This window comes from Phoenix dactylifera, chromosome 6 (genome assembly GCF_051530095.1).
Source record: "Phoenix dactylifera cultivar Ajwa chromosome 6, Ajwa_hap1_PhDact_Kaust_v1.1, whole genome shotgun sequence".
Lineage (NCBI taxonomy): Eukaryota > Viridiplantae > Streptophyta > Magnoliopsida > Arecales > Arecaceae > Phoenix > Phoenix dactylifera.
This window is the reverse complement of record NC_143195.1, coordinates 4509300-4580704: the sequence shown is the minus strand read 5'-3', so window position 1 is coordinate 4580704 and position 71405 is coordinate 4509300. Positions and strand designations below refer to the sequence as shown.

The 71405-nt window shown below is 44.2% G+C and overlaps 3 protein-coding genes and 2 long non-coding RNA genes across 5 annotated transcripts in view; 1 reads left to right on the top strand and 4 right to left on the bottom strand.

Annotated features, from left to right (window-relative positions):
* The window catches only part of LOC149753254 (uncharacterized protein At4g02000-like), a 684-nt gene extending 360 nt beyond the window's left edge, over positions 1-324 (top strand). Inside the window, exon 1 of the mRNA XM_089923765.1 lies at positions 1-324. This exon is cut by the window's left edge and continues 360 nt beyond it. Within this exon, the coding sequence (XP_089779891.1) occupies positions 1-324 (324 nt within the window).
* Positions 325-21759: 21435 nt separating this feature from the next.
* On the bottom strand, positions 21760-29468 carry LOC103716587 (protein STRICTOSIDINE SYNTHASE-LIKE 5-like). The gene is made up of 4 exons (XM_039122034.3): positions 28990-29468; positions 24116-24423; positions 22196-22328; positions 21760-22097 (listed from the first exon to the last, which is right to left on the bottom strand). Exons 1-4 carry the CDS (start codon positions 29425-29427, stop codon positions 21822-21824), a joined length of 1155 nt encoding a protein of 384 aa, XP_038977962.3. The 5' UTR covers positions 29428-29468; the 3' UTR covers positions 21760-21821.
* A 2281-nt stretch (positions 29469-31749) lies between these two features.
* Positions 31750-33321, bottom strand: LOC120108055 (uncharacterized). The gene is made up of 3 exons (XR_016395691.1): positions 33276-33321; positions 32688-32742; positions 31750-31894 (listed from the first exon to the last, which is right to left on the bottom strand). It is a non-coding gene; the product is annotated as an uncharacterized LOC120108055 (long non-coding RNA).
* Positions 33322-41587: 8266 nt separating this feature from the next.
* LOC149753253 (uncharacterized) lies at positions 41588-43274 on the bottom strand. Its single transcript, XR_016395690.1, has 3 exons — positions 43229-43274; positions 42640-42694; positions 41588-41840 (listed from the first exon to the last, which is right to left on the bottom strand). It is a non-coding gene; the product is annotated as an uncharacterized LOC149753253 (long non-coding RNA).
* A 7067-nt stretch (positions 43275-50341) lies between these two features.
* LOC103695773 (chitin elicitor-binding protein-like) lies at positions 50342-52151 on the bottom strand. Its single transcript, XM_008777181.6, has 4 exons — positions 51411-52151; positions 51065-51185; positions 50712-50902; positions 50342-50582 (listed from the first exon to the last, which is right to left on the bottom strand). The coding sequence occupies exons 1-4, from the start codon at positions 52072-52074 to the stop codon at positions 50488-50490; spliced, it is 1071 nt and encodes a 356-aa protein (XP_008775403.3). The 5' UTR covers positions 52075-52151; the 3' UTR covers positions 50342-50487.
* Positions 52152-71405: the final 19254 nt, after the last annotated feature.

The window sequence follows — 71405 nt, the reverse complement described above, 5'->3', positions numbered from 1 at the left end:
GAGGATCACCGTCGCATGGGGTATGCGAGGATCAAGGTTGAGGTGGACGCCAGCTTACCTGTGCGGCTGGGGGTGTTCATCAGAGGGAAGGAAGGGAAGCTTTGGCAGAGCTTCATGTATGAGTATCTGCCGCCGGTCTACTACCAATGTGGTCGGCTCGGCCATGGAGGGAACGGGTGTCGATCTGCTACCCCGGAGTCGGCGATCGGGAATGGAGGGTCGGGGGCCACAGCGACCGAAGGGGTGAAGCCCGACCACGATCCCAGTGGTCAGTCTGGATCAGCAGGGGATGGGAAGGGCGGCCGTCGGGCCTTTGGCCCATAGCTAGCCACACACAGAGTGCCGGTGCCGACCAAACAGGGTGCTTCAGTCCGTTGTGTCCGGGCTGACCCCCCCCCCCATGCGGTGCCGATCTCCTCCGAGTCGCCCGTGGATACTGATGGATGGCAAAAGCCAACCAAGGTGGCCAGGCGGCGGTCGCCGGAGAAGGAAGTGGTGGGCAACTCGGTGGCGAAGGATACCGAGGCAACTTAGCTCCGTGCGGGGGCCGGGTCAAACTCGGAAACCGTCGAGTCCTTTGGCGAGCTGGGTCGGGCGGAGCCAGGGCGGGCCGTGTCGGTTGGGCCGGTACCGAGCCCGGTGGCCCAAGGCGGGCTGGGCCAGGCGGCCGTTGCAACTGGGCTGTCCTTGGGCTAGGGCCCAAGCCCGATGAAGCGGGCCAGGAGCCCGGCCAAGTCGAATCGTGGTGCGAGTGGGTCAGCTGAGAACCTCCCCAGATCGGCCTCTTCTTCTTCCTTCGACGACCTGACAACTCGCCGGAGGGGGGAAGCAAGGAGACACTTCCGGAGCGCCTCCCTGCCCTTGGTGAGAGCCTCCAATCGACCTCTGCCGGCGGGTGCTGCTACCGGTGGAGCTATGGCGGCCGCACCGACTGCGGGAGGTACCCCCATGTCGAGCGGGATGCGAGCGACGGAGAAGGTACCACTGCCGCGGACGGCAACGACCAGCGGTGGAGGGAGGGCTCCGACCGAGGGGCGGGGGCTGGATAGTGGTGCGACGGTGGAGAACATGGAGGAGGGTCCGGATCGGCGCTCTGTTGTGTCGTCGGCTGGGTGTTCTCAATACGGGATGGCATCTTCTTCCAAGCCAGTAGGGAAGGGAAGGCCTACTGAGGCGCCGAAATGCTCCATCCCAGGGACGATGCGGCTGCCATCGACATCAGGGGCAGTTTTGAGGAGAGGCATGGTTTGTGGTTCCGGTTAGGGATCATCTTCACCGATTTTGGAGCATGGGAAGGTTGTGGACCTGCTGAGGGCTGCGATCCAGGAAAATGATTTGGCATCAGGGGAGTCTCCTACACCGAGAGCGAGTAGCCCAGGGAGAGGGCCAAATTTCTTCTCTCAATTTTTGAATGAAGGTACTCGCTTGGAACTGTAGGGGGCGGCCAAGCCGTCATTCTTATCGTCATTCAAGAGATTAATTCAGCTTCATTGCCCGGATATTTGCTTTCTTTGTGAAATCCTGATGTCGGGAGATTGTTTGCATCGTGTGCAGCGGCGCTTAACAGGTGATTGGGAATCCTTTGCAGTTGAATCTCAGGGCTTGTCCGGGGGCATCCTAGTATTGTGAAGGCGGGGGATAGCTTTTGTAGATATTATCTGCAATTGTTCTCAGCAGGTTGTGATGGTAATTTCAGAACCTAACGACCCTCCATGGGTTCTGTGTAGGGTTTATGCCAGCACCGACTACCGGACTAGGAGAGTCCTTTGGGATGAACTGACGAGTCTGTTGATCCAGGAAGTGCCGACTATGGTGGTTGGTTTTAATTGCATTTTAAGCCCCAATGAGAAAAGAGGAGGTAGGGCCTACTCAGATTCAGTGGATAGAAGGAAGTTTTGGAAGGTTTTGGAGAGGAATGGATTGGTGGACCTCGGGTTCTCTGGACCTCGATTTACTTGGTGCAACAATCAGCTTGGGCAGGCTAGAGTATGGAAGCGGGTTGATACAACACTTGCATCTCCGGACTGGATTCAGCGCTTCCCATCCTATCAGGTTAGTCACCTAGCTCGGATTGCTTCTGATCATTGCCCTCTTTTGATCTTAACAGTGTCGGGGTCCACATATCATAGCCCTTTTCGGTTCGAGAAGCTATGGTTGTCATACCCAATCTTGGGATGTGGTCAGGGAGGCTTGGGCTATGCCAATGCAGAGGTGATGCTATGCAAAGGGTGTTGCGCAGGTTGGAGCTCACCAAGCTGCGCCTTCATCGATGGAACCGTGAGGTCGTCGGCAATGTTTTCCGAAGACTTGAGGAGGTGGAGGCTCAGATAGTAGATGTCCAGGGGCGGAAGGATCGGGGAGAGGAGCTTACGGAGGTGGATATGGTGGACTTACGGCGAGCTCTAGCTACCCATCATTCACTACTTTGCCAGCAGAAGATCTTCTGGGGACAGAAATCTAGAGTACAGTGGGTTAAGGATGGTGACCGGAATACCAGCTTCTTCCACCGATCGACAGTTATTAGGAGACAAAGGAACATGATTCGCTCCTTGAGGGTTGGGGCGGGCCAGCGGGTGGAGGAGGACACTGCAGTGAGACATGCTACAGGTCAGCTTCTCAGGCCAGCGATTAGAATTGAGGAGACAGAAAATATAGCTTTGATTCGGCCAGTGTCAGAGATGGAGGTGTAGGAGGCAGTATGGAGTCTTGTCGAGGATAAGGCTCCAGGACCGGACGAATTTCCACGCTTCTTCTTTCGGAGGTATTGGTGCATTATTCGGAGGGGAGTGGTGGAGGCAGTCCAGCTTTACTTTAGCCGGGCGATGATGGAAGATGATTGGAAGGCCACCTTTGTAACACTGATACCGAAGCGTCAGGATGCTTTGAGCCGAGTCACTATAGACCCATTAGTTTATGCACTACCATGTATAAGGTGGTGGCGAGGATCATGGTAGGAAGGATGAAAGATATGCTGCCGAGGGTCATCAGCCAGGAGCAGGGGGCTTTTGTGGGAGGGAGGAGTATTTCTGATAACATTTTGCTAGCGTAGGAGATGATGGAGGTTGCGCGCCTCGAGGAGGCGATGCTTGATGGCAGTCAAGCTGGATATGGAGCGTGCCTGTGACCATATACGGTGGGACTTTCTTCGTCGAGCGCTAGAGAGCTTCAGATTCCACCAGATTTGGATTGACTGGATATTGGGATGTGTGCAGAGGCCTAGCTTCTCCATTTTGATCAATGGCACGCCATCGCCATTCTTTCGAGCTATTATGGGCCTTCATACGGGGATGTCCTCTTTCCCCGTATCTATTTATCATTTGTTCTGATGAACTCTCTCATGCTTTGCATGTTGCTTGCGGGAACCAGGAGTTGGTAGCCTATAGTCCAGCCCCTGGTGCCCGCCCCATCTCTCACTTACTTTTTGCAGACGACTGCCTTTTGCTCTCCAGGGCGAGAGTGACTGATGCGAGAGCCCTTCAGGAGGTTTTGACAGAGTACTGTGAGATATCCGGGCAGAGGGTCAATCTCCAAAAATCAGCCATACATTTCAGTCCGAGCATGGAGCGGAGGGTGCGACGGGAGGTCAGGGTGATTCTGGGGATGCAGGAGGAGAAGGGGGCCCTAGTTTACCTAGGGGTCCCCTTTACAGGGAGGAGATTGCGGGTGGCAGAGTGCTCTGTCTTGTTGGAGAGGGTGCAGAGTAGACTAGAGGTTGGAGAGCATCATCACTCTCTATGATGGGCAGATTGATGCTGATCAGGTTAGTTTTATGTTCTATGCCCATTTATTTGATGGCACATACTGTTATGTCGAAGATGGTCCTGGAGGCGATTGAGAGGCTCATGAGGAGTTTCCTATGGGGTACTTGTGGGGGGAGTCATGGAGTACATCTAGTGTCCTAGGAGAGAGTATGTTTGCCTCAGAGTGAGGGTGGCTTAGGGGTGCAATCACTTCTGGCGCGACGCGAGGCTCTTCTGGCACGGCGGGCAGTGTAGGTTGTTTTGGAGCCGCATGGTTTTTGGAGTGAGATCATGATAGCTAGATATGGTCGAGCCGGATTTACTGCACAGGCGGTAGGCAGCCGGAGGTGTTCTTTCATGTGGCGGGAGATTGGAAGGTACTTGCCGATGACTTTGGCGTATTCCAAATGGTTGATCGGTGATGGACAAAGCATTGATGTGATAGAGGATCCGTAGGTAGATGCACTACCATTAAGATTATGGCCGACGATGTCTTGTTGTGAGGGGGCAGAGGGCTCCGAGTTTCTGACCTGCTTAGGCTAGGGATAGCGGAGTGGGATGGTGACAGACTAGACCAGTTGTTTGGAAAGCATTTGGCAGAGCGAGTTCGGGCGCTCCTCATTCTGAGATCTGCAGGTCCAGATGTCAGGGTTTGGAGCACTACTTACAGAGTGAGTGTCGGGGTTGGTGATGTTTCCCATGCTATTCAGCAGGCGTCAGTGCCGAGTTTAGACTGTGGCTGGGTGTGGACGTTTGGGCTACACCAGAGGGTCGCTCTCTTCCTCTGGAAGGTGGCCTGGGAGTGTCTGCCGACATGCTCAGTGTTGAGGAGATGAGGTGTGAGTCTCTCCCCCCTATGCCCGGATTGTGGGATGGACGAGTCGGTGGATCATGTGCTCTTCCAGTGTGATTGGGAACGGGGTGCTTGGAGTCTGACTAGGATTCTGGAGGATGCTTGGAGCCGGAGGGTTTGTTTTTTGGAGGTGGTTCGGCGATGGGCTGGTATCCCTCAGATGCGCAGCATAGTTATTCGGGCGTCTTGTACATTTTATCAGATATGGCTGACTAGAAATGTCCGAGTGTTTGGCGAGGGTAGCCCATCACCACGGTTCGTGATGGAGCGAGCTCGAGCTCATGCAGCAGAGAGCTTGCATGCAGACCTAGCGCATAGACCTTTGATAGCTCGGAACATCTGGGGCCCCCATACTGCTTTGGCAGCTCCTCATAGGGTATTTTTTACCTGGGAGCCCCCACCCCGGAGCTTCCTCAAGGTCAATTTTGATGTCTCACTTTTGGATGGAGGTAGGAGAGGAGAGGTTGGATTTGTCATCAGGGGGCCGAGTTTTGGTGTGGTGGCAGCGGGTGGCTAGCAGATTTTTGACACCTCGATTCCTGGGGCAGAGCTGCGGGCGGCCTGGATGGGTATGTGTTATGCACGGCGAGTGCTTCAGGCGACTTTAGTCCTACTGGAGGAAGATTCGGCTACGGTGATCAGCTGGGTCTGAAAGGGCTCGAGCAGTTATGGGGGCGTTCACCCCTTGCTCCGTGACATCTGGAAGATGGCGAGGGAGTGTGTTACTTTCCAGGCTATACATGTATATCGCGAGGCCAATGGGGCGGCCGACTGGGTGGCGGTATATGTTGCGAGCCACTCAGGAGGTACCCTATGGGCTGGAGAGAGATGCCTGGACCCCTTCAGGGCCTTTTGTTTTCCGATTCCATTGGGTGTATTCATACCCATGTTGTATGAATGCCCATTCTAGCAAAAAAAAAAAAAAAAGTTGGGGTGAGGCTCCACTTGCTTTATTGAGAGAATGAAGAAGATGCCATATAAGTTAAAATTATTTAATAATTATGAAACTAAACACATTGTTATTGTTGCTACTTTGTTGCACACATATTTCTACAATCTAAACACAATAACCTGTTATCCACATGTAGTTACAAGACCACCGAGCACACTTATTACAGCATTATTTTTTCTGCATATCTTGATAACATAATGGATTCCTAATAAAAATCTTGAACTCAATTTTTATTAAAGGGTTTAAATGCTTTGATTTTGATTTGAATTGCATATATGCTGTATCAACTTTGAACTATTTGTAGTTACTACATTATTGTTGTGCACATTTAATTGAGTGCTCTCTTGAAAATAAAAATTTATAAATATTTAAAAATTCACCCTTAATTCAGAATTTTCTTTTTGCTGCAGTCATCGAATACGAAATATTATAAAATCTGAAAGAGTGACTTAAAATATTATTGTGCATAAATCTAAAAGGGAGTAGATCAATGTGTGACTTATTACTCTTGTATTCTCTTACACAAACTTTAGTGAACTTTGGTGTAAAAATTTTAACATTTGATCCTTCCGTTGGCCAATTGGCAGCTCATGATGACGATAACTCCACCAAACCCGAGAAGTTCAATGGTTACTTGTCGAAAGGTGGCTACGCCAAATAAAACATTTCACTACTTTGGGACTATTCTCAGCCATTGAATTCTCTTCGAGTGATCAAACTAATCAAACATATCCTAATCCTACACCTCTTAGGACTTACTCTAGAAAGAACCCTAGTACACCCCCTTCTTTCATCGTATTTGAACATTCTACTAGATCTACACAAGACACAGATTTCCATTGTTTCCATAGAATTCTAAGCGCCACTTTTGATTCTTTCTATAATATTTATCAGTCTACTAAATCTGCTAAGGAGCTTTGGGATGCTATAAAATAGGAATATAGACTTCCGGATGCCATTCTCATTCAATTTGCTATTTCCAAACTCTATAGGCACTCTGCAGTGGACAATAAACTAGTTAGTGATCAAATTCACAAGTTCCAAAAATTTCTTTCTTAGAAAAAAAAATTTGGATCCCACTTCTCATAAGGCTTCAAGATCTCGACTTTATTGATTCTCTTCCACCCTCTTGGCACCATCAAACTACGTTAGAATTGTAGAATGCACTTCAAGTAAGATACTTAACCGAAGATGCAGAAAAATAGATCATATTTGATTAACAAGTATATTGAGTTTAACATGGTCAGTGAGAAGCCTATTATAGAGTAAGTTCAAGAAATGATTCGTATGGCACAAGACATCACTATAATTGAAGAATCAGTGACCGAGAATTTTCATGTGTCCACCATCATTGGCAAGTTACCTCTATCTGGGAAAGATTATCGAAAAATATTGAAACAGAAGTATCATCTTCAAACTTTGGAAGAATAATTCCAAAATATTCAAATAAAATAAGAGGCACATGTTCAAGATAAATTAGTGGAAACGAAGAATTAGGTCAGTTGTTTCAATTTTGGCACTAATAATGTGAACTTAGTAGATACATCTTATCTTAATGGTTCTCAATAACTTACAAGGGTAAGAAAAGGGCTCGATCGAAAAAGGATCATGTTTTCAAGAGAGAGAATAATCTCAAGAAAGAAAACAAAAGAAGAAGGGCCCTTGTTTTGTTTGTCGGAAGATTAGTCATTTGGCCAAAGAGCACCGGCATCACAAAATCCAATAAAATTCACATGAAGCCAATAATGTGGAAAAAGATCAACTTATAGCAATGATTTTAGAATCTTTTATGGTTAATGTAGATGATGGATGGTGGGTTGATTTTGGATCAACTTGTCATGGGACTCCTCATAGGAGTGTGTTCAAATCCTACAAAACCATTAAAGATGATAATAAGCTTTACACGGAAAATTCAACTACAAGTTCGATTGTTAGGTATAGAATAGTGGATCTCCAACTTTCATTAGAAAGGACTCTCACTCTAAAAAATGTTCATCATGTGCATAGAATTTGAAAGAGGCTTATTTCTGTATTCTTGTTAAGTCACCACGATTTTCATGCTATATTTGAATCCGATAGAATGATCATATCTAAAAATGGATAATTTATCGAAAAAAGATATCCCAATTATAAAACATATCTCTTATGTAATATCAATAATAATGATATCAGTTATTCTTATATGTGTTATTTGCATGATTTTTGACATTATAGATCAGGCCATGTTAATAAGACGACATTAAATAAAATGGCATCACTAGATTTAATACCCAAAACTAGTGCTATTGCTTCTCCTTTTAAACGTGAATATTATGTACGAGCCAAATCAACTAAAGTTATTTAAATCTATAACTAGATTTTTTGGTATTTTAGAGTTAGTACATACTGACATTTGTGATGACAAAAATATTAAAACTAGAGGAGGTGAAAGATATTTTATAACCTTTATTGATGATTACTCAAAATTCTCTTATATATATTTCATAAGAACTAAAGATGAATCTTTAGAAAAATTTAAAATTTATAAGGCTGAACTGGAAAATCAACTAGGAGCAATTATTAGAATACATAGAACTGATAGAGGAGCAGAATACTCACCTATTGAGTTTGTAAAATTTTGTGAAAAGAATGGAATAATACATCAAACTAGTGCTCTTTACACACCCCAGCAAAATGGTATAGCAAAACGAAAAAACAGAACACTACAAAAATGGTTAGTGCTATGTTAATTAACTCTAATTTACCACCTAATTTATGGAAGAAGCATTATTGACCACAAATCATATTTGTAATAAAATATTACATAAAGATTTTGATAAAACACCATATGAATTGTAGAAGAATAGAATACCCAATTTAAATTACTTTAGAGTAGGGGGGGTGTCTTGCATATGCTTTAGACCCTTTGCAAAGAGAAATAAAATTGGTTCTAAGAGTATAAAATTTGTATTCACTAGTTATGCTGAAAATTGTAAACCTTATAGATTTTTAAACCTTAAGATAAATATTGAAATTGAAGCTACTACTGCAGAATTTTTTGAACATTTAACAATTAAAGATGCTCGGTCATTTGATATTGAGAAGGAATTAAATAAGGATACACAAGAAGATATAGGTGTTATTTTTCCACAAGATAAAGTAAGAGATAAAAACTTGAGTGAATCTAGTGAACCCAGAATGGATAGTGAAACTTTAAAAGAATGAGAACTTAAAAGAAGTAAAAAAAATAATTGAAAAAGATTTAGGTCCTGACATGTTCACCTTTAATATAGACGATTCTAAAAATTATAAAGATGCTATGTCACTTCATAGTGCAAGCAAGTGAAAAAAGGTGATAAATGATAAGATTAAATCTATTAAAGATAAGAATACCTGGACTTTAGAAAACTTATCATCAAATACTAAAACTTTAGAAAATAAATGGATGTTGAAGAAAAAATTTAAAATATATGGAAGTGTAGATAAATATAAAGTAAGATTAGTAACTAAAGGTTTCAAATAAAAGTAGAGAGTCAATTATCTTGAAACTTTTTCCCCAGTTACTAAGTTGACATTTATAAGAATAACGTTAGCAATAGCTTGGGTATATAATTTAAAAATATATCAAATGGATATGAAAATAGCTTTTCTAAATAGAGATTTTAATATATATATATATATAAGATCAACCTAAAGGTTATGTTGAAAAAAAAAAGGTTATGTTGAAAAAGGATAAGAACAATTTGTATGCAAACTTAATAAATCTTTATATGTTCTTCAACAAGCTCTAAGATAATGGAATTGTTAGATGTATGCCCTAGAAGCCAATTTTGGCTGACACATTATTAATTCTAGGACATAATTTGTACTTGATTTTATTATTATTGAATAAATGAAAGGCATCTTTTTCATTCATATTATTATTGTGTCTATGAATCGTCCAAGGAATTAATAAGATGATGATGCATATTCTCAAGAGTTGAGAATTTGAGCCATGTATCATTAGTGATTAATTTCTAAACGCTCCTGATCGATGGATCATCACGAGGACGGTGATCGATCCGATGAGATCAGTGCACAGATTACTTTCCTTATGGATGGACGAGACTCGAGTCCACAGTGTAGCGACACTGAAGTAATAGTGCAGGTGCTTGTTAAGAACAAGGGTACTGAGCGTGACCAATACAAGAAGTCACTTGGATGTCTATCCACTCGTCAGTGACTTGCTTGATGTTGCAGTAGTGTGACTGGTCCTTTAACCTGCGGTGCTTCGGCTACTCACAGTGAGGTTATTGTAGTTTGACTGCACACATACATGGTCTTTAGCCATATGGGTCCATGCAGTGTAGATTGGCTGCAGTAAGTTCACTGTAGGAGTAGGGTATGCACCTATAAGGAATCTATCGACCTTGATAGATAAGGAGAGATCCTATGTGATTTATAAGACTGAGTTCGTAAGACTTCGGCCGGGGCAGTATGCACAGTGGAGAAAGAGTTTTCCACTCTCGAACTTAAGTCGAATAAATCTTCACATATGACAGACGATGGGGTTTGACGAGTTGTCCATGACCTCCGTCCTGTAGGGATCCACGATAGTAGGACTGTATCACATGATAACTAGGGGTGGCAAAATATGACCCGACCCGCCAACCCGACCCGCGTTTGACCCGCCATAAACAGGTTTGGGTTTGGCCTAAACGGGTTCGGGTCGTAAACAGGTTGACCCATTTAACCTGTTTATTAATTGGGTCGGATATGGGTTTTGGATATCTGACCTGTTTAACCGTTTAACCCGTTTATAATTTTAGATTTTTTTTTTCAATTTTGTTTGCTTGCTGGGAACTTGGCGAGGTGGGACGATTAGCCCGACCACAGTCCACAGAGTCACAGGCGGGGAGACGGAGACGAACTGGCGGCCCTTAGAAAAATCCTTTACCCAATCCCCTCACGGCTCACCCTCACTCCCACAACCCTGCTCCCCCTCCCTCCCTCCCTCCTTCCCGTTCTCAAAAATCCAAGAGCATCAAGGAAGAAGAGGTAAGAGTTCCTTTCCTTTTTGTCTTTCGTTTAACCCTTTTTTTTTGTTCCTGTTTGCTGGAGGGCCCGAAGCTCCATCTTCATGGCAAAAGATCTCCACCACCTCCGAGCCCCACCTCCGCCGCAAGCAGTGGAAGATCTTCTCCTCCTTAGTCGGCGATCACCCCCGCCACCCCCTGCCGTCCCATCACCATCCTCGGCCCCGACGACCCCCGCGACGCCCCCGGACGCCGACAACCACGGATGCCGACGACCCCCGCGACGCCCCCGGACGCCGACGACCCCCGCGACGCCCCCGGACGCTGCCGACCTGAAATCGAGCGGCGGCAGGGGCTAGGGTTAGGGTTTCGGGCCCTCCCCTCTCTCCATTCTCCTTCTTTGGCGATGAGAAGGTATGATTTCTTCGTCTTCTTCCATGGGGGGTGGGGGTTTGCGGAAGGATGGGATCGTGGGAGGAAGATAGTAGGGCCGGCTGCGACTGCGAGTGAAATTTTGAATAGGTGGTTCACTGGTTCTCCACCATAGAGGGATTTGATATTTGGGAGGAAGACATTAGGGCGCCATTAGGGCCGGCTGTGAGCCTGTGATGCTATCCCAATTTTTTTTTTTTATTAAACGGGTTAAACGGGTCGGGTCGGGTTACCCGTTTAATAAACAGGTCAGATTCAGGTTGTAATTTTCTGACCTGTTTATTAAACAGGTCGGGTTCAGGTCTACAATTTTCTGAACTGATCTGCATCTGACCCGACCCGTTTATGCCTGACCCGACCCGATTGCCACCCCTAATGATAACTGCACCTAGAGGTTCATCATTCTATTCTACTGGGTAGCCACTACATGCTGCTAGGTGTCACTGGTGGATGGTGGGACTCACAGGGATTATCTCGATGATCGATAAACCCTAATGAGTAGAGTTGGAATCGTTCCAATCCATTGAAAGGAGTTTTCAATGATATTATGATAGAGATCATAATATATCTCACTACCAGTCAGAGTAGAACCTATGGGGTCACACACACTAGAAGTATTGACCGATCCGATGGTTGAATCGTGATTAGGAATCACAAGTAATCAATTCGATTGATATTCAGTTGAAGAAGGAACAAAGAGAATTAATTAATTGGACTTGAAACAAGAGTCCTACTTCGAGTAGGATTCCTAGAGTCCTAATTGGATTAGGACTGGGAATCCTAGTTGGAGTAGGACTGGGATTCCTACTTGGAATAGGATTCCTACAATCCTAATGAGATTAGGAGTTTTGAATTAAAATCGGATTCCTACTTGGAGTAGGATTCCTAGAGTCCTAATCAGATTAGGACTTCGAATTCAAATAAGAGTCCTAATTGGATTAGGACTAAAATTAAATATGTCCTAATTCGGATTAGGGTTTCTTAAGTCACAATTAATTATTAATCTAATGAATCAATAAGACTCCTAATTGGATTAGGATTGAAGAGTTCAATTGAGTCAAAATTGATTTAAGTTCTAATTGGATTAGGACTTACCTAGATTGGATCCAAATTGGTTCACCCCTGGGCTAAGCCTAATTGGATTAGGGCTTGACCACATTAGGGCATTCAAAACCCTACTTAATGTGGATTAGGGTTTACCATGAGGAGGGGCGTACGCCCCTCCCCTTTCCATGTGGTGAGGGATGAAGAGAGGGGGCCGGCGCCCCCTCTTAGGAAGTAACTCTAGGGCTCCTAAATTGTAGGAGCCCTAGATGGGTTTAAAAGAGGAACAAGGGCCGGCGCCCTAGATGCATTGAAGCCCTCTTCCTCCAAGCCGTGGCCACCCTCTCACCCCTCCTTGGTTCAGCCGCAAGCAAAGGAAGAAAAGAAGAAGCCATTGGCGGCCTCCTCCTCCTCTCTTTCTCCTTCCAACGCAGGAAAAAGGAAGTAGGCTGCAAGGGCTTTGATTCATCTTCAAGTTTCATCCTTCTTCTTCCTCCTCCCAAGCACAATCAAGGGTTGATTGAAAGGGAGGAAATCAGCCATCAAAAGAAGTCTTTGCAAGGGAGCTAGCACCCCGGGAAGACAAGAGAGCTTTGATCGGATCACTGCTTCGTGTGGATACCCGTAGAGGCCGGACGTGTGAACGGCTTCATACGAACCTTCATCCTAAAACCACGAACTCCAGTTTGCAGTGATCATCTACCCGCACTAGGTGAAGATCTGATCTTCCTAAAGTTATTAAAAGTTTTTAATCCTTACCTAACTACGAACGGTTATCAAACGACGTTCATGCGATGAACGTCGATCCCGCACATGCCCCTTCCGTTGCCATCTGATTTTGTTTTGGAATATCAGCGGCATGGGCGGGTTCTAACAGTGGTATCAGAGCTTAGGCTTCGTAGATTAAGGTAAGAATTAATTATCTAAAGGCTTATTAGATCTAAAAATTGAATGATCATGCATGCTGAAAATTTCTGCATGCAGATTTTTCAGGGTTGCTGAATTTTTGCATGCTGATTTTTATGTGATAAGATGATGATTCTAATTGCATTGTTAATGAGATTACAAAGTTTAGAATCATGATTAGCATGATCAGCAACCTATGTCATGATATAATCAGTTAGTTTTCAGATCTGAAAATTATAATTGCTGCATGTGGTGATGATCATAGGATTCAAACCCTTTTGGTATCAAATGTAATGACCTGCGATGTGATCTGTGATGTCATGTAATTTTTCAGATGCTTGCATGCATCTTATTTGATGTTTTGAGAGGCCTGCATGCCTCCTAAAAGGAGATGTAATTTATTATTAATTTTTATTTTACATCTGGTTGTATTTCTGTGATGTGATGTACGTCAACGATCAAGTTGAAGACAAGGCATGAGATGAACATGTGATCTAAGCGGTTGATGGCGATTGGATCAAGAGTTGATCAAGGAGGCTTGGAACCAATTCAAGAGTTGAAGACCAGTTGATCGATTGACGTGCATGTGCTTGTAATACGACCTAACTAGAATCCATGATCATCACCTATTTAAAGTTTAGCTTTAATTATTGCTGCGATTATAACTGCCTGCAATGTGCCGTTTGCATGTGATGTGAATGAGAGTCGGGTAGATAGGTTTACATGTGATGTAGCAAACCCAATTGAGACCTAAATTAAAACCTCCTCAATCAAGTCGAGAGTGAACCGACATGAGCAAGTCATATTAGATTAATTGATCTAATTGGTGTCTAGAAAAGCATGAAAGGTGGTTACTTAATTAGGACCCCTCCCACCTGCTTACCTGGCCAATTGTTCGATTACCTCTTATGAAGAGCTCAAGTTGCAAACACTAAGACCTGATTAACCAATATTAAGTCAATAGGTCTTCCACTGTAGTAGAGCTGCTAAGGTCTTTCTGATGTTGATTTGTCTCGGCTGGACACAGTGGGCAAGTTGCATCGGGGGGCTGGACCTCTCTATAGACATGAGATGTTGTAGGATAAAGGTGGGGTTGGGCACCAATAACTGTTAGGTGAGGACCCAATGACGACTTTATTCCTACGGTTATACGGTGGGTCTGACTTAACTAAGAAATGGGACCAATAACTGTTAGGTGAGGTTTTCATGGCTTAGAGACCAAGTTACACTGCAACATGCTTGAGAAGCATTGTACAAGAGTTGTACTTTCATCAATCTATGTGTCACCAATAACTGTTAGGTGAGGTGGCATGTAAATCGGTGGGACCGCAGTACCCACTGGAAACCCTAGTCGTGTGGAATTTTCGTTTCCCTACCAGGGGAGTGTGAGGGATTCGAGAAAATAGTGGGAGTTACATTTGTTCTAAAAGACCTTAGAACAGATTAGGATCAAGTACAAAAGTCTAACTAGAATCTTTACTCTCTGCAGATACAATGTCAGCTTCAAACCCTTTGACCCGTATTCTTGAGACCAACCGACTGACCGGAACCAATTACAAGGACTGGCTTAGAAACCTCAAAATTGTTTTGGACTGTGAGAAAATAGGCTACATACTCGATTTAGATAACCCCACACTACCAACACGTCCTACTGATGTTCAGCGACAGGTGCATCAAAAGTGGATGGATGATGACATTAGAGTTAAATGCTATATGATGGCATCCATGTCAAATGAACTCCAATGCCAGCATGAAAATATGAAGACTGCTAGGGACATACTGGCACACCTGCAAGAGTTGTATGGTGAGCAGAGTCGCACAGCTCGTTTTGAAGTGTCCAAGAGGCTCTTCAAGACAAAGATGCGCGAAGGGCAGTCTGTCCATGATCACGGTCTGACTATGATCAAGGACCTAGAGGAGCTTGAGAAGCTCGGAATGAACATGCACAAGGAATTGTAAGTGGATTTAATCCTACAGTCACTTCCTGATTCATTTGGTCAGTTTATAGTAAACTACCACATGAATAAGATTGAATGCACTAAGACTGAACTGATAAACATGTTGGTAACTGCTGAGGGAGCCTTGAAAGGTTCAAGGGGCAATGTCCTTGCTGCTGAGTTGACTTCTGGTTCCAAGAGAAAGTCTACTTGGAAGAAAAAGAAGCCTGCTAAGAAGCAGAAGAAAGACAAGAAGCCAAAGAAGGAAGTTCAAAAGAAAAAGGCTAATGACAAAAGAAAATGTTTCCACTGCAATGTCGACGGCCACTGGAAGAGAAACTGTCCTTCATACCTCGAGAGCCTGAAGAACAAGAAAGGTGACACACCTTCAGATGGTATAGACTTGCTCATAATTGAAACTAATCTAACGGTTTCTTCTACTTCTAGTTGGGTTATACATTCTGGTTCTAGTGCTCATCTATGCACTACCATGCAGGGTTTAAAGGAAAGTAGAAGGCTGGCGGAAGGTGCGGTAACCCTTCGGGTTGGCAACGGGGCAAAAGTTGCTGCTGTGGCTGTGGGCACCTACCATCTGCGACTACCGTCTGGTTTTAGTTTATTGCTTAGAGACTGCTATTATGTACCTGCTGCTAGCAGAAATTTGATTTCTGTTTCATGTCTAGCACAGGAAGGTCATGTTTTTACTTTTGACAAAGACTGCTGTTCTATTTATTTCAGAAATAAAATAGTTGCACGTGGTTTAATGATTGACAGTCTCTATCATTTATATATGTATGTATCTGTGAATGTTACCGAGCAAGAAGTGAGTGCCAAAGGATCCAAGAGATTCAGGGATGGGATAAACCAAAAATATTTGTGGCACCTCAGACTTGGCCATATTGGAGAGGATAGGATGAACAAAATGGATAAAGATGGGCTTCTCGGCTCATTGACTTCCGAGTCATATACAGTTTGCGAGTCCTGTCTTCAAGGAAAAATGGCTAGATTGCCCTTTGTAGGACATGGGGAGAGGACCGCTGAAATACTTACCCTAGTACATACAGATGTATGTGGCCCATTCGATGTGCTAGCCAGGGGACGTTATTCGTACTTCATTACCTTTACCGATGATTATTCACGGTATGGGTATGTGTATCTTATGAGACACAAGTCTGAATCTTTTGAAAAGTTCAAAGAGTTCAAGAATGAAGTAGAAAAATAAACTGAAAAACCTCTTAAGGCTCTTCGATCAGATCGAGGAGGAGAATACCTTAGTGGGGAATTCCGGGACTATCTCAAGGAAAACGGCATAGTCTCACAGTGGACATCTCCGGGTATACCTCAACTCAACGGGGTGTCAGAGAGGAGGAATCGGACCCTATTGGATATGGTCAGGTCCATGATGAGCTTCACTGATTTACCTATGTTTCTTTGGGGAGATGCCTTACTTACCGCAGTATATCTACTGAATAGAGTTTCCTCTAAATTCGTTCCTACCACACCGTATGAGATATGGCATGGTAAGAAACCAAGTCTTGGTCATCTCAAGATTTGGGGATGTCCGGCCCACGTCAAGAGACTACAGGCAGACAAGTTAGAGGCTAGGACCATAAGTGCTCGTTTTATAGGATATCCTAAAGAGTCATTAGGATACAATTTTTACGTCTCAGAGGATCACAATGTGTTTGTGAGCCGTCACGCCATCTTCTTGAAAAACCAGTTTATCCTTGATAGAGGCAGTGAGAGGAAAATTGAGCTTGAAGAGAAAGTCTCTGAAAAGCAACGAGTCATGGATCCTATTGAACCCATTCATACAGAGCCAGTACACGATGTCCCTCGACCACCTCGTAGATCTAGTAGGGTCTCCCATCCTCCCGATAGATACTTAGGTATAATAGAAGAGGATACCGAGGAAATGTTCCTAGTGGGAGATAGGGATCACATACAGGATCCCAAAACCTACAACGAGGCGATATCTGATGTTGATTCTGAAAAATGGTTGGAAGCTATGAAGTCAGAATTAGACTTCATGCATTCCAACCAAGTCTGGACCTTAGTAGATCCACCAGAAGGTATTGTACCTATTGGATGCAAATGGATCTACAAAAGGAAGATAGGTTCGGATGGAGAGGTAGAGACCTATAAGGCAAGGCTTGTGGCGAAAGGGTATAGTCAACGCGAAGGCATTGACTATCAGGAGACTTTTTCACCTGTAGCCATGCTGAAATCCATCCGAACATTGCTTGCCATTGCAGCATTTCATGATTATGAAATCTGGCAGATGGATGTGAAAACTGCTTTCCTAAATGGATATCTTGAAGAAGATATCTATATGGAACAGCCTTTGGGTTTCACTTCCAGTGATAGAGATCACAAGGTCTGCAAGCTGCAAAGGTCCATTTACGGACTAAAGCAAGCATCTCGGAGTTGGAACGCTCGTTTCGATGACGCAATCAAAATGTTTGATTTCATCAAAAACGAGGAGGAACCGTGTGTTTACAAAAAGGTTAGTGGGAGCGCTGTCGTATTTCTCGTACTGTACGTGGACGACATCCTCCTGATAGGGAATGATATTCCCATGCTAACCTCGGTCAAGGTCTGGTTGTCAAAAGAATTCTCCATGAAAGATCTTGGGGAAGCATCCTATATTTTGGGAATAAAGGTCTATAGAGATAGATCTAAAAGGATGCTTGGCCTATCACAGAAAATGTATATAGATGAAGTGCTGAAAAGGTTCAGCATGGAAAACTCCAAAAGGGGTCTTTTACCCCTTAGGCATGAAATTCATCTCTCCAAGAAGATGTGCCCCAACACATCTGAAGAGATTCAACGCATGAGCAAGATTCCCTATGCATCAGCAATAGGGAGCCTCATGTATGCCATGCTATGTACACGACCTGATATAGCTCTTGCTGTGAGTGTCATAAGCAGATATCAGTCAAATCCAGGTGAAGAACACTGGACAGCTGTGAAGAATATTCTTAAGTACTTGAGAAGGACTAAAGATTTATTCTTGGTCTTTGGAGGATCATCAGAGTTGAAGGTAGAAGGATACACAAATTCAGACTTCATGACTGATGTCGATGATAGGAAGTCAACATCTGGATATGTGTTCTTGTGCAATGGTGGTACGGTAAATTGGAAGAGTTCTAAACAACCGATCATTGGTGATTCTACTATGGAAGCTGAATACATCGCCGCCTCTGAAGCTGCTAAGGAAGGCTTCTGGTTCAAGAAATTCATTGCGGAATTGCATGTAATGTCATCAGATGCCATAACACTCTACTGCGATAATAATGGCGCCATAGCTCTTGCTAAGGAGCCAAGGTCTCATCAGAAATCCAAGCATATAGAGCGGCGCTTCCATCTCATACGCGACTATGTTGAGAAGAAGTATGTTGAAGTACAGAGAGTAGACTCCGCGGATAATGTGGCAGACCCGTTCACTAAACAGCTAAGTCAGCAAAAGACTGAAGCCCACCTTGAGAAGATGGGACTAAGATATATGACTGATTGGCTTTAGTGCAAGTGGGAGATTGTTAGATGTATGCCCTAGAAGCCAATTTTGGCCGACACATTATTAATTCTAGGACATAATTTGTACTTGACTTTATTATTATTGAATAAATGAAAGGCATCTTTTTCATTCATATTATTTTTGTGTCTATGAATCGTCCAAGGAATTAATAAGATGATGATGCATATTCTCAAGAGTTGAGAATTTAAGCCATGTATCATTAGTGATTAATTTCTAAACGCTCCTGATCGATGGATCATCACGAGGACGGTGATCGATCCGATGAGATCAGTGCACAGATTACTTTCCTTATGGATGGACGAGACTCGAGTCCACAGTGTAGCGACACTGAAGTAATAGTGCAGGTGCTTGTTAAGAACAAGGGTACTGAGCGTGACCAATACAAGAAGTCACTTGGATGTCTATCCACTCGTCAGTGACTTGCTTGATGTTGCAGTAGTGTGACTGGTCCTTTGACCTGCGGTGCTTCGGCTACTCACAGTGAGGTTATTGTAGTTTGACTGCACACATACATGGTCTCTAGCCATATGGGTCCATGCAGTGTAGATTGGCTGCAGTAAGTTCACTGTAGGAGTAGGGTATGCACCTATAGATAAGGAGAGATAAGGAGAGATCCTATGTGATTTATAAGACTGAGTTCGTAAGACCTCGGCCGGGGCAGTATGCACAGTGGAGAAAGAGTTTTCTACTCTTGAACTTAAGTCGAATAAATCTTCACATATGACAGACGATGGGGTTTGACGAGTTGTCCATGACCTCCGTCCTGTAGGGATCCACGATAGTAGGACTGTATCACATGATAACTGCACCTAGAGGTTCATCATTCTATTGTACTGGGTAGCCACTACATGCTGCTAGGTGTCACTGGTGGATGGTGGGACTCACAGGGATTATCTCGATGATCGATAAACCCTAATGAGTAGAGTTGGAATCGTTCCAATCCATTGAAAGGAGTTTTCAATGATATTATGATAGAGATCATAATATATCTCACTACCAGTCAGAGTAAAACCTATGGGGTCACACACACTAGAAGTATTGACCGATCCGATGGTTGAATCGTGATTAGGAATCACAAGTAATCAATTCGATTGATATTCAGTTGAAGAAGGAACAAAGGGAATTAATTAATTGGACTTGAAACAAGAGTTCTACTTCGAGTAGGATTCCTAGAGTCCTAATTGGATTAAGACTGGGAATCCTAGTTGGAGTAGGACTGGGATTCCTACTTGGAATAGGATTCCTACAATCCTAATGAGATTAGGAGTTTTGAATTAAAATCGGATTCCTACTTGGAGTAGGATTCCTAGAGTCCTAATCAGATTAGGACTTCGAATTCAAATAAGAGTCCTAATTGGATTAGGACTAAAATTAAATATGTCCTAATTTGGATTAGAGTTTCTTAAGTCACAATTAATTATTAATCTAATGAATCAATAAGACTCCTAATTGGATTAGGATTGAAGAGTTCAATTGAGTCAAAATTGATTTAAGTTCTAATTGGATTAGGACTTACCTAGATTGGATCCAAATTGGTTCACCCTTGGGCTAAGCCTAATTGGATTAGGGCTTGACCACATTAGGGCATTCAAAATCCTACTTAATGTGGATTAGGGTTTACCATGAGGAGGGGCGTACGCCCCTCCCCTTTCCATGTGGTGAGGGATGAAGAGAGGGGGCCGGCGCCCCCTCTTAGGAAATAACTCTAGGGCTCCTAAATTGTAGGAGCCCAAGATGGGTTTAAAAGAGGAACAAGGGCCGGCGCCCTAGATGCATTGAAGCCCTCTTCCTCCAAGCAGTGGCCACCCTCTCACCCCTCCTTGGTTCAGCCACAAGCAAAGGAAGAAAAGAAGAAGCCATTGGCGGCGTCCTCCTCCTCTCTTCCTCCTTCCAACGCTGGGAAAAGGAAGTAGGCTGCAAGGGCTTTGATTCATCTTCAAGTTTCATCCTTCTTCTTCCTCCTCCCAAGCACAATCAAGGGTTGATTGAAAGGGAGGAAATCAGCCATCAAAAGAAGTCTTTGCAAGGGAGCTAGCACCCCGGGAAGACAAGAGAGCTTTGATCGGATCACTGCTTCGTGTGGATACCCGTAGAGGCCGGACGTGTGAACGGCTTCATACGAACCTTCATCCTAAAACCACGAACTCCAGTTTGCGGTGATCATCTACCCGCACAAGGTGAAGATCTGATCTTCCTAAAGTTATTAAAAGTTTTTAATCCTTACCTAACTACGAACGGTTATCAAACGACGTTCATGCGATGAACGTCGATCCCGCATATGCCCCTTCCGCTGCCATCTGATTTTGTTTTGAAATATCAGCAGCATGGGCGGGTTCTAACAGGAATAAGAAGTTTAAGGAACAAATTAAGATTTTTTTTTTTTCGAGAAATAAGGTAGATGATTGCGTTTTTACAAAAATTACCCAAAATTCTTGTATAATGATAATTCTTTATGTTGATGATTTATTGATAATTGCTTCAAATATTGAAACTAAAGATGAGACAAAGGAATGCATTTCTCAGGTATTTGAAGTTAAAGATTTAGGACCTACAGATGCAATTTTAGCTGTTAAGTAATTCGACATGATGGTGAAATAATTTTACCTCAAATATATTATATTGAGAAAATGTTGAGAAAACCACTAGAGGAAACAAGCGGTTGCCTGATCCTTAAAAAATTAAGCTTAGATTTCACATGTCAGAAAAACTTGTTTTGTGCATCATTTATTGGTGCCAAAAACCTTGCTAGTAAACTTTTTTTCTTCATATCAATACCTTAGAAGATCACTTGACCTAAGTTCTTCTTAAGATTATTACAATTTCCACCTTTAGCAGGGCTCATAATTTTCTTGCAAAAACCCTAACCTTTTGTTTCCTTTAATCTAAATCATTGTTTTTCTTGTATTTTACTTTGGGCGGTTGGTAATGGCATCCTTGATCTTAATGGACTTTTCTTAGTCAATCCCTTACTTTATGGTATTGTAATTCTTGATTTGATGGTTTCGTTCATTTATGATTAATATTGAGATAGATAACTCCAAGTATAATGAGGGAACATTATATTTAATTTCTTACATAATTCATAAACACAGCATCACCCATCTATGGATATGATTTTAAGATGAATATAGTTCACAGATTATTAAAACTCCCAAAAAAATAAAAAAAATAATTTTATAATGCAAAGGCAAAAGATAAACTATAGATTTTAGAGATCTTTCATAAATCTTTTATTTTAGACTTCATTCTTTGTCCATGTTTATAAACCATTCTCAGAAGAAAAAAAAGACATTGAATAACACTTGTTAACCATGAAGTGGATAAGCAGAGATTCTTAAGATTCAAACCATGAACAATGATAGATAAATTTAAAATCCTTTTCCACCCATAAGCATGAAGCTCAGTTGATAATTATAGTACCATGTTTACATAGCATTTGATCTATATTGAGTAAGATCAATCTTACTGATATAGGACTCATGGAGTGAACCATAATAAAGATTCTTTCCAATTTTAAGCCCACCAGTGACGAGAATCAAATGTCGATCTGAATAAATGGTAAGCGGTTGCCCTTCTAGAGTCACACTAAGCATTCCAGAATCTTGAGACAAGTAAAATGGTGAGAAGAACTTTGCTAGGATGGCAGCCATTTTTCTTATAAAGGGAAACTTGAATAATATATCCCATGAAATGGTTCTTCCCTACAAAAGTCAGAGAATACGATGGTCATGTAATTATAAACTACACATAACGTAAGAGATTAGAAGTGTAAAGGAAATAAAAATAAGAATTAGTATACCGATGATAGTGCAATCCAATAATGGCCTTCACCACTATATCGAATGTTATCAGGATAGCCTGGCAAATTCTCGATAAAATTCTCTGTCGTTCCGTTTTTGTCTCCTTCAATATGATACCTTTTGCACCTCCTCCTACATTAAGAAATATGCAATAACAATAATAACATAGCTCATTTAAAATGACCAAGGAAAAAAGTTTCGATAGCTGCAACTTATTGAAATCCACCACCTCGTCGCCTCCTATCCATAGAAACCACCATGGTTTGCTAAAGAATCCACCGTGCAAAATATCTTAACAACAAACACAAGTTAATGTGTACTTAACAGGAACAATATTTCATTGATTAAAGTCTGGGGTATATAGGGTGCTATTTATAGAATCTAGGGACCTTACATTGATATGCAGGATGGCTCCAGACTATCCTAACATTGTTTCACTATTTTGACTATAACTTCCTCATCAAAGCTCAAATCTGGGCAATTCAAGAGGTATTGAAAAGTTTACTCAATGTCGGATGCAGTATAGAGCCTCAAATTCCATTTGAGTTAGCTAGCTTGAAATCATCTTTTGGGCCAATGTGTCAAAAGTCATCTCTCAGTACAACTTAACTTACTATATAAAATGCTAAGCTCTTTAGACCCATGAGTTAAATATCACGTTATATTCTCCAATTAAGGGTGGCCCAAAGGCTGTTTGCCGGTCTTGTGACCACAAGAGATGTGGTTCTAGTCTACATCATCTTGTCTCTTGATTCGCACTGGCTACTTATTGGATTGTGGCAATTTTTCAGATCAATCATGATTTGTCACAGGGCACTTTATTATCTTTAGAATTTAGGAAGCTTCTAGAGCCTTAATCTCTAACCTTTCATTCAAATTCTCTCCATCTATAAATACCCCTCAAATGTATCATTTGAGATCTTTTACTCATTATAGATCTTTAAACTATGGCATCTTCTTTTGGCCATATTTAGGTTAGATCAGAAAATTCTAAGATAAATGTTGAGAGAGAGAGCTCTATCAAAATGGAGCCATCTCCCCCAGCTTTCTTCCATCCCCAGTTAGATCTACCTAGAATTAAATTAAATTCTCCTAGACTTAGAACAACTCTCCACTAAAATCACCCTATCTAAGTCTTAGCAAAGAGTAAATCAAGGAGCTAGAAGAAAGATGGTTTCCAAGGGTCCCCCGTGAGAAAGAGCCAACAAGCTTCCTTGGTTTGAATTTGGCACACTCTAACCCTTCTTTCTTTTAATTGTTTGACAAATTATAAATACTTCGATATAAATTTTGCAATCCTTTTCTTAATAAAATAATTTCGTTTTAGATCATCTTTTTCTTGCTAGATAGCTTACAAAAATTTACTTTCTTGCAAATTTTTTCTTCAAAGCCTTATTTTCCTCAATTCCTTTCTTTGAGATCAAGAGAAAGTTTTTCATAACCCCAGACTAGCACAAAGAATAGACTAGAAACCAATAAAAGCCATTTCAAGTACTATTTGTTGTCAACTAATAGCAACCCTCGATGAAGGTGAGCACAAGCATGATCCTTTGATTATATAGTTTTGGGGTGGCCTTCTTCTCCAGCTACACTCATGGCCCTAACCCAACCTCTAGTTGCAGCCTTACACCATTTTCCCTTATTTGCTTTAGGTTTTTCAATTTTTAGGACCTTAATATTTGGGTAAGAACCCCTTGTATTATAAACTAGTTTTTAACATCTCCAATTGTTTCTCTATAATTTTCATAAGTTTTTCACATGTTTCCCACCCGCTATAACATAAATTTTCATATTTTCAAATTCTAGGACTTGTATTGTTTTGCTTTGCCTGTTAAATATGTTTTCCTTTCTTTATGTCCATTATAGAAAATATGGCGCCAACAATAATTTTGACATAAAGTGATAATCTATGAACTTACAGTGGGGTCTCACAGAAGATTATAGAGTGTTGATCTGGAGAGACTGCTACACCATTAGCAAAATAGAGGTCATGTGCAAGCACCACTGTTTGATTGGTGGATGGGTTGAAGCTCATCAATCTTCCATGAGGCCGGCCCTCAAGAATGTCTAGCATGGTCATCTCTAAGTTGTATTTGTAGGATGCATCGGTAAAATAGATCAAGCCATCAGATGCAACATCGATCCCATCAGTTAAGCGAAAGTTCAAACCCTCAGCCTCATTTGTCATTAGTTCCACTGTTTGGTCTGGTTTCACCAATAGTACACCCTGGCAATAAACATGTGTTCATATTATCAAACTACTAATTCTTCACTACTCTACATTATGTCAAAAAGAAATAAGCATGGGTAACAAATAAAATTTCATGTATTGGTATGTTGTATTTTCCACAAATGAGATGGGCAAAGCAAGGGCTAGACTACAAAATTGCATATGTCAAATTGATGACATATTAGTCTTAAATGGACGCATATTATTGATAAACTTTTACTTGAGTAGCTGCATTTCTTTTTCTTTTTTTTTTCATATTACAAATTAGATTTTCTAATTCTTTAGCCTCGATCCATATAGATGAAGCCTACCTATCAGTTGTAAATAGTTGAACGGACCAAGTTATTCCATCATTTGTTTAGTAATCTATGATTGTTGATGCATGCATGGCTTTAGATGAATGAATTTCTCTCTTCTTTTTTTTTTTGGTACAACGGCAGCTCACACCCTACGAGTGTGAATGCGGCCGACAAAATCATAAAACAAAACACTGCATAAACCCTCTGGCAATGATGCGTGGTCCACCCAGACAAAGCCTCCCAAGTGGTGAGCCACAAAGGAAGCAATCCAGTCAGCGGCAATGGGTTTATGAAAAATACTAAGAACTTGAGAGCATCCTAAAACAATTTTCATTATATACTATTGGAAGTACCCTTATTGCCAATGGTCCACTGGAAAAGGATATTATAACAATATCAAAGAGTAAATGTAAGGTTATTTATAAAAAATATCATATTAATAATGAAATTAAAGAATGTTGGCTCAACCATTATTCACACATGGAAGGGAGAGAGATAGATTTCTGTTGTTGCCGTTCCAGGTCCATTTGCACTAATTTTAGGTGTATGCGCACTGATATGCTCCTTTGTGCGCACTTATATCTACATCTATGTGCATTGGTTTTGAACTGAGATGAAACCTGGTCCAAACTCATTTAACATTCCTTTCTCATCAAGTGATATCAGAGCATGCCGCCTACCAAACAAGTGGTATCAAAGCTGAGGTTGAGTGAGTGCGATTAGTGAAAAAGGGAATTAGTCCAATAATTAGCCTCCAGAGAAACAATTGGAGAAAGCAGCCAAGATCAAGGATGTTCTCTTTGGTGAAGACCACAGGATGAAGATCTCGTTGATCTTGATGGCTGTTCCTCCTCCAGTAACACTTGTTCATGAGGGAAATGAGAAGGAAGGGTATGGATGAAATGATGGTGATGGTATTCCTCTTAGTGTGAAAGTAGAGCATGGCGAGCTAGTAAAACTATCCCATAATTAGCCACCAGAAGAACCTTATTGAGGAGCATGGAGAGCTACCAAAGCAATCCAATAGTCTATCACAAGCAAATCCACAATTAAGAAGGTCCACTAAAAGTGCCTAGTATCTAAGCAAAAAGTAGTCAAGAGCCATGCAAGAAGAGATATCCATATATAGAAGCCTTGCATGAGAACTACTTACAAATTAGTGAAATTGTGTGCTCAACAGTATATGAGTCTTCAAGTTGAAGATGGAATGGAAAAGCTCACAGCCAAGGTTGCAAAGCTGGTTGTGAAATGATTTGACAAAGAAAAGTGTGCTGACTTTGAAGTTTTTCTCACCAGTGGTGAAGATATCATCAGCTAGGTGTAAAGCAACCTTCATGGTGAATTGAAGGAAGAGACTTACATAAAACTGCTAAAGGTCTCAACGTCAAAGACATACTAAGAGGAGCTTGTCTGCAAATTTAAAAAAACTCCAAGGTATTGATGCAGAAGATATCCTCCTTCATGGTGTCAAGGAGAAGTCTACACATCTGCATAAGCCAATCATATTTGAACTTGATGAAGTTCTCCTCAAAAGTCAAGAGCGGAAGATTATTAGGCTATCACTCTTTTACATTTTGGACTGTGCTATTTGGAATGGAGCAACCCATGATTAATGCCCATTCCAGATTCTCTCTTATAAAAAGAAACGGGCAAGAAATTTGGGTTCGCTTCAAGAAAAGAGGTGTTCTCCTGATGTTGTGATCCAAGAAATGTGTTCTATTAGTTTTCTGATTCAAGAGAGGGTTATCTTGATGTTGTGATCTTTGGCATGCTCCAAGAAAAAGCAAAACATTGCAATCCTGTTATTTCTGGAATATAATGGAAGATTGATCTGTACTCGATTCCATGGTTCTTCTGAAGGTTTTTCCGTGTTAAACCTTGGTCTCTTGTCCACAGGTGATTTCTGGTTGCCTATGCTCTAGTTTTTATATTCTTATTAATTATATATAGAAGAGAAAGGGATACACTTCCTCTGCTTCCATGCCAGGTCGATGTGCACTGGTTTCAGGTATATGTGCATTGATATACTTCTCTACGTGCACTAATATCTGCCTCCATATGCAGATAAACTATCTTAATTTAATATGGTATGCCTGTTCAAAGCCACATAGGGCTTTTAAATGAATTCTTTCAAATTGACCATTCATTAATGATCAGATAGATGCTAATAAATTATCTGCAAAAAAAATTAGCACAGAATGATACTAGAAACCAACTCCAAACCCATGATACAGGAAGTTCGAGATGCTTTGTGATAAATCAGCTAAATCAAGTAGACAGCACAAAAGGGGTTAAAGAGGCCATTGTCTAATAGACGCTTAGAGATAAAACATGAAGAAGTGGATTAGATGTGTCCTGGTCGATCGTCTCAAGGCTTAACCAATCCCTTCTTTAGATTTTAGAAATAATTAGCTGGAAGAAAAAATATATTAGCAAAGTATACCGATTTCACATGAAAAATGCTTCTAAACTTCTTAAGTTGAGATGGAATAAGATAGTTATAAATTACTTTTTTTGCTTATATAATTATAAATTAGTTTAGCATTTTATTTCTGAAATTTATGGGTTTCTCAAAAATTAGCAACCACCTTTGGAACCATAAGCTTTTTCTCTTCTTGTTAAAATATCTGGGTACTAGCTCAAACTGAGCGGTACGGAGGTATACTACATCTTACAAGTTTAGTATTGGTACTCGATACAGATGACGTATCGACACTCGATACAGATGACAAATTGATACTCGGTTAAAAAAAAAAAATCCATATCGAGTAGAATAAAGAAAAGCATACTATGCCAAAAATTTTGTTAGTTTGAATAGCCCATGCATTGAACACTACTAGTAGGACGAACTAGATGAGCTACCACTTTTGTTTGCAAGGATATCAACCAAAGTTCCCTTGACTATTAGCCTATGGAGTTTGTCTCTTTCCAGAAGGGATAGACATTACAAGAGAGAGAGAGAGAGAGAGATTACGAGAGAAGAAAAATGGCTAAGATTTCCGCCACCAGACATGACTCTAGTATACAAAATTTATCCGAGCAAGATAAAAAAATATTATATCATGATCATCATCCACAAATAAAAAACAAACTTCTAAATTTAAAAAAAATAAGCAAATTCAATGGAGTACAAATATGATTACTTTATTATAAGATTGTGCGACATCAACTATTAGATCTTGCAACATCTGCTTTGAGATCCATGCAGATAGATGGAAGAAAAATATTTGAGTGCTTTGAAATACGTGCAAGATGCGGTCCAATGGTTGATACCGTAAAAAAGATTACAAGGATCCGTGCGGACGTGTATTTAGTCCTAGACCGATTATTCGCTAGATAGATATTGGATACTTATACAGAATCAAGAAATCCAAATAGTACTTTTTGGCTAACCATTTTAGGGAAGATCCTGAATTATTACAAATGGTATTAGAGCAAATTCGACCCACAACCAATATGGACTAAGGGACACTGCAGTACAGATTCATTAGAACTAACCACAGATCGATCGTGGTACTTGTGATTAGATTTGAATAGATTTAAATCTTTGACCTAATGAGGACGTCATGGCTTAAATGGAGAGAGTATGTGAGAATATGGATGAAAATGTATGTAGTCCTACATCGGTTATTTACTAATTGATACAACCCGAACCATTCCCTCCTCAAAGAAAGCAATTTAGTGTCGTCTTGGATCCGATGTCCAAATGCATGGAGGAAATTGGCCCTATTTGGCACATATAATAAGAATATAAAATGGACTAATGACTTTTGATTAGTAAAACTTCGTAGGGTCTTTCTCTCTTTTGAAATTTATGTCAATCGATCGTCATACCTTTGAAACAAATGCAGGCCACAGTTGAAGAATTATGATTTGAATAGTAAGCTTTCTGGCTTTGGCTTTGTTTGAGTTTTTGCTAACCTACTTTCCTGTCAGTTCGGAAAAGAATTATAAGTACCAAACAGTAAAAACACTAGTTTCGGAATATTTTTGAAGAAAGATTGATGCCACGAGGACTGCTAGATACCTTCGACATGTGCAATCGAAATCAACTTAAGGTGATATGATTTTTTTCTTAGGAGAAGTCTCAAGTTTTAAGTTTTAAAACACTGCAACTGCCGGCCCCTAAGACACTCCTTTTTCTTCTCCTTCAAAGTTCAAACTATAAAATCAAAATTGCATAAATATAGAGGCGACTTCTCATGCAACAAGATCCTACTATCTAAGGCCGAGCAAACTCAAATTAATTTTTTCTATGACTCACCTTGTAGGAGTCGGCGACGACGAGGCTCCCGCCGGGGGCCATGGCAAGACCCAGCGGCCGGCCACCAATAAAAGCCCAATCCTCCACCTTAAGCTCGGCGTCCTTCAGTCCAACTCTCCTTATCCAGCCATCAGAGCAACCAGTGTAAAGATATCCTTTCTCTGCGTCGTAAGCCAAGTCCTCCGGCCCCGGCAGGAGCCCCTCACCGATGCGCTCGCTGGCCTCGAGCACATGGTCATGGCGCTCCGGCACGGCTATGGAGTCACCGAAATAGTGGTCGCCGGGGAGCGGCGCCGGGTCGAAGTCCGGGGGCTGGAAGAGGATGGCAGCCAACACAACGGGAACAAATATTAGCAGAAGAAGACCAAGGAAACGCGATGTGAGATTGGGCTTTGGAAGAGTGGAGGGAGGAGGCAGGGGGGTCCTCGGCTCGGCCATGGAGTGGATGCGCCTGTGAGGTTGGAGTGAACGCAGTACCAGGATTCTTCTTATAAAAGAATAGTAACATTATTGCATGCGGTCGGTTGGACATTAGATGGACCGGTAACTCGTGTGTCCACCCTACGTGTCCAAAGATTTTGGCCCGCTCCCGTCCACAGGACCTTGCCCATTTTCTCGAGATTTAGAGGGTGAACCCCAATAATTGTATGGACATTAATGGAAACAAAGGTCAAAATTGCCGGCCATTCTCACCACCTCAGCTATTTCCATATTTATCCGCTCCCAACCTATTGTTAACTAAAATTAGAATGGAAAAATAAAATAATAATTTTTTAGTACATAAAATATTTTTTAAAAAACCAAAGAAATCCTAGATTAGATGGGTAGCATCAATAGGTGCCGGGTCGTCAACGATGCCAAGGCTGACGGAGATGGCGCTGATGGCTCCCAACTCGAGGGAGCTGAAGGTGCTGACGAGGATCCTTGAGAATTACGTAATCGGCCTGATGAACCTCATTAGTCGGGCGGTGGGTGCGCCACCAAATAAAATCTAGTTGCATGATGGATCCCACCCATAAGGCCAATGAGACCCTTGATCAAATATGAGAGTTTTTTTTTAACATATATAACCTTCTAAATAATAAAATTAACATAATTTTTTTTGTAAAATTGATATTTGCATATATATTTTTATAAAAATTTACTTTATATGTATACCTTTATTTATTTTTTTACTTGCATATATGCCCATACTATATAATACCATAAAAAAATTAGCAATTTAAAATTAAAAATTACTAAAATATTCTTAACGGGTAGATATACAAAAAAAATATTTATAAAGATAATTTCGTTATTTTAATTTTAAATTGTTAAATTCTTAACCGCGTTCGATGGTATGGTAAGATACGCAAAAAAAGAAAAAAAATGTATATATACAAAATAAGTATTTGATAAGGATATACATGTAAATATCAATTTTAAAAAAGTATTTATGCAAATTCTAAGGTATGTATGCCAAAACTCATTAAATAAAGATCCATGTTCAACCCATAAGAAAGAAAGGAGGAACAAAATTAATATGTGGAAGCGTCATTTGTCCGGTTTACATCAAGAACTTGATCCAAGTCAAACTTTCGATCAAGTCCATCATCAAATTAGAAGCAATTAGCCAATTACGATCACTGTAGAAAAAAATTTAGGCTCCAAATTATGTCATTTCAGCCATAAACAAAGTATTTGATTTATCCATGCAGAATGAGGAAGGAGGCCGGGATCCACTCCGAGTCGGCCCCGGATCTGGCTCCTCCACAGCAGCGGCCGGGCGCTCCTCGAAACAGGTCGGCCTTGCCCACATCACCGCCGGACTCCGAGGGCTGGTAGAAGCCCAACAAGGTGGCGTGGTGGGGCTTGGCGAAGAAATGGCCAACGGTCGGAGGTCCGATAACATGTAGGGAGAAAGCGAGTCGGACTCAACCTGGTGCAGCTCCGAGTCCGGCTTGCCCGAGTCGAATGAGCGGTTTGGGCCACGCGACAGACGAGGCAAAGACGAGCCGGGCCCAACGTGCACCCATGGAGCATGGGGCAAAGTTGGCGAAGACGGGCGGACCCGCCTAGATGCAGTGGGCCCTCACCAAGCCAGACCTACTGAAGCGGGCCCGGAGCTCATCCAGAACCCCTGGGGCCGGGCCCGCGAGGCATGGGCCGTGCCAAGCACCTCCCGTGCCGGGAGAGGGTTCCGTGACCCGGGAGAGCGAGAGGCACCGCTTGCGTAACTGAAGCCTCTCCCTGGCGGTGCTCGCAGACGGCGAACCTTCGTCCCCCAGAGGAGGCAAGGCAGGGGGTGGTGACAGTCAGCGTCCGGCAACCGGCGGTGCCCACCTCAGCAGCGGATGACAGACGGCGTGGGTTAAAGCGAGGATCAACTGTGTGATTGACCGGACCGTGGACGAGGTGGTCTCTTCTGGGCGGGGGATGGGGCAGGCCGCCGACCGGCGGAGCCGCCTCCTCACGCGGGAGGAAGGAGTCGGACGCTCTCCCCATGGTGCTTGGTGGGAGTGCATCGGAGACCCCAGGAGTGTTCCTGTCACGCCCCCGTCCCGAGAACGCGGGCCGGGGGTCGCGCCAACCGCCGCACACCCGTAGGAAACTCTCCCCACGAGCATGCAAGGCATCTAAACCAAACATCTCAATTATGAATTTTCAAAATAATTTAACAGAATAAATTGGAATCTTATTCCATTGACTAACTCAAGTCATAATGTCTCACAAGTCTAAATATGCAGCGGAATAATCATTTACCAATATGCAGAAACCTAGTTCTTAAAATAATAAAAGTCCACCAATCATAATAAATGTCCATAATAACAAATCAACTTAAATAACCCTAATCTAAGATAACTTGTGCCACAATCCTTCTAGTCGCTCTCCCAATTTGAATCCCCAATAGACTAGTTCTCGAAATCTATAAAACAACAAGAGAGGGTATAATGAGCTAGACAGCCCAGTAAGTAATGAACACCCTAGCTAGATAAATCAAGCAATAATATGTGGAAAATAAATAGATATGCAGTTCCAAAGTATAAGTCAAATATTTCTTAAATTCATAAGATTCTTTTCGCGGTTTCAAGATTCTTTCACATATTCAATTCATCTTGTCGATCCTGGACTACATATTCCCTGTGGCAGGGTCATCAACACCGACTAATCTTCTTGCGGTGAGTCCTTCAGGACAATCAATTGCCAACGTATCTGCCCCCATTGGCGGGGTCCTCAACATAGCCAGTTCGATAGTTCAATTAGTTCTCTATTTCATATTTCAGTTATAAAAACATACAGTGTCAAAACCAAATATCGTTCATATCTTAACCTCTTTCAATTTACCAGATTCAACTCAACAGCCAAGGACTATGACCACATGTTCCCTGTGGCAGGGTCATATCACCGACTATTTTTTTTGCGGTACCAATGTATTAGCCCCCATTGACAGGGTCCTCAACATAGCTCGACTGCAAGTCTGAATCTATCTCAAGTCATTATCTTTTCTTACATTATGTTCAGTGTTTCAAGCCGAAAAATACAATGTCAGAGCAATTAAATACAATTCAACCAGAAGCAAATACGTCCAATCAGAGTCATACAATATTCTAAAAATATACATATAATCCATGCATCAAATTCGTAATCACAAATAATTCGATTCGTAAAACAGATATTTACTTTGCCGATAAATCTAGGAAAGAGGTTACATCACTTACCTTGCGAACGCGATCCACAACAAATCCAATTAATTCCGCAAATCCCTCGCAGAACCTAATATTCAAAAACCATATTTTCTTTTAAAATTCATCACAATATATATATAAAACCTAAATTTTAACATTCTCCCAGGGCCGACCCTGCCGAAGTGTCTAGCACCCCGGGTTCGGATTCGGATCCGGGTTCATACCCGTAAACCACCCTTCTTTTATATATTTTATTTTTTTTCTTTCTTTCTTTTCTTTTCTTTTCTTTTCTCTTTTCTTTTTCCCTTCTTTTCTTTTTCTTCTTTCTTCTTTTCTCTCCCGATTCCCTTCTTCACCTTCGGCAAGACAGCGGACCCGTGAGCCCCCGCCCCCCCTTCTTCTTCCCTCTCGGTCGGACCCAAGGCGGCCGCGGTGGCTGGCCTTGGCAACGGCAGGAGGTGGCGGAGCAAGCCCGGCCACCCCCGGCGACTGGCGGCGGCGAACACGCCGACGGCTAGGGCAGCCGTTTTGGACCCAAATCCGGCGATCGACCGGCCCCAACCCACCACACATCGTGGCCAAGCATCAGAAGAAAAGGAGAAGAAGGTGAGAGATTCTTACCTCAGCCCCGACGAAGACCGGCGCCTCCCCCTCTCCGACGGAAAAGGAAGAAGAAGACCACCCGGTGCCGTGGCTCCTCTCTCTCTCTCTCTCTCTCTCTCTCTCCCTCTCTCTCGGTGGCCACACGAAGAAGAACCCCCGTGTGTGCAGCGGCTCTCTCTTTCGGTGGGCTCAAAGGAGGAGAGGAAGGAGAAGGAAGCCCTAAAACAGGGCTCCTCCTTCTTCTTCGGGATGGAGGATCCATCCCGCTGCCTCACGTGCGTTGCACGTGAGGCCATGGTTTGGGACTGGGCCGGTCGAGTGGACCGGGCCCAGTTCCGGGTTCTTACATCCCACCCTCCTAAAAAGAAAATTTCGTCCCCGAAATTTCCGTACCTGCAGTTTCAAAAAATTTAGGGTATTTCTGCTTCATCTCATCTTCCAGTTCCCAGGTAGCTTCTCTTTCTATATGATGGCTCCACTGCACCTTGACATAAGGTATAACACGGTGTCTCAAAACTTGATCTTTTCTGTCCACTATCCGCACTGGATGCTCCTTATATGATAGATCTTCTCTAACTTGTAACGGCTCAAGCTTCGTGACACTACTTGGGTCTGGTATATATTTCTTCAACATTGAGACATGGAAAACATCGTGTACACCAGCCAGAGAAGGCGGCAGGGCAAGTCTGTAAGCCACCATACCAATTCTTTCCAAGATCTCGAACGGACCAACAAATTTGGGATTCAATTTTTCTCGAATACTGAATCTTGCAACTCCCTTTGTAGGTGATATTTTAAGAAATACATGGTCACCAACTTGAAATTCTAATTCTCGTCTTCTATTATCCGCATAACTCTTTTATCTACTTTGTGCAGTCCGAAGGCGATCTCTGATTAGCTGAATTTTCTCAACTGTCTGTTGTACAAGTTCAGGGCCCAACAATCTTCGTTCACCAATATCATCCCAACAAATTGGCGAACGACATTTTCTTCCGTATAAAGCTTCATAAGGTGCCATCTGTATGCTACTCTGATAACTGTTGTTATATGCAAATTCTATCAGAGGTAGATGCTCATCCCAAGAACCCTTCATATCTATGACGCAAGCTCTCAACATGTCCTCGAGTATCTGAATGGTCCTCTCAGACTGGCCATCGGTCTGAGGGTGAAAGGCAGTACTAAAACATAACTTTGTTCCCAAAGCCTTATGCAAGCTTTCCCAAAATTGTGATACAAATCTAGTATCTCGATCAGACACAATGGATACTGGAATTGTAATAACCCCAAAAAAAAATTTTATATAAAAAAAGGATAGAATAGTTCTTTAAAATTGATATAAGGGGTAAAATTGGAAGGAATCAAAAGATAATGGCATAGTTGTAGATATGTTGAAGTGTTAGGGGCAAAATGAGAATTTAATAATATTAAACAAAGGGTGAATAGTGCTTGATATGACTTAATTGGAGGGTTTGAGCACGGAATGAAGCAGAGAAAGAAAGAGGGAGGGGGTTCTCAGACGGCAACAGAGAGGAAGAAAAAGAAGGAGAGGAAAGGAAAGGAAGAAAGGAAGAGGAAGAAGAAGAAGAAAAAGAAAAGAAAGGAGATTCCGGTTGCGTTGCCAGCTGAAGGAAAAAACGTAGGTCTCCTTCCCCTCTATGCAAGGACCTTGATTTCCAAAAAGAAAAAGGTAAATATCCGTCCCTATCTAGTCTTTTGATGATATTAGGCTATACAAAGGGTGGATGTAGTCTAGAGGGGTCGGATAAGGGTTGTAGAGGTGGTTAAAAGAGGAAGAATCGGATTTCGACAAATTTTTCCGGCACTACGGAAAAACTGTGTCGAAGTTCCAACTTCGGCGAATTATTTAGGGGGTCAAACGGCCTCCGATGATGATGCATGTTATCTCTTTGGAATTCCCTATGAGTGTAGAATGTTAGGTAAACATTTCATCAAATCTGGAGTTTGGAAAGTAGATCAAACCCGGGATAAAGTAACCGGCTGTCGGTCCGGGTTACTGTTCATCCGGGTGGGAAAATAAGGGATTTCATGCTATAATAGGGTATTAAGCCTAGATTAGGCTAAGGGAGACCTTGTACTCGTGCAAGGGAGTCCCTAATACACATAAATGATGAGTTAATTAATAGAAAAAGAAAAAAAGGAAAGAAAAGAAAAGATTTAGGGAACGGGGGAGTTGAATCAATTAAAGTTCCCTATATTATAATTGGCACGTAGATTATAGCCCTTGATACAGGACTAAATGTATTGTAAATGCATGTCACAGTTGGGCAAGAAGCTAGGGAACAAGAGGAAGAAGTTCCCTACAACCAGCTGTAGATTTTTGGAGGCGTATCAGGGCTGTGCCAGATTGACAGGTGAGTGGGAGTCATGTACTTTGCACCATGAGCATCCTTAATTCATTTTCATGAATGTCGCCAAGTGTGAATTGATTCCACTTGAGCATATTGATTGATATTGTAGTAGATTCCTCTATAATCTTGATTCTCCATGCTTGATTATTCTGTACATGCATTTGAGGGAACATTGAGAGAAATTACGAGGGGTTGATGAGTAATCAAATTGATTCCGAATTGTGAAATGATTTCTTTTGTAAATTGATTTCATTTCCTCTATTTTAAAGACTTGTGAGTCGTAGCTTGATTATACTCCTTTATGAGTAATAAAATTGGATCTGAATTGTGAAATGACTTCTTTTGTAAATTGATTTCATTTCCTCTATTTCAAAGACTTGTAGAGCCCTTCTCATGGTATATTGAGTTGCATTGTACTCCCGTGATTCCTCACTCCCAACCCTGATGTTAGTTATAATTGGGTCGTGGCCGAGTGAGTGGTAGTCTTGATTATGCTCCTTTTTAGTAGAGTATTGGGAGGGTGCATTATGGCATTTATGCATGGCTTGACAGTATCTGCAGGACACCTATAGTCGATGGGGTTGAACATCGGCCTTTGTGCACATAGTAGCCTTCTGGGTGGGCGGAGCCCAGTCCCTTCCTAGGGGGGGACACGGCCCTAGGCGTAGGATCGGCCGGTCCTACGACTTATATTCTGCTTGCCGCCGGGCATAGTAAGACCCCGCGAGGTGCAGTATGGCTTTCCGCGGATGTAGAATTTCCGCGAGGTGCCGTTTAGTATATAGATGTGAGATGGATTTCTGTTCTGGATACTGGCCAGCATTTATATGATTAGTGTGGTGTCTTATCCTGCATATGCATGTGACAGTAGGGAGTTGTTGCTGGTTCGCCTAGGGCGTAAAACCCACCTCCCGATAGCTGTCTAGCATTTATGTTATCGGTATGGTGTCTTATCCTGCATATGCATGTGACAGTAGGGAGTTGTTGCTGGTTCGCCTGGGGCGTAAAACCCACCTCCCGATAGCTGTCTAGCATTTATGTTATCGGTATGGTGTCTTATCCTGCATATGCATGTGACAGTAGGGAGTTGTTGCTGGTTCGCCTGGGGCGTAAAACCCACCTCCCGACAGCTGTCTAGTGATGATTTACATATTGGTGTGGTGTCATATTCGATGTATGCATATGGCAGTAGGGAGTTGTTGCTGGTTCGCCTGGGGCGTAAAACCCACCTCCCGATAGCTGTCTTGTTGATGATTCAGCCTATTGACACCTGATTTATATGATTCAGTACTATGACCTGTTGAGCATATTCATGAGTAGCATATATGTTGACTTGATTATTCCATATATGCTTCAGATGAGTTGATATTGATTGTAGTGATATTGATGACTTACTCCATATTCTCTATGTTGAGATCATGTTCATCTTGTTATTGATCTTGAGATTTCACCTCGAGCCATGATTATATCTGGTCTCATGTGCATAGTACTCTCTACTCCACTCACTGAGTATTTATATACTCACTCCCCAGTTTGGTGTTTTTGATTGCAGGGCAGGTATTGTATAGAGAGGAGCAGGATTAGTGGTTGCCTGCTAGCTGTGCCGCTCCATAGTATAGTACAATGTAGATAGAGGTTTATACCCTTTTGGTGTATTATAAACCTTCTGTTGTATATAGTATATAGTTATAGTCATAGATCCTGTTGTGGATATGGGTTTGACCATGGATGGAATGGAAACCAGATTTTTATACATATGAGTTATATACCTGTGATGATGTATTGATATATATTGTCCAGGTTCGTTATGTGACAGGTTATGTGATTGCTGCTCTGACAGGTAGTGTGTTGTATGTATTGAGATAATCCTGACAGGTCACCATAGGAAAGGTGATCATTTTGTGCATGCATCATGCCAAAATTTTCAGAATTTATTGATGGTTGATAGGTAGTAGGGTTCTACGTGGTGGCTGGTGGCCTTATGCCTACCCGCACCCTAGGACCGTCGCGGCGGCCCGCCGGGAACGGGGCGGGGGTCGTGACAGGAATACCGTGCAGTCTCACAATCTCTTTAATGTATAATTTAGCTAGCCTTTCCAGACCAAACCCAACTTTGATAGGTAAAAAGTGTGCCGATTTGGTTAGCCTATCCACTATCACCCACACGGCATCGTTAGAACTGGAAGTCTTTGGCAGTCCTGTTACAAAGTCCATGGAAATTTGTTCCCACTTCCATATTGGAATGTCAAGGGGCTGAAGCGGCCCTGCTGGTCTTTGGTGTTCAGCTTTAACCTGCTGACATACTAGACATTGTGCCACGAATTGAGCAATTTCTCTTTTCATGTTGTTCCACCAATATAATTCCTTTAAATCTCTATACATCTTAGTTCCTCCCGGGTGCATTGTATATCTAGACTGATGGGCTTCTTTAAGAATTTCCTGTTTAATTTCCAAATCCATAGGTACACAAATTCTATTCCGATACCTCAAAGATCCATCCTCATGTATCTCGAATTCAGATATATCTCCTGCTTCTACTGACTCCCGAATCTTCAATAACTGCTGGTCATTACGCTGAGCTGTCTTGATCCTCTCTATGAGTGTCGGCTGAACCTACATATAAGCCAATTGAGTCTCCGAGCCAAGTACTCGGATTTCTAATTCAAGTTTCCTCACATCCTCCAAAATATGTCGTTGGCTAGTAATCAAAGTAGCCATATTTCCTATTGACTTTCTGCTTAAAGCATCTGCAACAACATTAGCTTTTCCAGGGTGATAATTTATCGTTAGATCATAGTCCTTCAACAATTCCAGCCATCTTCTTTGTCTCAAATTCAATTCCTTCTGGGTAAATATATATTTCAAACTTTTGTGATCTGTAAACACCTCGCATTGCACGCCGTATAGATGATGTCTCCAAATCTTGAGAGCAAAAATTACAGCTGCTAACTCCAAATCATGAGTAGGATAATTTTGCTCATAAGATTTTAATTGTCTAGAGGCATAGGCTACTACCTTACCATGCTGCATCAAAACACAGCCGAGTCCCTTCCTTGAAGCATCACTATAAATTGTGAATCCATCATCACCTGTAGGTATAGTAAGAATAGGTGCTGTAACCAATCGCCTCTTTAATTCCTGAAAGCCTCGTTCACATTCTTCAGTCCATTCAAACTTAACTCCTTTTTGAGTTAAGCGAGTCAAAGGTATAGCTATAGAGGAAAATCCTTCCATAAATTGTCTGTAATAGCCTGCCATTCCTAGAAAGCTGCGAATCTCAGAAACATTAGTAGGCCTGTTCCATTGTACTACAGCTTCCACTTTTGCTGGATCCACAGAAATCCCATCTCCGGATATGATATGCCCCAAAAACGATATCTCATTCAACCAAAACTCACACTTCTTTAATTTAGCATAGAGCTTCTCCCTCCTTAAGAGTTGAAGTACGCTTCGTAAATGTTCCTCATGTTCTTCTTTTCCTTTTGAATAAATTAAAATGTCATCAATGAACACCACCACAAATCGATCTAGAAAAGATTTAAATATTTTGTTCATTAAGTCCATGAAAGCTGCTGGGGCATTCGTCAATCCAAAAGGCATCACCAAGAATTCATAATGTCCATAACGAGTTCTGAATGCAGTCTTGGGTACATCTTCCGCTTTGATCTTTAGCTGATGATATCCTGTGCGGAGATCAATCTTAGAGAAAACATGTGCACCTTGCAACTGGTCAAATAAATCATCTATTCGAGGCAAAGGGTACTTGTTCTTTATAGTGACTTTATTCAATTCTTTATAGTCAATGCAGAGTCTCATGCTTCCACCTTTCTTTTTCACAAAGAGCACTGGAGCTCCCCAAGGTGACACACTAGGTCGTATAAAACCCTTGTCCAGTAAATCTTGCAACTGATCTTTCAATTCTTTTAATTCAGCTGGGGCCATTCGATAAGGAGCTTTAGAAATCGGACCTGAACCGGGAACAAGATCAATAGTGAATTCAATTTCTCTGTCCGGTGGCAATCCTGATAACTCCTCGGAAAAGACGTCCGAAAATTCATTCACTATAGGAATATCCTCTATCTTTAGTTCATCTTGTTGTATATCAATTACTGAGGCCAGATAACCTGTGCATCCTTTCCTTAACATTCGTCCAGCTTGCAAAGCCGAGATAATATGAGGAAAAGCAGTTCCCTGGTTCCCACAGAAACTGAATGCCGGTTCCTCCGGAATTTGGAAATTTACCCTCTTGCCATGACAGTCCACTGAGGCATGATAGGTAGCAAGCCAATTCATCCCCAGAATGACATCAAAATCCCGCATATCAAGTACAATTAGATCCACAGGTAACTCCCTATCTATTATTTCAATTTTGCATGCCTTGCATATAACATCAGTGCTCAACATACCACCTACTGGCGTCTCCACATAGAACTTAGTGGTCATAGATTCACACAATATATTATGTGTTTTGATAAAGCTTGAGGATATGAATGAATGTGTGGCACCCGGATCAAATAAGACATAAGCATAAATATCGAATACGGGAATAGTACCTGTCACCACTGCATTAGAAGCTTGTGCATCCTGCTGTGTAAGTGCGAACACCCTTCCTTGAGTCTTTGGCCTCTGGCTTCCTTCCATTGCCTGCGTAGATTTAATCTCGTTTCTTTGTGGGCAATCTGCAATTTTATGACCTTTCTGTCCGCAATGAAAACAAGAACCTGTAACCCAGGGACAATTTGCAAATTCATGATTACCGCCACATCTTGAACACTTTCCATTCTCATTTTTGGGATTTCTATCTTTATTTGGCTTCTGAGCTGGATTCTTGAAATTCTTGTTTCCCCCTTTAAATTCAGCAGGTCTGTTTCTTTTCTTTTGGTTTCTTTCTCTTTCAGCAAAAGCTTCGATGACTTCCCTTTCAATGATTAAAGCTTCCTAATTTCAGTCTTCAATCCCATCTCAAACTTGTGCACTCGGTCTTGCTCATCCTCTACCAATTTCGGAACAAATTTGGCTAGTTCTGTAAATTTGGCTTCATATTCGGCCACTGTCATGCCCCTTTGCTTCAAATGAATAAATTCTTGTTCCTTCTGTGTCCTGACACTCCGAGGAAAATATTTATCATAGAATGCTTTTCGAAATTTATCCCAAGTGAGAGGTTCCCCATCATGCTCAAATTTATGCTCCAACATCTGCCACCAATTAAATGCTTCTCCCTGCAACATGTATGATGCAAACAAAAGTTTTTCATCGTCTCGGCATCTTAAGACAGCAAATGCTTTTTCCATCTCCGTAAGCCAATTGTCTGCTTCCAAAGGTTCTGTAGTCCCCTGAAAAGCTGGAGGAGCCAGCCTCTTAAATTCAGCTATGCTGCTACGATGTTCACACTGTTCCCCTCGTCCTTGTTGAGGCTGTGTCTGGAGCAACTGCTGTTGCACCTGCTGTTGCATTTGCATGAGGCCCACCATGGTCTGCATAACCTGGCTTAAGCCCGATTCCTGTCCCGTTTGAGGGCTCATGACTCCCTCCTGCTGAGGGATACCCGTAGCCCATTGGGGTGTGCTGTCAGCGTGCCGGTTCGGTGTCTCATTCGTAGCACCAATAGTAGTCTTTTTCGCCCGACGTTGAGGCATTCTGACCTATATGCATCAAATCACAGCAAATTCATAAAAAGAAAGCTCACCGAATTAAAATATTTTTTTTATAAGAATAATCATCACATTCTTTACATCTAACGTCCCAATGTCCCTAGTGTCTACCCACCTATACTCATATCGTGTATGATCCTTTGTCTTAGATTCTATCCAAGTCCGCTCTGATACCACTTAAGTTGTCACGCCCCCGTCCCGAGAACGCGGGCCGGGGGTCGCACCAACCGCCGCACACCCGTTGGAAACTCTCCCCACGAGCATGCAAGGCATCTAAACCAAACACCTCAATTATGAATTTCCAAAATAATTTAACAGAATAAATTGGAATCTTATTCCATTGACTAACTCAAGTCATAATGTCTCACAAGTCTAAATATGCAGCGGAATAATCATTTACCAACATGCAGAAACCTAGTTCTTAAAATAATAAAAGTCCACCAATCATAATAAATGTCCATAATAACAAATCAACTTAAATAACCCTAATCTAAGATAACTTGTGCCACAATCCTTCTAGTCGCTCTCCCAATTTGAATCCCCAATAGACTAGTTCTCGAAATCTGTAAAACAACAAGAGAGGGTATAATGAGCTAGACAGCCTAGTAAGTAATGAACACCCTAGCTAGATAAATCAAGCAATAATATGTGGAAAATAAATAGATATGCAGCTCCAAAGTATAAGTCAAATATTTCTTAAATTCATAAGATTCTTTTCGCGGTTTCAAGATTCTTTCACATATTCAATTCATCTTGTCGATCCTGGACTATGACCACATGTTCCCTGTGGCAGGGTCATCAACACCGACTAATCTTCTTGCGGTGAGTCCTTCAGGACAATCAATTGCCAACGTATCTGCCCCCATTGGCGGGGTCCTCAACATAGCCAGGTCGATAGTTCAATTAGTTCTCTATTTCATATTTCAGTTATAAAAACATACAGTGTCAAAACCAAATATCGTTCATATCTTAACCTCTTTCAATTTACCAGATTCAACTCAACAGCCAAGGACTATGACCACATGTTTCCTGTGGCAGGGTCATATCACCGACTATTCTTCTTGCGGTACCAATGTATTAGCCCCTATTGGCAGGGTCCTCAACATAGCTCGACTGCAAGTCTGAATCTATCTCAAGTCATTATCTTTTCTTACATTATGTTCAGTGTTTCAAGCCGAAAAATACAATGTCAGAGCAATTAAATACAATTCAACCAGAAGCAAATACGTCCAATCAGAGTCATACAATATTCTAAAAATATACATATAATCCATGCATCAAATTCGTAATCACAAATAATTCGATTCGTAAAACAGATATTTACTTTGCCGATAAATCTAGAAAAGAGGTTACATCACTTACCTTGCGAACGCGATCCACAACAAATCCAATTAATTCCGCAAATCCCTCGCAGAACCTAATATTCAAAAACCATATTTTCTTTTAAAATTCATCACAATATATATATAAAACCTAAATTTTAACATTCTCCCAGGACCGACCCTGCCGAAGTGTCTAGCACCCCGGGTTCGGATTCGGATCCGGGTTCATACCCGTAAACCACCCTTCTTTTATATATTTTATTTTTTTTTCTTTCTTTCTTTTCTTTTCTTTTCTTTTCTCTTTTCTTTTTCCCTTCTTTTCTTTTTCTTCTTTCTTCTTTTCTCTCCCGATTCCCTTCTTCACCTTCGGCGAGACAGGGGACCCGTGAGCCCCCGCCCCCCCTTCTTCTTCCCTCTCGGTCGGACCCAAGGCGGCCGCGGTGGCTGGCCTTGGCAGCGGCAGGAGGTGGCGGAGCAAGCCCGGCCACCTCCGGCGACTGGCGGCGGCGAACACGCCGACGGCTAGGGCAGCCGTTTTGGACCCAAATCCGGCGATCGGCCGGCCCCAACCCACCACACATCGTGGCCAAGCATCAGAAGAAAAGGAGAAGAAGGTGAGAGATTCTTACCTCAGCCCCGACGAAGACCGGCGCCTCCCCCTCTCCGACGGAAAAGGAAGAAGAAGACCATCCGGTGCCGTGGCTCCTCTCTCTCTCTCTCTCTCTCCCTCTCTCTCGGTGGCCACATGAAGAAGAACCCCCCGTGTGTGCGGCGGCTCTCTCTTTCGGTGGGCTCAAAGGAGGAGAGGAAGGAGAAGGAAGCCCTAAAACAGGGCTCCTCCTTCTTCTTCGGGATGGAGGATCCATCCCGCTGCCTCACGTGCGTTGCACGTGAGGCCATGGTTTGGGACTGGGCCGGTCGAGTGGACCGGGCCCAGTTCCGGGTTCTTACAGTTCCAGAATGAGGCAGGCCCAAATGCACTACGACACGGGGAGATGACCAGGCTACTTTAGAGAATTTAACGGGGGTCCATGGCGGGTGAAGCTGGCCCAAGTGGGGATCTGGGGAAGCAGGGGTCGGAGGGCTTGGAAGGGTCCACAAATGCTAATCCAAAGTTAAAATCCTCCTGGAACTGTAGGAGAGCCGGTAAACCTTCGTTTAAGCCGGCCTTCCGTCATTTGGTGCATTTGTATGATCCTGTGGTTTGCATTTTGTTTGAAACCAGGCTGTTCGGCGCGAGCTTGCAGCGGGTCCGCCGGTCTATTCTCAAATCCTAGGGATGCTATGCAGTTTAGTCTCAAGGCTTGTCAAGGCTTGTCGGCATCATTGTCATATGGAGGACTGGGGAGTGCAACCTAGATATTTTCCACAAGTGCAATCAGCAGGTGATCCTAGTAATTTCAAAAGAGAATGAACCCTCTTGGGTCCTATTGGTAGTCTATGCGAGTACAGACTATAAGGAGAGAAGAGTTTTGTGAAATGAGGCATCGAGCCTAATCCAATGTGGGTTTCTAGTGGTGATAGCAGGAAATTTCAATTGTATTAACGGTCTGGATGAGAAGCGAGGGGGCAAGCTCTTTACTAACAAGATTAAAGTTAGGGAGTTCTAGAAGTTCCTCACGACCAATGGGTTGATTGACCTTGGCTTCGTTGGCCTGCATTTCACTTGGTGCAACAACAGGTTTGGGAGAGCTCATGTCTGGGAGAGGATAGATAGAGCGTTTGCTTTGCCTAGTTGGATCCAGCAGTTCTCCAATTTTTGGGTGCGGCGCCTTCCCCGAAATGCCTCAAATCACTACCCTATTTTGATGAGTACCTAGCACACTGGCCCAGTTCGGAGCCCTCTTTGTTTTAAGCAGGTCTGGCTATCCTACTCATAGTCATGAGAGGTGGTTCACAAGGCTTGGCAAACGCCAATACGTGGGGATGCCATGTACAGGGCCTTCCAGAAGCTGGAGTCGACTAAGCGACAACTACTCAGGTAAAACCGAAAAGAGGTAGGAAACATCTTCAGATGGGTGGAGGAAGCAGAAGCAGTCATCACTAAACTTCAGGCTCTAGAGGAGTATCAGGGTGGCATGTCCAATGATGAGCAGTTAGAGCGCAAAGCCACGTTGTCCAGACATCACTCGCTCCTAAAGCAGCATGAGGTCTTTTGGAGATAGAAGTCCTGCATTCAATGGATCCGAAAAGGGCACCGAAACATAAGATTTCTCCATCAGTCGACCATCCTCCGAAGGCAGGGGAACAGGGTTGGCAGGATCAACGACAGCAGTGGGTAGGTGACTGAGGACCCCGATACTATCAGATGAATTTTGGAGCAATTCTTTCGGTCGATGGACTGATCAAGGGCTAGTTTCGGTGGGGGACAATGCTAAAGCCAGAGGTGAGGGTCTCCGAGGTTGAGAACTCATAGTTGATTAGTCCAATGTCGTCGGCAGAGGTTCGAGATGCACTCTGGTCCTTGGCTGAGGATAAAGCCCTAGGTTTGGACAGGTTTTCTCTAGTTTTCTTCAGGAGGTACTAGCATATTATTGGGCAGGAGGTTTCGGCAACGACACAACAATTTTTCTTGTCAGCGATGATGCCGAAGGATTAAAAGAGGATCTTCATTGTACTGATTTCGAAGAGGCAGGATCCTGCGGAGCTTAGTCACTTTCGGTCGATTAGCCTATGCACCACTCTTTACAAGGCAGTGGCGAAGATCCTGGTCTGAAGGATGAGGGAGATCTTGCCTAGGATAGTTTGTTCGGAGCAGGGTGAATTCGTTGGGGGCCATTTTATTTTCAATAATGTGCTTATTGCATAGGAGTTTATGTCTTACCTCCAGTGGGCACCGAGATGGAAAAGCTTGATGGGAGTCAAGTTAGATATGGAGAGAGCATATGATAGGATAAGGTGGAAGTTCATGACTCAGTGACTGGAGTGCTTTGGCTTTCACTCGTTGTGAATTTGGTGGATCCAGGGGTGCATTAATGCCCCATCTTTTGCCCTTTTGGTGAATAGATCTCTTTCATAGTTCTTCGTCTCATCAATGGGGTTGAGACAGGGATGCGTTATCACTGCTTTTGTTCATTATTTGTACAGACCACCTATCTCGAGCACTTTGGTTAGCTTCGGCTAGGCAGGAGGTGGAGGCCTACATTCCAGCATCGAGTATGACTCAAATATCTCACCTGCTGTTTGCGAGCGACTGCTTGTCATTGGCCCGAGCGATGAGGGGATCGGCTAGGGCACTCCGGAGGGTATTGGAGGAGTATTGTGCGGTGTTAGGTCAATGGATCAATCGGTCCAAATATGCTAACTGCTTCAACCTGAAGACCCAGGCTGGAGTGAAGGCAACCATTATGGAGATTCTAGAGATCGGGAAGTAGGAGGGCACCTTGAGATACCTTGGGGTTTTAATCACAGGCCGGTGCCTTCGCAGGAGGAGTGCACTTTCTAGCAAAGCATCAGGAGGAGGCTAGAGGGCTGGCAGGCAAGCACCTTGTATATGATGGGTAGAATCACTCTGATACAGTCAGTTCTCAGCTCGATCCCTATCTATCTGTTATCCAACACCTTAGTGCCCATTGCAACGCTATGGTGTTTGGAGCGTTCTTTCAGGAACTTCATCTGGATAAGGCATGGGAGCAGTAAGGGTGTCCACTTACTAGCGTGGGACACGATCTGCTAGCCGACCAGCTATGGTAGTCTGGGGATCCACTTCTTAATCGAGCAGAGGGAGGTTTTTGCTATGAGGATGGTAGTCAGGTTTATACTAGAGTTGGCGGGTTTTCGGGACTCCCTGATGAGGGCCAAGCATTGGGACATGGCGAACCCGTCTGTATTCCTTATGGGCCGACGTAGTTTCTTCTTGTGGAGGGAGATATGCTCTCAAGCTCGCTTAGTGATTCCGAAGATCAGATGGGAGATTCGCGATGGGCGAGCTGTGGATGCTTTGGGGGATTGTTGGCTGGCCGACATACCGTTGAGCAGGTGGCCTAGCTACATCGACCTCGGATAGCTAGAGGGGTGCAGGGTCTGCTACCTGTTTGCCCCTAGAGAGCGAGGATGGAATGTGGACCTCGTACGGTGGGCTTTTGGTGAGCAACTGGCAGAGTAGGTGTTGGCGATGTCGATCCTGGCAGGCGAGACGGAGGATAGGAGGGTGTGGGGCAGGATTGGCAGATCAGAGATGCCAACTCAAGACATTCTCTGGCGGGTTAGGAGGATTGCAACATGGCAGATTAAGGGGGGGTGGATCTGGAGGCTGCATATCCACCTCCGAGTGGCCTTATTTGTCTGGAAGGTGGCCTGAGGATGTTTGCCCACTAGGGGAGTGTCAGCTCGACTGGGGGTGAACATCTCTCCGGGCTACTAGGCCTATCAGGAGGTGGAGGAGTCTATCTACCATGTCCTTTTTGGCTGCCAGCAAGCTGTTTTGATCTAGGAGTGCGCCCCGGCCTCTGCCGGTCTGCGTCAGGGATGATCGTCAATAGAGGACTTTCTGATCTTCCTGGCTAAGTCCTCTCGGAGATCCGAACTTCTGGAGTAGGAAATTCGAGTGGCCTATTTGGCTACATAGGAATGCACGAGTCTTTGAGGATAGAGGTGCGCACCCGAGAGTAGTAGTGGATAGGGTCCTACTTCATACAACGGAGGTCCTTGACACTACTACGTCGTTGTCCCTTGGGTTGGCTAGAAAAATCTGGGGCTCTCACTCCACTCTAGTAGCATCCAGGGTTATGTTTGTCTCCTAGAAGCCCCACCCCCTAGTTTCCTCAAGGTGATTTCGACAATAGTGTTAAGGATGATGATTGTTATGGTATCAGTTTTGTCATCAAGGATCAGCAGGCCAGACTAATAGCAGTCTAGGGTCAGCATATCTTCAATCAATCCGTCGCTGGTATCAAGGTCAGAGCTGCCTAGGAGGGTGTCTCCTAAGCTAGACGGATGCTGGGGGCGGACTGCATCATCCTTGGGGAAGATTTTGCTATAGTGATCGAGGAGATCAAGGGTTCCGAAAGTGCTGTCAAGGGGATGCAGCTGCTCCTCGACATTCACTGACTATTAGGCGAATACGTCGCCTTTCGGGCTACCCATGTCTTCAAAGAGGCCAACAGCGCTGCAGATTGGGTGGTATCCTATGCGGCTCATCACTTCAGAGATTTTATCTGGGAGAACCACGTCTCTGTTTTGTTTTCCTTGCATTTTCTCCTACTGTTTGACTCTTTGGGCTGCACTCACACCTATTGTGTGTGAGCTACCAATGTACCAAAAAAAAAAAAAAGTATTCGATCTCAACCAGGACACCCAAAGCTACAAGCAGCAAAACTTCTAACGAGCTCTAATGTTTCTTTTAGACAAAGTATTCGTCTTCCCCTCACAATCCAAGGGATTTTCAACACAAGGCCCATTTAGTGAGTCAAATTTAAGAGTTGTGTTCAGTTAGAAAACCTATAATTAGCAAGGTCTGAAAAACCTCGGGGAGAATCAGCTTCAAATAGAAGCCTGGAGAAACCAAAATATGACTAGCAAATTAATTTGAGGTCATGATTAAGTGAGACAAGAGGCTTAAAGGAAAATGATAATGGAAAAAGAGTGGAGAAAGATTGGAGAGTAAATCAGAATTTTATCTGAATTTTTCCTTCGTTTTCCTCTCTAAGGCTAAAGCAAACATTTTATTTGGCTTAGTTATGAGTGGTGACCATCCCAGTAGCTGTCTTGCTGCAAAAGCAAGTAAACTAGGACCTGGACTAAGGCCTAAGGCCTAGACAGGAGTCCAATACCATCAGTAGATTTAGGCAATTAAGCTGATGATGATTTAATGGTTCAGCCTAGACCAGACGTACTGTAGCAAATCTAAATCTCAACAGGCCTAGAGCAACGAATCCATCCAATTTATACTCTAGGCTAAGCCAAATAAGTCGAAATGTATTATAACAAGGGACTATGTTTAATTTTCCGCAAGATTCCTCCATAATCTCATGCTTGAAAAAGAAGATTTTTGCCAAGAGGCTATTTTGTATTTTACATAAAACATGCTACAAGAAATGCAATTATCAAATTCAAAAATGTATGTGTCAAAAACACGTTCGAAAACCATCAACACATGGGACGAGGAACAAAGAAGGGAATGGGGTGGCAAAATGGTAGCATCTAGGTGACGAACGGATTTAAACCCAGGTCATTGGTATACAACATCCAATAAATTTGCTACTTGAGCTAGTTGGCGATCTCGTGTCGATCTTTTATTTATGAGATGAATATTTCATATGGTCTTTATTTTCAAAATTAGAGACATGAAGATCCATTCTCCTTGACCGAATCATTTAAGCACTAACAAATGCAAAATGCCATTATAAGGAACATGGCATGCTCTTCTAGTCATACTCTGAATAATTAAATACTAGCATGAAAATTAGTTTTATTGAGGGAAATGGAAATTTCCTCATAAAACAGACCCTTGCCCTCATGAATGGGATCTCATGCTGATTTTTTCACATATTTGTTTGGGAAGCATATTGGTACTCAGTTTATGACAAACATCAAACTTTGAAACTTGATGTGCTTTTTGTTAGATATTAAGGTCATGGTACCAAATTGATTGGAATATCGATGTTGATTGTGATTTGTAATATAATTTTTAATGTGAGGATTATTTTCAAAGAAAAAATTGAAATAAAAGCTATAGATAATGAGTTACAAGGAAAAGGAAGAAAAGAAGAAATATAGAGCTCCCATTAAAGAACACGAAGTCATAAAATAGATCACAGCACCCACAAATAGGCTCTAGGTCAGGAGAGCAAAATAAAAATAAAATAAAATATCCCAGAAAGGACCCAAATTTCGACCAGAGAAACCTATTGTGCACCAGTGAAAGTCCCCGATCATGGTACACCAAACAGAAATTATGGGCCCTTTCAAAATTTGTTCTCGTATCCTCGTTCATTGAACTGTACGTCCCATAATTATTCCAATCATGGTTTGCCAAATTTGCTGACTCGATACTTTTCTCGAAAAATAGCTTGAACCGCTCTGAACCGGACGATTGAGACAGAACTAATGCGAGCTGGCCCGAGTCGAAGCGAAACCGATGCAAGGTGCTTGATTCGCACTTGTTGAACCAATTCAAACTAGTTTGCGCCCCCACCTCCTCTTTCAATATTTAAAAAGATTAAAAATAGTCTATTGAATTGAGATGAATCATCCGATTTGTCTCGTACCAAACCGTTAGCTGACCAGTATAAGTTTCAGTACCGATTCGACTAACCTTAATTCCAATAATAAAAATTTTCACTCTCCCCACTGCTTATCTCCCTCGTTGCTTTATGTACTGTGTTGATCCTAGGGATGAGTCAATCAAAAACCTGATTCGCCATCAAAGGCCATGATAAACAATCATGGGATATCAAATTGATGGTTGGCTTTTGTAAATCCACAGGCCACAATTTGCAATATTTCTATATAGGTTGATTCATAAGCCATGTTTTCGGATAGATCAACATATTATGCGCTGCCTTACACCATTCATGTTGCTTTATTGTGCAGCACATTTCATGATACCAATTCAATATATTTCATTATTTTGACCTTTGATTCTCATTGCTTGTAAGCTTGCAATGTAGATATGGTTAATAATCTGGTGACCGATGCGGTCTAATCAAATTAACAACAAGAAGTTTCCATACTAGCTCTTGCAAACATTTATTATCCCCTTAATGTAGCTTAATTAGGAAATGTACCAAAAACAATGTAGCTTAAGAAAATCTTTAATCTATTAATCTATATATATTTCGAAAGTCTTATTGTCCATGAATCAGAGAAGATAGAGAATAAGAATTACAGGAATAAAAAAGATGATACAACAGGCGTATTGGAAAAACAATAAACCGTGCTCATTCTGTCACAGGAAAGGAGGACCCATCAAAGCCATGTGAAGGAGTATAAGAAGCCCTGACCACAACGACACCTTCAGTCCCAGCCCGGCCGGTGCAGAGCCTGTTCAGCCAGAAACACAACCAAAAGCACCAGTATTAGACCGTTTGGCATCTGAAGCACACCAAAACTTTAAGCTCATGATATGCTAAGGAGTACTGCTGCTGCTACTAGCTAGTACTTGAAACTTACTGTTGCAGATGTTTTTGGTGGTGTTAACAGCAAGGATTTCAAATCCGCTTGCAGAGGAATTGGCATAGCCAGCATAGTCGCATGCCGTGATCTCGCATCCAGAGGTGGATGAGTTGCCGATTTTCTGATCTCTTGCACATCGTTCCGCAGGGCACGCAGAGCTCATGCTCTGGTTTAGTTTGCAGTCCAACCTAGTTGAATTCATTTATTGGAAAACAATCAGTGCTACAAACTTGGCATATAACAATGGACTATTTCATCTTCATGCTGATGTAGGGTATTAACTAGTTACAGCATAAAAATGTAGGAGGAGGAGGAGGAGGAGGAGGAGGAGGAGGAGGAGGAGGACTCACTGATCGGTGTCGTTGTTGCAGCCGCAGAGGACACAGCCTTTGGCCGTGAGTGCGTAACTTTTAGCGGGGAGGCGCATGAAGTCGTAGTCCAAAGAAGTGGATCTAATTGAGGATGTACAAACTGGAACACCCAATTTTTTTCTGGTTATCAATAAGAAAGTTTAAAGCTGCTAAAGAAGCATCCATTACTGATTTACCATCATGGAATAAACTCCATTAAAGATTTTTTTCCCCTTCTTTTTTTGTTTTTAAAGGTGATAAAGTTTGTTAAAAACATGCAGCGGTTATATACTGTGATCACAGCTTGCTGCATGGGGAAATGGGAGGCGGACGGAGAGGCACTCACCACGGAGAGGGACGTCGAGGATCTGGCCGGCCTGGAGGCTCGCGGGCTGGAAGTTTCCATTCAACTGGAGCAGCGTGTCCTCGTCGGTCCCGAACATCGCCGCTATCCCCTCCACCGTGCTCCCGGCCGCCACGACGTGCGCCAGGTGCGCCACCTCCTCGCCCCGCACTGGGTCGCAGCTGCACGGCAGCGGGATGTACAGCTTCTCTCCCGGGGTGATCACGTTGGCGTTCGTTATATTATTGGCGTCGGCGATCTCCGGGTAGGTCGCGAACAGGTCGAAGGTGTTCCGCGCGATGTCGTCGAGGCCGGTGTCGGTGGACTTCACCGTGTAGACCGGGACACCGTCCGACTTCCCGGTGCCGTTGGCGCAGCGGCACGGGAATGGCACGAGGACGGTGGAGTTGGCCGGGACGGGTTGGGTTGCGGGGGTGGAAAGGGATTTGTTGTTGGCGCCGAGGAGGGAGGCGAGGGTGTCCACCTGGAAGAGGCTTCGGATGTGGCCGTAGGTGGTGTCGTTGGGCACCACGTAGCCGGCCAGCCCCCGGCAGGTGGCGCTGGGGGTGGCGTTGCAGGTGAAGTTTCCTGCGAAGGCGGCAGAGAAGAACTGTGAGAGGAGGAGGAGGAGGAGGGAGAGGCAAGGAATGGAAGCCAAGCACCCCATCTTGGCCTCCTTCCTTCTCTTCTTTCTTCTCGGATCTTGCCTGCTTCTCTCCCTGCTGACGGAAGGCCAGAAATAAGAAGGATTTTGCCAGTACGGAGTCGAAGAAGCAAACTCGTTGCCTGGGAAGGCGTGGCCCCTACCATTGCTGTCATTTGTGTTGAAAAGAGGAAGAGTCCATGGTTGACCAGTGGGTGGGCGACAGCTTTATGACCGTTGGATGGAGGTGTGTTTGCGTGTTCGGCACCGCAGCCGAAAGTGGGATTCTGACGGTCAGCCCCCGTGGATGATGCCGTCAAAGTTTATCGTGGCAGAGACACAGCTACGGTGGTTGGTTGAGTAAATCTAAAATTCAGATCATGCGGCCGACAAAATACGGTTGATATACGAGATTTGTAGTCTTTTTTGGTTAATAATAATATGTTTAAGAATACTACTCTTATCGAGCCACTCATATTTTTCGACAGATAAAATAAAACAGTAGATTGGATAGCACTCATATTTTATTTGAAATAATTATATCTCAGTCTCGTCTTCTATATACTTTATTTTTTCTATTTAATTTTATGAGTTGCACACACATCCATTTTGTATGGGTCATTGGTGTAAAAAATAAAAAATAATAAATAATAAATAATAAATAATGGGATGCCGGGCAGTCCGGTGTGTGGTGGGGACGTGGAAAAAGAAGAGAATGAAGGTGGTGTGAAGGAGCAGACGAATAAATTTTCAAAAGAAATGGAGAAGTCTTGCTTCGGTAGCGGCGGCCGTCTTCCTTATCCTGACCACTCCACCGAGAAGAAGAGGGCATTGGGATAGGAGACCGGACTGCCTTGTGCGCGCCACCGCGTTTGAACCCTTCGGTTTGGGGACGACTGACGACGCCCGAGTCGTCCGAACGGTGACGTTCGGCAAATTGAGTTCCTTTTTTTAATAAACTTACATTCTTTGCATGGTGCAATTTCTCGTTCCCTTCCACCCAGAATCATAATTCGAGGACTTTGACAACTACCGCATGTGCGTAGATATTGACCCTATAAGCAGATAAGATATTCCATCTGTCAATGAATTAAACATAATCTAAAAATTATATAATTCACATACGGCTAGTAGTAATTATCATAACAACTCACTCTATTACAAACTATCACAAATATTGATATACATCACTATGAGTTGTAAACAGGAAGTTTCTTCCAAATTCACAATTCAAGACTTGTAGTATTTAAATTATTTTCATATTGTCATGCCTCATACCTGGATTCATACGTGACATGGCCGTGCTATTGCCGACTACCACCCACAATAACACGAATCCTCATACATGGGTAAATAGGGTAGTCAAACCATTCGAACTTTCATATATAAAAGTAGTTCTATTACAACATACTGAGTGGTACAAAACACAGAGCTTCTATACAGTTTATATATACAAAAGTATGTTTGCTTTACCCCAAAAGAGAGAAGCCCTGATACAAAATAGGAACATCTCTAACTGTTATCAGTGATGAGGATCTGAAAGAAAATACCAATAGACTGGTATGAGCTACGCAGCTCAGTAAGTAATCATGCATAATCTTACCGGATCTAGTATAGTATTAAACATATTCATGCAGGGTTTGAGAAGTTAACATGCGCCTTACTTAACAATTCATCATGATAAAATATTCATACCGAATCAATAATCATGTTATGTATGTTATCAAAAATATTCATACACTGTAAGACCGTACACCGACATGCCGTGGTTTACACCCTCCGATGCTACGGCGGAGTGCAATTATGGTAACCAGAATTACTATATTATGTTACGACGGAGTGCAATTATGGTAACCATAATTACTGTATATTATGGTAACCATATTAGCTAGAGGCAATTCATTATCTTATTTTATACTTATACCATAATTACTATATTAAGTGCAATTATGGTAACGAAATCCCAATCATCTTATATGCATAATATTTTAAAATTTGTATAAGCATGATGTATCCATAACCATAATTTCTATAACTAAAACATACCACTTGTATACATGATCCATGATGATTAGAACAGATTGCTTTTATTTTTCACAAATCATATACACAATTTAAATTGCATGAATAACACTCATTCTTTTTCATAACTTATCATACATAATCTACAATAAGATTAAGACGGGTTACTTACACTTATAATTTAGGTAAGAAAGCGTATTCATGATCCATAATAAGATTAAGACAAGTTACTTACAGTAATTCGCTTTTCCACGTTTGACCAGTCCAGATGACGGATCCTTAATCACCTTGCACCACATCATAGGGATCATATTATTCTCCGTTTGTCTAATACATAATTTCTCAGTTTAAATTATGAGTTTACTTGTTTGGATCCCCTCCAAGGATTTGGCCCAAGTCCAATTTACCCACGTTGGAGCCTTCTAATTTGGTCAATAGGCTTAATCCCAAGTTAAATTTTGGGTTTAGGGTCAATGTGGTCCATTTGGGCTTGTGGCAGGGTCAGTCTGTGGCCAATTAAGCCTCTGGCCAGTTGAATTGGGCTTGAATTGGATTTTAGTTGGGTCTGCTGGGACAAACCTAGCCTAATTGGGTTTGGACGTAGTTCAAATTGGACTGAATTTTGTTCAATTTTACAGTTTGGACTCGTCCAGACTTAGCCCAATCTAATTAGGCTCGGATTTAGTCAAATTTGGCTAAACCCATTTCCTTTTCTTTTTCTTTCTTTCTTTCTTTTTTTTTTCTTTTTTCTTTTTCTTTTCCTTTTTCCTTTTTCCTTTTTTTTTTCTTTTCTCTTTATATTTTTCCCTCTTTTCCTTTTTTGGGCTTAACGGGTTGCGAATTCGGATTCCGATTCAACCCGTTAAGCCGGACCCGTTAAGGGGGTCTTTCTCCGACCTTCCAGAGGCTTCGCCTCTTCATCTCTCGCTCCCCTCTCTCTCTTCCGGCCGCTCCCTCTCTCTCTTCTCCCCTTCGTTTCCACCGGAACCTTAGTTGCTTCGGCCGATCTCTCGGCCTTCTTTCCCTCCTTCGGCTGAATCCACGGCCTCTTCTTCCTTCTGGTCTCTCCCTCTCCTTCTCTCTCTCTCTCTCTTTCTCTCTTTCTTCTTTGTTTCCGCCGAAACCCTAGCCTCCGGCCGGTCTTCCAGCCTTCTTCTTCTCCTCTGGCCAAAGCAACTCTCCGTCTCTCTCTCTCTCTCTCCCTCTTCCCCTCTCTCTCTTTCCTTTGTTCCGACCGAAAGCCCTAGCCATTTCGGCCAAACCCTCGGCCTTCTCCTCCTCCTTCGGCTGAAAATCCTAGTCTACAGCCTCTTCTCCCTTCTGATCTATCCCTCTTCTTCTTCTCCACGGGAACCCTAGTCGTCTTCGCCCCTTCCTCTTGTCGGCGACCGGGGTGGGACTTCCCCGGCCCTCCGGCCGAGTCAGGGTTCCCACCTTGGAGCAGTATCAGTGGAAGGCCGGCCCTTCCTCTTCTCCGAAGTGATGTCGAAGAGGGGAAGGAGGTTCGGAGATGAGGTCGAGATCCGGACTACACTAGATAGTCTTTACCCGCTCCGTCCCCGGCGAGGTAAGGCCGGAGAGGATGAAGCCTCAAGGGTTCGGTGAGCTTTTACTTTTTATTTTATTTTATTTTTCTTTCTTTCTTTCTTTCTTTTCTTCCTTCTCTGGCTTTTCTTGCACGGTGGTATTGCCACCTCTTCTCCGGGGAGGAGTCGGTGGCTCGGCAGGGGCTGGCGGCCCTGGGGCCGCGCTGGATAGCCTAGGGCAACCGCGGCCAGGGCGGTGGTGCCCTAGATGTCCACAGGCCGAGTATTGTTGGGCTCGGCCCGGGTGGCACTGGGCCCGATCCGAGCTCAGTTGGGCTCGAATTAGCTCGGTTACTGGGCCTAGACTGAGCTGGAACCGTACTCAGGCCGGCCCATGGCCTGCCTGTGAACGTGGGTCTGGCCCGGGGTGGTATCCATCGACCATTCACCCTTCTTCCAACTTCTGAGTCCTCTTCCTTCTGTGCCACTGTCCCCTCCTCCATGTCGAAGTCTTCTCCTCTCTGTTTCATTGTTGAAACAGAGGTGAGAACACTCCACAGAGGTTCTTAAGTAAACTGGGTCTTACCTCGTTTCGGGTTGGTTGTGTCGAGCAGTACCTTCCCAAAATCCCTCCTCTCTCTCTCTCCTGGGGCATCTGAGTTCCTCCACCTTCCGCTCCAAGAGGTTCGGCTTCTCTGGTATAGTGTTCCAGAGGGCCTTAGAGGGTGAGAGGGTACAGAAATTTTGAGTTCAGTAAGCTGAGGGTTTAAATGGCTGTGCTTAGGAAATGAGACCCTAGTGAAGAGGTCCCATCCACTCCTCCCCCTTGCTCCGGAAGCCTCCAGCTGCCCCCTTGTCTCAGGCAAGCTGGGCTTGGCCGGCCAGCAAGGCTGAGAGGTGGCAGGCTCCTATTTTGCATGATCAAGGGCCCCTAAGAGCTAGCCTTCCCTCTGCCGGCCAGCTGGGGCCCTATCAACTCACCCTCAGCATGAGGTGACAGCCCTCCCCAGCTACCACCCATGGGTCCAGTACGGCCCACTAAAAAAAATCGGGCCTAACACCCCTAACTAGGCCTCAAAAGTATTAGGCCCAGTTGGTTTTGGGCCCGGACATTACATCCTCCCCCCCTAAATAACTTTTATCCTCGAAATTAAACATACCCCAAGTGGACCGATGTAGCGAGAACTCATTTTGCCGTGTCGCCCGAATCGGGCAACACTTTTCGAAAAGGACATTTTTAGGTAGACAAAGTTTTCCTTCAAAAATTTTAATTCGCATAGCTTAGCAAGAATCACCCGGAAGGGGGCCTTGAAGAGGGGTCCCTCTCCTAAGATCGATGATGAATTTGATTTCTCAACCGGGGGTAATCCCAGTAATTCATCAGGGTAAATGTCCAAGTATTCCCTGAGTACTGGAATATCTCCCAGTTTGATCTCCTTTTGTGTATCTGTTGCACAGGCCGGATAAGCCGTACACCCCTTTCTTAGTGCCTTGGCAGCTCTCAAGGCAGAAATAAAATGCAGTGTAACTGTCTAGAAAACTAACTAACACGAAGGAATGTGTAGAACCAAAATTAAACAGAATAGAGGCATCACTCGAGCTGACTGGCAGTGTACCTGTCACCACTCTGTCGCTCGCACTGGCATTCTGACGAGTCAATGCGAATACTCTAGGATTGTTCCTCGACCTTTGATCTTCAGGCGCAGAAAATTTGGGCTCCTTCCTCGTTCGGCTCGGGCAGTCACGCGCCATATGTCCCACCTGCCCATAGTTAAAACATGCCCCAATTTTCTTTAAACAAGGCCCATCGTGGAATCTGCGACAGTTAGGACATGATCCGTTCTGCCTCTTTTGGGCCTGAGTATTTTTTGACCTATCATTCTGGCTTTCAACTAGCCTGGGTCTCTTCAGATCGCCCTTTTCTCTTTCCGACCTATCCAGCTCGACTTCCACCTTTAAAGCTCGGTCCAGAGCATTCCGGTAGTTTATAAAGAGGTGTGAGGATAATCGGGATCTGATTTTGCATTTCAGCCCCTGCTCGAACCGATTCGCTTTACTCGTCTCATCTTCCATAAACTGGGGGCAGAATCGGCCCAGCTCATTAAACTTGTTGGCGTCCTCTAGGACAGTCATGTACATGGACTGAGCCAGTGATAGGAACTCGTTTTGTTTTGCCTGCCTGACTGCATTCGGAAAGTATTGAGCATAGAATAATTTCTTAAATTCTCCCTAGGTCATCCTATTGATATCATAGGCTGTCTCTATGGCAGTCCACCAAAAAAAATCCGCATTTCCCTTTAACATAGGGATAGCTAGTCCAACTTTTACTTCCTCGGGAAATCGGAGTGCTCGATACATCTTCTCTATCTCTCGGATCTAAGTCTCGGCTGCCACAGGGTCCGATCCACCATCAAACTATGGTGGGTTCAGCTTGCGGAACCTCTCGTAATGAGATTCCATCGGTTGTACAGGCCTGACAGCCGACTGCATTTGCTGTTGTCGCTGAAGTAGTTGTGCAATTATCTGGTACACCCCTGCCAGGTCTGCTTGCATTGCCATAGGGTCTGGGGTGTGTGCCCATGATTGTATGCTAGGGTCTGGGGTGTGTGCCCATGATTGTATACTAGGGTATGAAGAAAGTGCTCTCATATCTCCTTCGTCCTCCATATTCCTTATAGCTACCTAGCAGTCAAAAGTTTAGAATGAGACTGAAATAAATTGCTTTCTTCGACTAATGTATTATGACAATCTTAATATATTATGATACCCTTAACTACCCATTACCCCAGATTTTTACGGTTATATTCTTGTTAAACCTACAGCTCTGATACCATCGCATGTCACACCCCGTATCCGGATCCGTGACATGGCCGTGCTATTGTCGACTACCACCTTTTTATAATAGCCTCATACATGGGTAAATAGGGTAGTCAAACTATTCGAACTTTTATATATTAAAGTAGTTCTATTACAACACACTGAGTGGTACAAAACACAGAGCTTCTGTACAGTTTATGTATACAAAAGTATGTTTGCTTTACCCCAAAAGAGAGAAGCCCTGATACAAAATAGGAACGTCTCTAACTGTTATCAGTGGTGAGGATCTGAAAGAAAATACCAATAGAATGGTATGAGCTACACGGCTCAGTAAGTAATTCTACATAATCTTACCGGATCTAGTATAGTACTAAACATGTTCATGCAGGGTTTAAGAAGTTAACATGCACCTTACTTAACAATTCATCGGGATAAAATATTCATACCGAATCAATAATCATGTTATGTATGTTATCAAAAATCTTCATGTAAATATACACTGTAAGACTGCAAACCGGCATGTCGTGGTTTACACCCTTCGATGCTACGACGGAGTCGTTATCGGCCACTGGCGGGGCGAGCTCAGTTATTGTACGGCCACTGGCGGGGCGAGCTCAATTATTCTACGGCCATTGGCGGGGCGAGCTCAGTTGCTTTCAGCCCGTAGCATCTAAGAGTCCATACATAGTACTTCTTGCAAGTGGTACACTTAGTTAGAGGCAATTCATCATCTTATTTTATACTTATACCATAATTACTATATTAAGTGCAATTATGGTAACGAAATCCCAATCATTTTATATGCATAATAATTTAAAATCTGTATAAGCATGATGTATACATAACCATAATTTCTATGACTAAAATATATCACTTGTATACATGATCCATGATGATTAGAACAGATTGCCTTCATTTTTCACAAATCATATACACAATTTAAATTGCATGAATAACACTCATTCTTTTTCATAACTTATGATACATGATCTACAATAAGATTAAGACGGATTACTTACACTTATAATTTAGGTAAGAAAGCGTATTCATGATCCATAATAAGATTAAGACAAGTTACTTACAGTAATTCGCTTTCTCATATTTGATCAGTCCAGATGACGGATCCTTAATCACCTTGCACCACATCATAGGGATCACATTATTCTCCGTTTGTCTAATACATAATTTCTCAGTTTAAATTATGAGTTTACTTGTTTGGATCCCCTCCAAGGATTTGGCCCAAGTCCAATTTACCCACGTTGGAGCCTTCTAATTTGGTCAATAGGCTTAATCTTAAGTTAAATTTTGGATTTAGGGTCAATGTGGTCCATTTGGGCCTGTGGCAGGGTCAGCCTGTGGCTGATTAGGCCTCTGATCAGTTGAATTGGGCTTGAATTAGGTCTTAGTTGAGTCTGTTGGGACTAACCCAGCCTAATTGGGTTCGGACCCAGTTCAAATTGGACTAGATTTGGTTCAATTTTACAGTTTGGGCTCGTCCAGACTTAGCCCAATCTGATTGGGCTCGGGTTTAGGCAAATATGGCTAAACCCATTTCCTTTTTTTTTTTTCCTTTCTTTCTTTTTTTTTCTTTTTTCTTTTTCTTTTTCTTTTCCTTTTTCCTTTTTCCTTTTTTTTCCATTTCTCTTTCTCTTTTTCCCTCTTTTCCTTTTTTGGGCTTAACGGGTTGCGAATTCAAATTCGAATCCAACCCGTTAAGCCAGACCCTTTAAGGGGGTCTTTCTCCGACCTTCTAGAGGCTTCGCCTCTTCATCTCTCGCTCCCCTCTCTCTCTTCCGGCCGCTCCCTCTCTCTCTCTTCTCCCCTTCGTTCCCACCGGAACCTTAGTTGCTCCGGCCGATCTCTCGGCCTTCTTTCCCTCCTTCGGCCGAATCCACGGCCTCCTCTTCCTTCTGGTCTCTCCCTCTCCTTCTCTCTCTCTCTTTCTCTCTTTCTTCTTTGTTTCCGCCGAAACCCTAGCCTCCAGCCGGTCTTCCGGCCTCCTTCTTCTCCTCTGGCCAAAACAACTCTCTGTCTCTCTCTCTCTCTCCCTCTTCCCCTCTCTCTCTTTCCTTTGTTCCGACCGAAAGCCCTAGCCATTTCGGTCGAACCCTCGGCCTTCTCCTCCTCCTCCGGCTGAAAACCCTAGTCTACGGCCTCTTCTCCCTTCTGATCTCTCCCTCTTCTTCTTCTCCACGGGAACCCTAGTCGTCTTCTCCCCTTCCTCTTGTCGGCGACCGGGGTGGGACTTTCCCGGCCCTCCGGCCGAGTCAGGGTTCCCATCTTGGAGCAGTATCAGCGGAAGGCCGGCCCTTCCTCTTCTCCGAAGTGATGTCGGAGAGGGGACGGAGGTTTGAAGATGAGGTCGAGATCCGGACTATATCCGAGAGTCTTTACCTGCTCCGTCCCCGGCAGGGTAAGGCCGGAGAGGATGAAGCCTCAAGGGTCCGGTGAGCTTTTACTTTTTATTTTATTTTATTTTTCTTTCTTTCTTTTCTTCCTTCTCTGGCTTTTCTTTTATGGTGGCGCCATCACCTCTTCGCCGGGGAGGAGTCGGTGGCTCGGCCGGGGCTGGCGGCCCTGTGGCCGCGCCGGATAGCCTAGGGCAACCGCGGCCAGGGTTGCGGTGCCCTAGACGCCCATAGCTTGAGTCTTGTTGGGCTCGGCCCGGGTGCACTGGGCTTGGGCCGAGCTCAGTTGGGCTCGGCCCAGCTCGGTTACTGGGCCAAGACCAGGCCGGAACCGTACTCAGGCCGGCCCATGGCCTGCCTATGAGCATGGGTCTGGCCCGGGGTGGTATCCATCGGCCATTCACCCTTCTTCCAACTTCTGAGTCCTCTTCCTTCTGTGCCACTGTCCCCTCCTCCGTGCCGGAGTCTTCTCCTCTCTGTTTCACTGTTGAAACAGAGGGAAAAACACTCCACAAAGGTTCCGGGGACTCCCTGTTGGGAATTGTGTCCCAAAGCCAATTTTTATTGTAAGAATAATGTATATGTTTTATTTAATGAATAATAAAATCTATTCTGGCATTCTTTTCATCACAAGTGTTGCATCTTCAAATAGGAACTCCTGTGTATTGTGATGAAGTCTTTAGGACTAATTTAGTGGATAAAGGAGGTTTTATCATTTAGTCCTTAAATTGGTTCGCGACCGATTGACAAGCTATTAATTGGACAATAGCTATGTCAAGTATAGGTCGTTGTATGCCATTTAGTTGGTTGTCCTCTTAACCAAGGAGTGTGGAGACACTGGTATGGCATATAGGTGAGATGTAGGAGTACATCGTCACTGAACAGTGACTCACCTGTTGAGCACTCCACTGTCAGGAGTTAGCTCACAAAGCATATGGGCATAAGTATCCCTTAGACCTGAGACTATCACGGTGACTTGCAAGCAACTCACTGTACTTTGGCACTGAACGATCTGAATTTCTAATTCAGATATTGAAAAGTTGCTGGGTGCAGTCAAGTACTCGCGAAGTCTGTGTATGAGTCAAGAAGGGATTGACCGCTCCAGATTATAGGAGTTGATGTTTCGCTGTGTTTCAATTTAGTAAAACTTTGGCCAGGGTAAACCAAGTGATTGGTCACTTGAATTTAATTAATTGAAATACAATATGGATGACCGGACCAAAGTGTGACAGTTCACTTTAGGTCATCTTGAGCATCGTTGGTCAAAAGGATGAATTATGCGGTAACCATATGAATGGGTTTTTGAATGTTGCTTTGCATATTCGACCTATCCGGACATCGGGTATCATTGCTAGATGGTCACCTCGATTAGTGCATGGAGTGGTTCATGTACTACCGGCTTAGTGTTCGAACCTATCGGAGTCACGCACATAAGTCAAGTTAAGTAGGAAGGACTTGATCCAATTTAATTGAGAATTAAATTGTGGGTCATTTGAAATTTGGTTTTGTCTATGTTCAGCTAGCACTGAACATGAGGTACATACTGAATTTCATGGATGTGTATTTAATTATGTCTGTATTCTGGCTTAATCAAGTTTCAATTAATGTAATTGAAATTGATTTGGACTCATTTGTTGAGTTTGTTTTTGAATTGGATTCAAATGAATGTAATTGGGTTTCATGATGATTTTATTAGAATTTATTCCATATTTATTCTAGTCCAAGTGTGACTTGGATTGATCCGAAAATTGAACTAATTGGAGTTCACATGAATCAGATTCATGTGGAATTTTTCCGGATCCAAAATCTTTCAAATTAGTCTTTAATTTGGTTTAGAACCAATGATGGACCCAAACCCATTTGATTCAGCCCATTTGAATTAACCCATTTAAGTCAAGTCTGAAAATTTACGTTTTTGCCCCTCAAATTTAATGACACGGGTTGTTCTGGTTTCTTCCTCGGTCCATGGACCGATTTCTCTGCATATCATCTCCCGTGGACCGCTTTTTCCTTCTTCTTCCGAACTCATCATAGGGCGCTTGATCTTCCCTCTTTCGGCTACCATTTGAAGATCCGAAGAGACGTGTCTCTTCGGTTTTGAAACCTCTTTAATATAGGACTGATTTAATTGAAATCAAACGGTTCAAAAAATTCAATAAAATCATGAAACGTTTGGCGTTCACTCTTCCCTTTTGGCGTTTTATCTTTCCTGGTTCAGCCTTGTCTTTGCCTATAAATAGGCTAGCTTTTTCTTCATTCTTGGCTAGAGATTTGATCTGGGGAGAGGGAAGATTCGTGATCTTTTGAGTAGCTTGAAAAGAGAGGAAAAGGAAACGGGAAGAAAGAGGAAAAGGAAACGGGAAGAAAGAGGAAAAGAAAGAAAAAAAAGAAAAAAAAGGGAAGAAAGAATTTTTGAAATTCTTTTCTTCCAAGGGTTTATTTGCAAAAGGATTTTTGCACTATACAGACATCATCCTACCTTCCTGCATTTCTTGGCGTGCGTGTGAAGTAGAGGGTCCGTACATCCGGGCCTTGCATTGCACCAGATCCATCAGTACCAGATCCGGCACCAGATCCAGTTCCAGATCCAGTTTCCGATCCAGTACCAGATCTTGCATCTGATCCAGTATCTGATCCAGCACTTGGCCCTGTACCAGATTCTGTTCCTGAGTACCTTGACCATCTTCCGCTGCGGGATTGAGGTATGGTAAACATAATATAGTTATGTTATTTATTTATACTTGTTATAAATAAATAGATAAAATTTTAAAACTGATTTTCTGACCTGGCATCCGATTTTATCGGATTTTGCGGGATATTTTTCCTTCACTCCCCCCTTTCATAGTTTAAAACCACTTTCTTAAGTAAACTGGGTCTTACCTGGTTTCGGGTTGGCTATGCCGAGCAGTACCTTCCCAAAATCCCTCCTCTCTCTCTCCTGGGGCTTCTGAGTTCCTCCACCTTCCGCTCCAAGAGGTCCGGCTTCTCTGGTATAGTGTTTCAGAGGGTCTTAGAGGGTGAGAGGGTATAGAAATTTTGAATTCAATAAGCTGAAGGTTTAAATGGCCGTGCTTAGGAAATGAGACCCCTGTGGATACATCCCATCCACTCCTCCCCCTTGCTCTGGGAACCTCCAGTTGTCCCCTTGTCTCAGGCGAGCCAGGCTTGGCCTGCCAGCAAGGCTGAGAGGTGGCGGGCTCCTATTTTGCATGATCAAGGGCCCCTAAGAGCTAGCCTTCCCTCTGCCGGCCATGGGTCCAGTACGGCCCACTAAAAAAAATCTGGCCCAACACCCCTAACTAGGCCTCAAAAGTATTGGGCCCAGTTGGTTTTGGGCCCGGACATTACACATATGATTCCGAAATAACACTTTAATATAAACAAACTAACAAAAACTAGATCTACTTTAACTACGATGATGGTATTGCCTTCAAGTGTTCTCCCCTAAAAAGTGATATATACCAACCTAATCTTTGGTCCATAGATTTGAAAAAACATGAATGAAGATAATGAGCTTCACAACTCACTAAGTAATAAATCCACTTTATAGAATTGAATCAAGCCATATTAAATAATTTAGCTCAAATAAATTATATAAAACATAACACATCTGTATAAATAAAGTTTATAATATTTATTTTCAAAAGTACCTATATACTAAAAAATACATTTCATTTTTTCATGAATTTGCACATTATGAATTGATACACTTTATGAGAGTAAAGTAAAACATCCAGTCTCATAATCAACTATACTCATATTTAAAGCTGGGTATCCAATTTCTAAATCCATTTAGTTATACAGTTAACGATTACGGTCGTACTCAAACCCTATAGCATAGGCATGAGACCATATTTAACCTGTTGCTGGAAATTGGATCCGGGGGCGGTCGTCGGTCGAGGAGGGGGAGCGGCAGGTGGACACAGGGGAGTGGCGGTCCGTCGGCGGGCGGCGTCCTCCATCGGGGTGCCTGCAGAAAAGCCGGTGGCCGGATTTTCCGGCGCCGGCCCTCCGATGCTTAAGTCAGAGGGGGGGCAATATGTGTTTAAAGGAGAAAGAGAAGAATAGTATCTTTTGAGTTTTCTGTCTCCAACCCCCCTTTGAGAAGCAAGGGTTTTCTTTTATAGGGGGGTCGGTTTACCTGCGATGTGATGGGACGAGACCGTCGTACGGCTCGGCATGTTGCTTGGACTGGCACACGATCGGGTGAATCATTGCATTGATGTCGGAGATGAGGCCATCGTACGACCCGAGTTAGCACGCGATCAAGTGAATCATTGCATTGATGTCGGGGGTAAGGCCGAGATCAGAGACTTATCACGGTTGACTGGACTCCGCTGAGCTGATTTGCCGTGGAGAGCCGTGGATCCGTAGATAATAGGAGCCATGCACATTAATTGTTGAGTAGGCCGGAGATTCGCATTAATTGTTGAGTGAACCGAGGATTCGCATTAATTGTTGAGTGAACCGGGGGTTTGCAGAGGTCATGCGCAATAAATGCTGGGGCAGTGGCAGGATATGGCCCTCGGCCAGGCCTCGGAGGGGTACGGCCGTAGTAGGTGGTCGACAAGGACAGACCTCTGGGGTCGGAAATTCTCCAGGTCGGAGGTTCTGAGGTCGGACGTTCCGAGGTCGGACGCCGACTTCGGTTGTCCAAGGTCGGCAGCTATGCGGCTTCTTAGGGGTGGGGTTACTATATTGCTGGGGGAAAACCGTATTTCCCCAACACTACCCTCCGACTTTCGAGTTCGAGCAGCTTGCGAGCTCGGACGCGGGAAGTAGAAATTGTCATTGTGGTTATTGAGGTCGAAGGGGATCACGTTCGCATCCTTATGCGTCTTGGAGCTTTTATAATGGAGTCTGCGCCCTTTGGCACTTCGAGATCGCTTTAGACGGCAAACTTATAACGGGGTTTGCGTCCTTACGCATCCCGAAGCAGCTACAACGGGGATTGTGCCCTTTGGATCTCCAAGATCGCATCGTACGGCGTACTCATGATGAGGGTCCCTGGGCCCGATGGGGCGGCGCCTCGATCTCGCGGTTGAGGCCCCCCTTATAAATAGGTATGCCGTTTTGCGCTTCAAAATGAACATGCGGCATGATCCGAGGTCGGATGTTTCTGATCTCGTATCGGCAGGATAGAGATCTAGGGAGGCTGAGGTTATACCGGTGTTCCACGTGTCCCTAAGGCTTATTAAATGAAGGGAGTGGGGGTGATGTCCGCTCGTCTTTCAAGGTGGTCCGATTTTGCGGACCCATGATGAGGCCGTGAGATCCGATGGGACGGTGCTTCGATTTTGTACCCGACTTATTGATCTGGAGTGAATGCGGTGCTTCGGCTTCCGAGGCCGACATGTGGCGCCATCCAGACGGAGGGTGGGAACCGAACTCGCCGATCTGGGCCGTTAGGGGGGTCTATATAAACCCCACGAATCTGCCCTAAGAGTTCCATTTGGTTGCCTTTCATTTCGCCGTTTCCTCCTTCATCCTACCTTTCGACCAAATCTTGCCGGCGGTTCCCGGAGCGATTTCCGGTGACTTTCCCGTAGGTTTCTACCCTGTGTTAGCTAGGGTTCCTCTTCCTCCTCCTTACTCCCTTTATCTTTAGTTTATTTCATTTCTCTGTAAAATGGGTCTCGATCCAGAGGAAGTAAGGTCGAGTTTGTCGGGGGAGGAGTTGGAGTTAATCCGCTCCCGGTTCTTCTTCCAGCCCGAATTTCGTCTCGAAACTGCGGGACCGGAGGATAGGGCGACGCGGCCGCCCCCAGGTCGGATCGCGATCCACCACGAGACGCTCTGGGCCGGCCTGCGGTTCCCTGTTCACGAGTTCATGAACAACTTGCTGGTAGAGTATCAACTCGTCCCAGCATAGCTTGCTCCGAACTCGTGGAGGACCATAATCGGGTTCTTGTCCTTGTGTCTTGCGCACGGGATCCCGACCTCGGTGAGTGTTTTCCGCCGGTGTTTTTTACTAAAGAAAAACTCGGCGGATGCAGGGTGGCTATACTTCGCCTTTCAGGGCGGTATGTCACTCTTTCAGGGCGCCCCTTCCTCTATTCATGAGTGGAAGGAGAAATTTTTCTTTCTTGCGTCCGAGGTGTCGTGGGGGTTCAACCCGAGGTGGGGGCGCCCTCGGTTGAAGGCTCTCAATAGGCTCTCCGAGCCCTCGGGGAGGGAGCTGAGGGTCTTGGACTCCCTACGGGCCCTCGGAAAGGGATTCAACCTAACCGAGCTCCTACGGGAGGACGCCTTGGCGAGCGTGGGCTTGAGTTCGGCGCGCCCCGAGGGTAAGAGTAGTCGCATCGCTTTGTTTTTATCTATTTTCTCTTCTCACTAACATTGGTCTGACACTTGAGAAAATTTTTGGTTTCAGACATCCCCCACATGCCGACCAGCAACACGTCCCTCTTCTCTCGATTAAAGAGGCGGGAGGCCGAGGCCGGGGGGGCTATTCCCCAACCTCGGAAGAAGTCGAGGTCGGCCGGTGCTTCCACATCGGCCGGGACGGGAGGCCCGGAGGTGGGGGCCTCCACAATTGATCAGGGGCGGACACGGGCCGCCGGCGACGCGGGCCCAGCGGCCCCTCCTTGTCCCGCCCCCGTCGCCCAGCGGGAGGGGCCGACCGTAATCCGCTTACGGCGCCCGGGGCCTGAGCCGACCAGAGGCCCCGAAGTCAGAGGCCCCGAAGTCCCTAGCTCGGACGAGCCGAGCTCTTCAAGGGTTTTTAGGGAGGAGTCCGCCGAGCCAGGATCCCCACTCCTCGAGGGGAGCTCGGCCATCCACGACGTCGATGTCGCACGCGCTGTATTTCGGCGCGCGATGCTTCCAGCGGACCGGGCTGAGTTTCGGAACTTGCCGCTGGAAGAGATTGTCGACGGTACTTACCGCAATACCACTCGGGTAAGCTACTTTCCCAATTTTTCTTAGACTACTGGCGAATATGTTATGTTTTTCAACTCGTAATCGCTTTACCCTTTTTCTCTTGCAGCATATCCACGAAGTCGACACCCTGGTATTCATTGCCCAAGGGTGTCAAGAAGAGACTCGGCAAGTCAGCCGGCAATTGGAGCTGGCTAAGAAGAAGATTGCCGAGTTGGGGGCGACGCTGGCCGAGGCCGAGGCGCGGAGGGAGGCAACTGAGGCCGGGCGCCTAACTATGGTCGAGGTGCTTGAGGAAGAAAGGGCTGCCCACTCCTTGGCCAAGTCAGCTCTGCGCGCCTCGGAGGCGCGCCTGGGGGAGGTCTAATCCGAGGTCGCGGGCCTCAGGTACGAGGGCGGGGTCCTGCGCCTCAAGATCGAGCAACTGGAGGCTCGAGAAAGGAGGGCACTCGAGCGGGCCGAACATGCCGTAGACTCCTTCAAAGAATCGGAGGAGTTTCGCGACATGTTTGAGGAGGAAACCGTTGACGGGTTCCTCCGAGGCTTCGACAACTTCCGAAAGCAGATGGTCCGGATCTGCCCCCAGTTCGATCTTTCGACGATTCGTCCGAGGATGAGGCTGGGTTACAGCTCCGATTCGGACGACGTTCCCACCGCCCTAGCATCCGAGGCGGAGTCGGCTGAGTTGGACGCAGCCGAGCCTGCGACGGCGGTGGCCGAGTTGGAGGGCGTTCCCGAGGCACCCGCCGAGGCCCTTGGAAAGCAGACCCCGAGCCCGTGCCCGTCGAAGACCCTCCAGTCATTGCCATAGATGACCCCGAGGGTGACGCCGACGCGACCGCCGCCCCTTAGGACTTAGATTTATTTCTTCTTTCCATTGTAATCGAGGTCGGCCTTCAAGTTTTTGAATGGTCGACCTCCAATTCTGTACTTAGCCTTTTGGCATTTCATCAATGAAAAATTTCTTTTGTCACTTCATGTTTATCTCTCTTTGTCTTTCTTTGTTGTAAACGAGGTCGGGATTTTAACTTATTGTTTTACCAAGCTACTTGATAAAGGCATGTTCTTTTTTGATTATGTTCCGCTTTCCTGAGTTCAGATTACACTAGCCAAAGGGAGCTCTGAGCTTAGATTTTTAGGAAACTTTCCTAAGTCCTGCAGCTCGGACTTAAAGATTACAGAGGTCGCCATGTTTGGCTTTTGGATTCTTGAGGCGCCGAGCTCGGGCCTCTGTCCTCCGAGCGGGGCCGTGCTAGACTTGCATAGGCCGCTATCTGGGGGTCTCGCCGAGCTTTCGTGCTTGGCTTTTGGACCATAGGTCTATAGAAAGGTTAGTGCTGTCCCCCGAAGAGGAGCCGATAGTCAAATCGACGCCAGAGCTTTCATAGTTATCGCCCTCGGACCCGGCCGAGGTTTCAGCGAGCGGAGTCGAAACTTGTAGAGGATACCTCGGTTTTCTTGAGCTCGATCAGCACGCCCGCGGTCGAGGTTATCTTCATAGGTCGATATTGGAGTCTGTGTATGGGGGCCGCATTGGGCCCTTGTTTACGAATACTTACATAAGTTGTCGTGGGGGTTCAGTAGACGGAGCATGCATAAGGTCAGTGGGAGATTAGTCTTAAACCGACTTGTAGAAGCAATCAGACCTTGGCCAAAATAAGGTCTCGACTTTCATCGAGATTTTGCTGGCAACACGCAGATAAATATAACAAGACGAGCATCGAGTGGGATGTACCTTTTGCACTTCCAAAGTTGCGCTCCTCGTAGCGGAGTAGGTTGCCTTATTTCCTCACCAACTTTTCGGAATCATTCTTTGACTTTCGGAGAACTCGGGCTTCTCATGGGCCCGATGGCGCCCGCCGAGGTTGAAGGGGTTTGGGAATGCTCCATTAATCTGCGACTCTTCCCGAGGTCGAGGGAGTTTGGGACTCTACGGTCGACCCTCGGGGCATCCCGACCTTAGTCGAGAAATCGTACGTCAGGTCAATGGGTCTGGGAACGCTCTATCGACCTGCGACGCTTTCTGAGGTCGAGGGAGTTTGGGACTCTACGGTCGACCCTCGGGGCATCCCGACCTTAGTCGAGGAATCGTACGTCAGGTCGATGGGTCTGGGAATGCTCTATCGACCTGCGACGCTTCCCGAGGTAGAGGAAGTTTGGGACTCTACGGTCGACCCTCGAGGCATCCCGACCTTAGTCGAGAAATCGTACGTCAGGTCGATGGGTCTGGGAACGCTCTATCGACCTGCGATACATCCCGAGGTCGAGGGAGTTTGGGACTCTACAGTCGAACCTCGGGGCATCCCAACCTTAGTCGAGGAATCGTACGTCAGGTCGATGGGTCTGGAAACGCTCTATCGATCTGCGATGCTTCCCGAGGTCGAGAGAGTTTGGGACTTTACGGTCGACCCTCGGGGCATCCCGACCTTAGTCGAGGAATCGTACGTCAGGTCGATGGGTCTGGGAACGCTCTATCGACCTGCGACGCTTTCCGAGGTCGAGGGAGTTTGGGACTTTACGGTCGACCCTCGGGGCATCCCGACCTTAGTCGAGGAATCGTACGTCAGGTCGATGGGTCTGAGAACGCTCTATCGACCTGCGATACATCCCGAGGTTGAGGGAGTTTGAGACTCTACGGTCGAACCTCGGGGCATCCCAACCTTAATCGAGGAATCTGAGGATCACAAACGACCCGACATTAGAAGAAATAATCATAATTATTGGAATGGATGAATCATTTGTAAAAAGGAGACTGAGTCCATGTTCCTGATTGTCTTGAACCCCTAGGGGTTTCATTGGTAGTACATTCGTAGATTCTCGGAGTTCCAGCTTCGCGGAATTGGAGTCCCTTCGAGTGATTTCAACTTGTATGCTCCGGGTCGTTGTACTCGGGCGATTTGATACGGCCCTTCCCAATTTGGGGCGAGCTTTCCCTGCTCAGTTGGCTGAGAAACCTCGGCTCTCCTGAGGACGAGGTCCCCTACTTTGAAGAGCTTGGGCTTGGCTCTGGAGTTGTAGTATTGGGCCGTTTTCTGTTGGTATCTTGCCATACAGACCCGGGCGACCTCTCCTGTCTCTTCAACGAGATCCAAATTACTCCTGAGTCGGGAAGAGTTGGAGTCGGGGTCGTAGTGCTCCACCCTTGAAGAAGGGAGGCCGATTTCCAGCGGGATGACAGCCTCTGTGCCATACGCTAGGTTGAAGGGGGTCTCTCCTGTGGGCAATCGGAACATGGTCCGGTATGCCCAGAGGACATTGTACAAGTCCTCGACCCACTGTCCTTTGGATCGATCAAGCCTGGCCTTGAGTCCCTGCAAAATGGTACGATTAGTTACCTCGGTTTTCCCGTTTGTCTGGGGATGGGCGACCGAGGTGAAGCGGTGGTCGATGCCGAGCTCGGAGCAAAATTCTCTGAAGTGGACGTTGTCGAACTGCCGACCATTGTCAGATATAAGGATTCGGGGGAGTTCGAATCTGCAGATTATAGACTTCCACACGAAGTCCCGCATCTTTTGCTCGGTGATCCGAGCTACAGGTTCAGCTTCAACCCATTTGGTGAAGTAGTCGATGGAGACGACCAGAAATTTTCTTTGCCCGGTGGCTAGAGGAAAGGGCCCCAGAATGTCGATCCCCCACTGGGCAAACGGCCAGGGGGCGATGATTGAAGTTAGCAGGGCCGAAGGTCGGCGTTGGATGTTGGCGT

What these genes read in the sequence shown, in the direction of transcription:
- LOC103716587 (XM_039122034.3), bottom strand. Translation starts at nt 29,427, where the DNA reads ATGGCCGAGCCGAGGACCCCCCTGCCTCCTCCCTCCACTCTTCCAAAG. An exon ending in TCGTCGCCGACTCCTACAAG is followed by an intron (nt 24,424 to 28,989) that starts GTGAGTCATAGA and finishes GTTTATTGCCAG; the next exon opens with GGTGTACTATTGGTGAAACC. An exon ending in ATCTTCTGTGAGACCCCACT is followed by an intron (nt 22,329 to 24,115) that starts GTAAGTTCATAG and finishes TTCTTAATGTAG; the next exon opens with GAGGAGGTGCAAAAGGTATC.
- LOC103695773 (XM_008777181.6), bottom strand. Translation starts at nt 52,074, where the DNA reads ATGGGGTGCTTGGCTTCCATTCCTTGCCTCTCCCTCCTCCTCCTCCTC. An exon ending in TGCAACAACGACACCGATCA is followed by an intron (nt 50,903 to 51,064) that starts GTGAGTCCTCCT and finishes GAATTCAACTAG; the next exon opens with GTTGGACTGCAAACTAAACC. An exon ending in CACCAAAAACATCTGCAACA is followed by an intron (nt 50,583 to 50,711) that starts GTAAGTTTCAAG and finishes CTGGCTGAACAG; the next exon opens with GCTCTGCACCGGCCGGGCTG.